This window comes from Ambystoma mexicanum, chromosome 13 (genome assembly GCF_040938575.1).
Source record: "Ambystoma mexicanum isolate Mex_15411 chromosome 13, UKY_AmexF1_1, whole genome shotgun sequence".
Lineage (NCBI taxonomy): Eukaryota > Metazoa > Chordata > Amphibia > Caudata > Ambystomatidae > Ambystoma > Ambystoma mexicanum.
This window is the reverse complement of record NC_090938.1, coordinates 806,232,877-806,304,965: the sequence shown is the minus strand read 5'-3', so window position 1 is coordinate 806,304,965 and position 72,089 is coordinate 806,232,877.

Sequence of the window (72,089 nt, the reverse complement as noted above, 5' to 3'; positions counted from 1 at the left end):
GCTCTCACTATCCCAGTACAAATGGGCTCTCACTATCCCAGTACTGATGGGCTCGCTCTCACTATCCCAGTACAGATGAGCTCTCACTATCCCAGTACTGATGGTGTCTCACTATCCCAGCACTGATGGGCTCTCACTATCCCAGTACTGATGGGCTCTCACTATCCCAGCACTGATGCCTCTCAATATCCCAGCATTGATGGGCTCTCACTATCCCCGTGCAGATGGGCTTTCACTATCCCAATACTTATGGGATCTCACTATCCCAGTACAAATGAGCTCTCACTATCCCAGTACAGATGGGCTCTCAGAATCCCAGCACTGACGGGCTCTCACTATCCCAGTCCAGATGAGCTCTCACTATCCCAGAACAGATGGGATCTCACAATCCCAGTACATATGGGCTCTCACTATCCCAGTATAGATGGGCTCTCACTATCCCAGTACAGATGGGCTCTCACTATCCCTGTACTGATGGGCTCTCACTATTCCAGTACAGATGGGCTCTCACTGCCCCAGTACTGATGGGCTCTCACTGTCCCAGTACTGATGGGCTCTCACTATCCCGGTACAGATGGGATCTCACAATCCCAGTGCATATGGGCACTCACTATCCCAGTTTAGATGGGCTCTCACTATCCCAGTACAGATGGGCTCTCACTATCCCTGTACTGATGGGCTCTCACTATTCCAGTACAGATGGGCTCTCACTGCCCCAGTACTGATGGGCTCTCACTGTCCCAGTACTGATGGGCTCTCACTATCCCAGTTCAGATGAGCTCTCACTATACCAGAACAGATGGGATCACACAATCCCAGTACATATGGGCTCTCACTATCCCAGTACAGATGGGCTCTCACTATCCCAGTACAGATGAGCTCTCACTATCCCAGTACAGATGGGCTCTCACTGTCCCAGTACTGATGGGCTCTCACTGTCTCAGTACTGATGGACTCTCACTATCCCAGTACAGATGGGCTCTCACTGTCCCAGTACAGATGGGGTCTCACTGTCCCAGTACTGATGGGCTTTCACTGTCCCAGTACTGATGAGCTCTCACTATCCCAGTACAAATGGGCTCTCACTATCCCAGTACTAATGGGCTCGCTCTCACTATCCCAGTACAGATGAGCTCTCACTATCCCAGTACTGATGGGGTCTCACTATCCCAGCACTGATGGGCTCTCAATATCCCAGTACTGAGGGGCTCTCACTATCCCAGCACTGATGCCTCTCAATATCCCAGCATTGATGGGCTTTCACTATCCCTGTACTGATGGGCTCTCAATATTCCAGTACAGATGGGCTCTCACTGCCCCAGTACTGATGGGCTCTCACTGTCCCAGTACTGATGGGCTCTCACTATCCCAGTACAAATGGGCTCTCACTATCCCAGTACTGATGGGCTCGCTCTCACTATCCCAGTACAGATGATCTCTCACTATCCCAGCACTGATGCCTCTCAATATCCCAGCATTGATGGGCTCTCACTATCCGAGTGCAGATGGGCTTTCACTATCCCAATACTTATGGGATCTCACTATCCCAGTACAAATGAGCTCTCACTATCCCAGTACAGATGGGCTCTCACAATCCCAGCACTGAGGGGTTCTCACTATCTCAGTCCAGATGAGCTCTCACTATACCAGAACAGAGGGGATCTCACAATCCCAGTACATATGGGCTCTCACTATCCCAGTACAGATGGGCTCTCACTGTCCCAGTACTGATGTGCTCTCACTGTCCCAGTACAAATGGGCTCTGACTATCCCAGTACAAATGGGCTCTCACTATCCCAGTACTGATGGGCTCGCTCTCACTATCCCAGTACAGATGAGCTCTCACTATCCCAGTACTGATGGGGTCTCACTATCCCAGCACTGATGGGCTCTCACTATCCCAGTACTGATGGGCTCTCACTATCCCAGCACTGATGGCTCTCAATATCCCAGCACTGATGGGCTCTCACTATCCCCGTGCAAATGGGCTTTCACTATCCCAGTACTTATGGGATCTCACTATCCCAGTACAAATGAGCTCTCACTATCCCAGTACAGATGGGCTCTCACAATCCCAGCACTGATGGGCTCTCACTATCCCAGTTCAGATGAGCTCTCACTATCCCAGAACAGATGAGCTCTCACTATCCCAGTGCAGATGGGCTCTCACTATCCCAGTACAGGTGGCTCTCACTATCCCAGTACAGATGGGCTCTCCCTGTCCCAGTACTGATGGGATCTCACTGCCCCAGTACTGATGGGCTCTCACTATCCCAGTACAAATGGGCTCTCACTATTTCAGTACTGATGGGCTCACTCTCACTATCCCAGTACTGATGGGGTTTCACTATCCCAGTACAGATGAGCTCTCACTATCCCAGTACTGCTGGGCTCTCACTATCCCAGCACTGATGGGCTCTCACTATCCCAGTACTGACGGGCTCTCACTATCCCAGCACTGATGGCTCTCAATATCCCATCATTGATGGGCTCTCACTATCTCCGTGCAGAATGGCTTTCTCTATCCCAGTACCTATGGGCTCTCACAATCCCAGCACTGATGGGCTCTCACTATCCCAGTTCAGATGAGCTCTCACTATCCCAGATCAGATGGGATCTCACAATTCCAGTACATATGGGCTCTCACTGTCCCAGTACAGATGGGCTCTCACTATCCCAGTACAGATGAGCTCTCACTATCCCAGTACAGATGGGCTCTCACTATCCCAGTACAGATGAACTCTCACTATCCCAGTACAGATGGGCTCTCACTGTCCCAGTACTGATGGGCTCTCACTGTCCCAGTACTGATGGGCTCTCACTATCCCAGTACAAATGGGCTCTCACTATTGCAGTACTGATGGGCTCACTCTCACTATCCCAGTACTGATGGGGTATCACTATGCCAGTACTGATGGGCTCTCACTATCCCAGCACTGATGGGCTCTCACTATCCCAGTACTGATGGGCTCTCACTATCCCAGCACTGATGGCTCTCAATATCCCTTCACTGATTGGCTCTCACTATCCCCGTGCAGATGGGCTTTCACTATCCCAGTACTTATGGGTTCTCACTATCCCAGTCCAAATGGGCTCTCACTATCCCAGTCCAAATGAGCTCTCACTATCCCAGTACAGATGGGCTCTCACTATCCTAGTACAGATGGGCTTTCTCTATCCAGGACTGATGGGGTCTTACTATCCCAGTACAGATGGGCTCTCACTATCCTAGTACAGATGGGCTTTCTCTATCCAGGACTGATGGGGTCTTAATATCCCAGTACAGATGGGCTTTCTCTATCCCAATACTGATAGGCTCTCACTATCCCAGTACAGATGGGCTCTCACTGTCCCAGTGCTGATGGGCTCTCACTATCCCAGTACTGATGGGTTCTCACTATCCCAGTACTGATGGGCTCTTACTATCCCAGGACTGATGGCTCTCAATATCCCAGCACTGATGGGCTCTCACTATCCCCGTGCAGATGTGCTTTCACTATCCCAGTACTTATGGGCTCTCAATATCCCAGCACTGATGGGCTCTCACTATCCCCGTGCAGATGTGCTTTCACTATCCCAGTACTTATGGGCTCTCACTATCCCAGTCCAGATGAGCTCTCACTATCCCAGTACAGATGGGATCTCACGATCCCAGTACATATGGGCTCTCACTATCCCAGTACTGATGGGCTCTCACTATCCCAGCACTAATGGCTCTCAATATCCCAGCACTGATGGGCTCTCACTATCCCCGTGCAGATGGGCTTTCACTATCCCAGTACTTATGGGATCTCACTATCCCAGTACAAATGAGCTCTCACTATCCCAGTACAGATGGGCTCTCACAATCCCAGCACTGATGGGCTCTCACTATCCCAGTTCAGATGAGCTCTCACTATCCCACCACTGATGGCTCTCAATATCCCAGCACTGATGGGCTCTCACTATCCCCGCGCAGATGGGCTTTCACTATCCCAGTACATATGGGCTCTCACTGTCCCAGTACTGATGGGCTCTCACTGTCCCAGTACTGATGGGCTCTCACTATCCCAGTACAGGTGGGCTCTCACTGTCCCAGTACAAATGGGCTCTCACTGTCCCAGTACTGATGGGCTCTCACTGTCCCAGTACTGATGGGCTCTCACTGTCCCAGTACTGATGGGCTCCCTCTCACTATCCCAGTACAGATGAGCTCTCACTATCCCAGTACTGATGGGGTCTCACTATCCCAGCACTGATGGGCTCTCACTATCCCAGTACTGATGGGCTCTCACTATCCCAGCACTGATGCCTCTCAATATCCCAGCATTGATGGGCTCTCACTATCCCCGTGCAGATGGGCTTTCACTATCCCAATACTTATGGGATCTCACTATCCCAGTACAAATGAGCTCTCACTATCCCAGTACAGATGGGCTCTCACAATCCCAGCACTGAGGGGCTCTCACTATCCCAGTCCAGATGAGCTCTCACTATCCCAGAACGGATGGGATCTCACAATCCCAGTACATATGGGCTCTCACTATCCCAGTATAGATGGGCTCTCACTATCCCAGTACAGATGGGCTCTCACTATCCCTGTACTGATGGGCTCTCACTATTCCAGTACAGATGGGCTCTCACTGCCCCAGTACTGATGGGCTCTCACTGTCCCAGTACTGATGGGCTCTCACTATCCCAGTACAAATGGGCTCTCACTATCCCAGTACTGATGGGCTCGCTCTCACTAACCCAGTACAGATGATCTCTCACTATCCCAGTACTGATGGGGTCTCACTATCCCAGCACTGATGGGCTCTCACTATCCCAATACTGATGGGCTCTCACTATCCCAGCACTGATGGCTCTCAATATCCCAGCACTGATGGGCTCTCACTATCCCTGTGCAGATGGGCTTTCACTATCCCAATACTTATGGGATCTCACTATCCCAGTACAAATGAGGTCTCACTATCCCAGTACAGATGGGTTCTCACAATCCCAGTACAGATGGGCTCTCACTATCCCAGTACAGATGGGCTCTCACTGTCCCAGTACAGATGGGCTCTCACTGTCCCAGTACTGATGAGCTCTCACTATCCTAGTACAAATGGGCTCTCACTATCCCAGTACTGATGGGCTCGCTCTCACTATCCCAGTACAGATGAGCTGTCACTATCCCAGTACTGATGGGGTCTCACTATCCCAGCACTGATGGGCTCTCACTATCCCAGTACTGATGGGCTCTCACCATCCCAGCACTGATGCCTCTCAATATCCCAGCATTGATGGGCTCTCACTATCCCCGTGCAGATGGGCTTTCACTATCCCAATACTTATGGGATCTCACTATCCCAGTACAAATGAGCTCTCACTATCCCAGTACAGATGGACTCTCACAATCCCAGCACTGAAGGGCTCTCACTATCCCAGTACAGATGGGCTCTCACTATCCCTGTACACATGCGCTCTCACTATTCCAGTACAGATGGGCTCTCACTGTCCGAGTACCGATGGGCTCTCACTATCCCAGTACAAATGGGCTCTCACTATCCCAGTACTGATGGGCTCGCTCTCACTATCCCAGTACAGATGAGCTGTCACTATCCCAGTACTGATGGGGTCTCACTATCCCAGCACTGATGGGCTCTCACTATCCCAGTACTGATGGGCTCGCTCTCACTATCCCAGTACAGATGAGCTGTCACTATCCCAGTACTGATGGGGTCTCACTATCCCAGCACTGATGGGCTCTCACTATCCCAGTACTGATGGGCTCTCACCATCCCAGCACTGATGCCTCTCAATATCCCAGCATTGATGGGCTCTCACTATCCCGTGCAGATGAGCTGTCACTATCCCAGTACTGATGGGGTCTCACTATCCCAGCACTGATGGGCTCTCACTATCCCAGTACTGATGGGCTCTCACCATCCCAGCACTGATGCCTCTCAATATCCCAGCATTGATGGGCTCTCACTATCCCGTGCAGATGGGCTTTCACTATCCCAGTACTTATGGGATCTCACTATCCCAGTACAAATGAGCTCTCACTATCCCAGTACAGATAGGCTCTCACAATCCCAGCACTGATGGGCTCTCACTATCCCAGTTCAGATGAGCTCTCACTATCCCAGAACAGATGGGATCTCACAATCCCAGTACATATGGGCTCTCACTATCCCAGTACAGATGGGCTCTCACTATCCCAGTAAAGATGAGCTCTCACTGTCCCAGTACTGATGGGCTCTCACTGTCCCAGTACTGATGGGCTCTCACTATCCCAGTGCAAATGGACTCTCACTATTGCAGGACTGATGGGCTCACTCTCACTATCCCAGTACGGATGGGGTTTCACTATCCCAGTACAGATGAGCTCTCACTATCCCAGTACTGATGGGTTCTCACTATCCCAGCACTGATGGGCTCTCACTATCCCAGTACTGATGGGCTCTCACTATCCCAGCACTGATGGCTCTCAATATCCCATCACTGATGGGCTCTCACTATCCCCGTGCAGATGGGCTTTCACTATCCCAGTACTTATGTGCTCTCACAATCCCAGCACTGATGGGCTCTCACTATCCCAGTTCAGATGAGCTCTCACGTTCCCAGAACAGATGGGATCTCACAATCCCAGTACATATGGGCTCTCACTATCCCAGTACAGATGGGCTCTCACTATCCCAGTACAGATGAGCTCTCACTATCCCAGTACAGGTGGGCTCTCACTATCCCAGCACTGATGGCTCTCAATATCCCAGCACTGATGGGCTCTCACTATCCCCGTGCAGATGGGCTTTCACTATCCCAGTACTTATGGGATCTCACTATCCCAGTACAAATGAGCTCTCACTATCCCAGTACAGATGGGCTCTCACAATCCCAGCACTGATGGGCTCTCACAATCCCAGTTCAGATGAGCTCTCACTATCCCAGAACAGATAGGATCTCACAATCCCAGTACATATGGGCTCTCACTATCCCAGTACAGATGGTCTCTCACTATCCCAGTACAGATGAGCTCTCACTATCCCAGTACAGATGGGCTCTCACTGTCCCAGTACAGATGGGCTCTCACTGTCCCAGTACTGATGGGCTCTCACTGTCCCAGTACTGATGGGCTCTCACTATCCCAGTACAAATGGGCTCTCACTATCCCAGTACTGATGGGCTCGCTCTCACTATCCCAGTACAGATGAGCTCTCACTATCCCAGTACTGATGGGGTCTCACTATCCCAGCACTGATGGGCTCTCACTATCCCAGTACTGATGGGCTCTCACTATCCCAGCACTGATGACTCTCAATATCCCAGCACTGATGGGCTCTCACTATCCCCGTGCAGATGGGCTTTCACTATCCCAGTACTTATTGGATCTCACTATACCAGTACAAATGAGCTCTCACTATACCAGTACAGATGGGCTCTCACAATCCCAGCAATGATGGGCTCTCACTATCACAGAACAGATGGGATCTCACAATCCCAGTACATATGGGCTCTCACTATCCCAGTACAGATGGGCTCTCACTATCCCAGTACAGATGAGCTCTCACTATCCCAGTACAGATGGACTCTCACTGTCCCAGTACTGATGGGCTCTCACTATCCCAGTACATATGGGCTCTCACTATCCCAGTAAAGATGGGCTCTCACTATCCCAGTACAGATGGGTTCTCACTATCCCTGTACTGATGGGCTCTCACTATTCCAGTACAGATGGGCTCTCTCTGCCCCAGTACTGATGGGCTCTCACTGTCCCAGTACTGATGGGCTCTCACTATCCCAGTACAAATGGGCTCTCACTATCCCAGTACTGATGGGCTCGCTCTCACTATCCCTGTACTGATGGGCTCTCACTATTCCAGTACAGATGGGCTCTCTCTGCCCCAGTACTGATGGGCTCTCACTGTCCCAGTACTGATGGGCTCTCACTGCCCCAGTACTGATGGGCTCTCACTGTCCCAGTACTGATGGGCTCTCACTATCCCAGTACAAATGATCTCACACTATCCCAGTACTGATGGGGTCTCACTATCCCAGCACTGATGGGCTCTCACTATCCCAGTACTGATGGGCTCTCACTATCCCAGCACTGATGGCTCTCAATATCCCAGCACTGATGGACTCTCACTATCCCGGTGCAGATGGGCTTTCACTATCCCAGTACTTATGGGATCTCACTAGCCCAGTACAAATGAGCTCTCACTATCCCAGTACAGATGGGCTCTCACAATCCCAGCACTGATGGGCTCTCACTATCCCAGTTCAGATGAGCTCTCACTATCCCAGAACAGATGGGATCTCACAATCCCAGTAAAAATGAGCTCTCACTATCCCAGTACAGATGGGCTCTCACTGTCCCAGTACTGATGGGCTCTCACTGTCCCAGTACTGATGGGCTCTCACTATCCCAGTACAAATGGGCTCTCACTATTGCAGTACTGATGGGCTCACTCTCACTATCCCAGTACTGATGGGGTTTCACTATCCCAGTACTGATGGGCTCTCACTATCCCAGCACTGATGGGCTATCACTATCCCAGTACTGATGGGCTCTCACTATCCCAGCACTGATGGCTCTCAATATCCCATCACTGATGGGCTCTCACTATCCCCGTGCAGATCGGCTTTCACTATCCCAGTACTTATGGGGTCTCACTATCCCAGTCCAAATGGGCTCTCACTATCCCAGTCCAAATGAGCTCTCACTATCCCAGTACAGATGGGCTCTCACTATCCTAGTACAGATGGGCTTTCTCTATCCAGTACTGATGGGGTCTTAATATCCCAGTACAGATGGGCTTTCTCTATCCCAGTACAGATGGGCTCTCACTATCCCAGTACTGATGGGCTCTCACTATCCCAGTACAGATGGGCTCTCACTATCCCAGTACAGATGGGCTCTCACTGTCCCAGTACAGATGGGCTCTCACTGTCCCAGTACTGATGGGCTCTCACTATCCCAGTACAAATGGGCTCTCACTATCCCAGTACTGATGGGCTCGCTCTCACTAGCCCAGTACAGATGACCTCTCACTATCCCAGTACTGATGGGGTCTCACTATCCCAGCACTGATGCCTCTCAATATCCCAGCATTGATGGGCTCTCACTATCCCCGTGCAGATGGGCTTTCACTATCCCAATACTTATGGGATCTCACTATCCCAGTACAAATGAGCTCTCACTATCCCAGTACAGATGGACTCTCACAATCCCAGCACTGAAGGGCTCTCACTATCCCAGTACAGATGGGCTCTCACTATTCCAGTACAGATGGGCTCTCACTGTCCGAGTACCGATGGGCTCTCACTATCCCAGTACAAATGGGCTCTCACTATCCCATTACTGATGGGCTCGCTCTCACTATCCCAGTACAGATGAGCTGTCACTATCCCAGTACTGATGGGGTCTCACTATCCCAGCACTGATGGGCTCTCACTATCCCAGTACTGATGGGCTCTCACCATCCCAGCACTGATGCCTCTCAATATCCCAGCATTGATGGACTCTCACTATCCCCATGCAGATGGGCTTTCACTATCCCAATACTTATGGGATCTCAGTATCCCAGTACAAATGAGCTCTGACTATCCCAGTACAGATGGGCTCTCACAATCCCAGCACTGAAGGGATCTCACTATCCCAGTACAGATGGGCTCTCACTACCCCGTGCAGATGGGCTTTCACTATCCCAGTACTTATGGGATCTCACTATCCCAGTACAAATGAGCTCTCACTATCCCAGTACAGATAGGCTCTCACAATCCCAGCACTGATGGGCTCTCACTATCCCAGTTCAGATGAGCTCTCACTATCCCAGAACAGATGGGATCTCACAATCCCAGTACATATGGGCTCACACTATCCCAGTACAGATGGGCTCTCACTATCCCAGTAAAGATGAGCTCTCACTGTCCCAGTACTGATGGGCTCTCACTGTCCCAGTACTGATGGGCTCTCACTATCCCAGTGCAAATGGACTCTCACTATTGCAGTACTGATGGGCTCACTCTCACTATCCCAGTATGGATGGGGTTTCACTATCCCAGTACAGATGAGCTCTCACTATCCCAGTACTGATGGGTTCTCACTATCCCAGCACTGATGGGCTCTCACTATCCCAGTACTGATGGGCTCTCACTATCCCAGCACTGATGGCTCTCAATATCCCATCACTGATGGGCTCTCACTATCCCCGTGCAGATGGGCTTTCACTATCCCAGTACTTATGGGCTCTCACAATCCCAGCACTGAAGGGCTCTCACTATCCCAGTTCAGATGAGCTCTCACTATCCCAGAACAGATGGGATCTCACAATCCCAGTACATATGGGCTCTCACTATCCCAGTACAGATGGGCTCTCACTATCCCAGTACAGATGAGCTCTCACTATCCCAGTACAGGTGGGCTCTCACTATCCCAGCACTGATGGCTCTCAATATCCCAGCACTGATGGGCTCTCACTATCCCCGTGCAGATGGGCTTTCACTATCCCAGTACTTATGGGATCTCACTATCCCAGTACAAATGAGCTCTCACTATCCCAGTACAGATGGGCTCTCACAATCCCAGCACTGATGGGCTCTCACAATCCCAGTTCAGATGAGCTCTCACTATCCCAGAACAGATGGGATCTCACAATCCCAGTACATATGGGCTCTCACTATCCCAGTACAGATGGTCTCTCACTATCCCAGTACAGATGAGCTCTCACTATCCCAGTACAGATGGGCTCTCACTATCCCAGAACAGATGGGCTCTCACTATCCCAGTACAGATGGGCTCTCACTGTCCCAGTACAGATGGGCTCTCACTGTCCCAGTACTGATGAGCTCTCACTATCCCAGTACAGATGGGCTCTCACGTGCCCAGTACAGATGGGCTCTCACTGTCCCAGTACTGATGGGCTCTCACTGTCCCAGTACTGATAGGCTCTCACTATCCCAGTACAAATGGGCTCTCACTATCCCAGTACTGATGGGCTCGCTCTCACTATCCCAGTACAGATGAGCTCTCACTATCCCAGTACTGATGGGGTCTCACTATCCCAGCACTGATGGGCTCTCACTATCCCAGTACTGATGGGCTCTCACTATCCCAGCACTGATGGCTCTCAATATCCCAGCACTGATGGGCTCTCACTATCCCCGTGCAGATGGGCTTTCACTATCCCAGTACCTATTGGATCTCACTATACCAGTACAAATGAGCTCTCACTATCCCAGTACAGATGGGCTCTCACAATCCCAGCACTGATGGGCTCTCACTATCCCAGTTCAGATGAGCTCTCACTATCACAGAACAGATGGGATCTCACAATCCCAGTACATATGGGCTCTCACTATCCCAGTACAGATGAGCTCTCACTATCCCAGTACAGATGGGCTCTCACTGTCCCAGTACAGATGGGCTCTCACTGTCCCAGTACAGATGGGCTCTCACTGTCCCAATACTGATGGGCTCTCACTGTCCCAGTACTGATGGGCTCTCACTGTCCCAGTACAGATGGGCTCTCACTGTCCCAGTACTGATGGGCTCTCACTGTCCCAGTACTGATGGGCTCTCACTATCCCAGTGCAAATGGACTCTCACTATTGCAGTACTGATGGGCTCACTCTCACTATCCCAGTATGGATGGGGTTTCACTATCCCAGTACAGATGAGCTCTCACTATCCCAGTACTGATGGGTTCTCACTATCCCAGCACTGATGGGCTCTCACTATCCCAGTACTGATGGGCTCTCACTATCCCAGCACTGATGGCTCTCAATATCCCATCACTGATGGGCTCTCACTATCCCCGTGCAGATGGGCTTTCACTATCCCAGTACTTATGGGCTCTCACAATCCCAGCACTGAAGGGCTCTCACTATCCCAGTTCAGATGAGCTCTCACTATCCCAGAACAGATGGGATCTCACAATCCCAGTACATATGGGCTCTCACTATCCCAGTACAGATGGGCTCTCACTATCCCAGTACAGATGAGCTCTCACTATCCCAGTACAGGTGGGCTCTCACTATCCCAGCACTGATGGCTCTCAATATCCCAGCACTGATGGGCTCTCACTATCCCCGTGCAGATGGGCTTTCACTATCCCAGTACTTATGGGATCTCACTATCCCAGTACAAATGAGCTCTCACTATCCCAGTACAGATGGGCTCTCACAATCCCAGCACTGATGGGCTCTCACAATCCCAGTTCAGATGAGCTCTCACTATCCCAGAACAGATGGGATCTCACAATCCCAGTAAATATGGGCTCTCACTATCCCAGTACAGATGGTCTCTCACTATCCCAGTACAGATGAGCTCTCACTATCCCAGTACAGATGGGCTCTCACTATCCCAGAACAGATGGGCTCTCACTATCCCAGTACAGATGGGCTCTCACTGTCCCAGTACAGATGGGCTCTCACTGTCCCAGTACTGATGAGCTCTCACTATCCCAGTACAGATGGGCTCTCACGTGCCCAGTACAGATGGGCTCTCACTGTCCCAGTACTGATGGGCTCTCACTGTCCCAGTACTGATGGGCTCTCACTATCCCAGTACAAATGGGCTCTCACTATCCCAGTACTGATGGGCTCGCTCTCACTATCCCAGTACAGATGAGCTCTCACTATCCCAGTACTGATGGGGTCTCACTATCCCAGCACTGATGGGCTCTCACTATCCCAGTACTGATGGGCTCTCACTATCCCAGCACTGATGGCTCTCAATATCCCAGCACTGATGGGCTCTCACTATCCCCGTGCAGATGGGCTTTCACTATCCCAGTACTTATTGGATCTCACTATACCAGTACAAATGAGCTCTCACTATCCCAGTACAGATGGGCTCTCACAATCCCAGCACTGATGGGCTCTCACTATCCCAGTTCAGATGAGCTCTGACTATCCCAGAACAGATGGGATCTCACAATCCCAGTACATATGGGCTCTCACTATCCCAGTACAGATGGGCTCTCACTATCCCAGTACAGATGAGCTCTCACTATCCCAGTACAGATGGGCTCTCACTATCCCAGTACAGATGGGCTCTCACTGTCCCAGTACAGATGGGCTCCCACTGTCCCAGTACTGATGGGCTCTCACTGTCCCAGTACTGATGGGCTCCCACTGTCCCAGTACAGATGGGCTCTCACTGTCCCAGTACAGATGGGCTCTCACTGTCCCAGTACTGATGGGCTCTCACTATCCCAGTACAAATGGGCTCTCACTATCCCAGTACTGATGGGCTCGCTCTCACTATCCCAGTACAGATGAGCTCTCACTATCCCAGTACTGATGGTGTCTCACTATCCCAGCACTGATGGGCTCTCACTATCCCAGTACTGATGGGCTCTCACTATCCCAGCACTGATGCCTCTCAATATACCAGCATTGATGGGCTCTCACTATCCCCGTGCAGATGGGCTTTCACTATCCCAATACTTATGGGATCTCACTATCCCAGTACAAATGAGCTCTCACTATCCCAGTACAGATGGGCTCTCAGAATCCCAGCACTGACGGGCTCTCACTATCCCAGTCCAGATGAGCTCTCACTATCCCAGAACAGATGGGATCTCACAATCCCAGTACATATGGGCTCTCACTATCCCAGTATAGATGGGCTCTCACTATCCCAGTACAGATGGGCTCTCACTATCCCTGTACTGATGGGCTCTCACTATTCCAGTACAGATGGGCTCTCACTGCCCCAGTACTGATGGGCTCTCACTGTCCCAGTACTGATGGGCTCTCACTATCCCGGTACAGATGGGATCTCACAATCCCAGTGCATATGGGCACTCACTATCCCAGTTTAGATGGGCTCTCACTATCCCAGTACAGATGGGCTCTCACTATCCCTGTACTGATGGGCTCTCACTATTCCAGTACAGATGGGCTCTCACTGCCCCAGTACTGATGGGCTCTCACTGTCCCAGTACTGATGGGCTCTCACTATCCCAGTTCAGATGAGCTCTCACTATACCAGAACAGATGGGATCACACAATCCCAGTACATATGGGCTCTCACTATCCCAGTACAGATGGGCTCTCACTATCCCAGTACAGATGAGCTCTCACTATCCCAGTACAGATGGGCTCTCACTGTCCCAGTACTGATGGGCTCTCACTGTCTCAGTACTGATGGACTCTCACTATCCCAGTACAGATGCGCTCTCACTGTCCCAGTACAGATGGGGTCTCACTGTCCCAGTACTGATGGGCTTTCACTGTCCCAGTACTGATGAGCTCTCACTATCCCAGTACAAATGGGCTCTCACTATCCCAGTACTAATGGGCTCGCTCTCACTATCCCAGTACAGATGAGCTCTCACTATCCCAGTACTGATGGGGTCTCACTATCCCAGCACTGATGGGCTCTCAATATCCCAGTACTGAGGGGCTCTCACTATCCCAGCACTGATGCCTCTCAATATCCCAGCATTGATGGGCTTTCACTATCCCTGTACTGATGGGCTCTCAATATTCCAGTACAGATGGGCTCTCACTGCCCCAGTACTGATGGGCTCTCACTGTCCCAGTACTGATGGGCTCTCACTATCCCAGTACAAATGGGCTCTCACTATCCCAGTACTGATGGGCTCGCTCTCACTATCCCAGTACAGATGATCTCTCACTATCCCAGCACTGATGCCTCTCAATATCCCAGCATTGATGGGCTTTCACTATCCGAGTGCAGATGGGCTTTCACTATCCCAATACTTATGGGATCTCACTATCCCAGTACAAATGAGCTCTCACTATCCCAGTACAGATGGGCTCTCACAATCCCAGCACTGAGGGGTTCTCACTATCTCAGTCCAGATGAGCTCTCACTATACCAGAACAGAGGGGATCTCACAATCCCAGTACATATGGGCTCTCACTATCCCAGTACAGATGGGCTCTCACTGTCCCAGTACTGATGTGCTCTCACTGTCCCAGTACAAATGGGCTCTGACTATCCCAGTACAAATGGGCTCTCACTATCCCAGTACTGATGGGCTCGCTCTCACTATCCCAGTACAGATGAGCTCTCACTATCCCAGTACTGATGGGGTCTCACTATCCCAGCACTGATGGGCTCTCACTATCCCAGTACTGATGGGCTCTCACTATCCCAGCACTGATGGCTCTCAATATCCCAGCACTGATGGGCTCTCACTATCCCCGTGCAAATGGGCTTTCACTATCCCAGTACTTATGGGATCTCACTATCCCAGTACAAATGAGCTCTCACTATCCCAGTACAGATGGGCTCTCACAATCCCAGCACTGATGGGCTCTCACTATCCCAGTTCAGATGAGCTCTCACTATCCCAGAACAGATGAGCTCTCACTATCCCAGTGCAGATGGGCTCTCACTATCCCAGTACAGGTGGCTCTCACTATCCCAGTACAGATGGGCTCTCACTGTCCCAGTACTGATGGGATCTCACTGCCCCAGTACTGATGGGCTCTCACTATCCCAGTACAAATGGGCTCTCACTATTTCAGTACTGATGGGCTCACTCTCACTATCCCAGTACTGATGGGGTTTCACTATCCCAGTACAGATGAGCTCTCACTATCCCAGTACTGCTGGGCTCTCACTATCCCAGCACTGATGGGCTCTCACTATCCCAGTACTGACGGGCTCTCACTATCCCAGCACTGATGGCTCTCAATATCCCATCATTGATGGGCTCTCACTATCTCCGTGCAGAATGGCTTTCTCTATCCCAGTACCTATGGGCTCTCACAATCCCAGCACTGATGGGCTCTCACTATCCCAGTTCAGATGAGCTCTCACTATCCCAGATCAGATGGGATCTCACAATTCCAGTACATATGGGCTCTCACTGTCCCAGTACAGATGGGCTCTCACTATCCCAGTACAGATGAGCTCTCACTATCCCAGTACAGATGGGCTCTCACTATCCCAGTACAGATGAACTCTCACTATCCCAGTACAGATGGGCTCTCACTGTCCCAGTACTGATGGGCTCTCACTGTCCCAGTACTGATGGGCTCTCACTATCCCAGTACAAATGGGCTCTCACTATTGCAGTACTGATGGGCTCACTCTCACTATCCCAGTACTGATGGGGTATCACTATGCCAGTACTGATGGGCTCTCACTATCCCAGCACTGATGGGCTCTCACTATCCCAGTACTGATGGGCTCTCACTATCCCAGCACTGATGGCTCTCAATATCCCTTCACTGATGGGCTCTCACTATCCCCGTGCAGATGGGCTTTCACTATCCCAGTACTTATGGGTTCTCACTATCCCAGTCCAAATGGGCTCTCACTATCCCAGTCCAAATGAGCTCTCACTATCCCAGTACAGATGGGCTCTCACTATCCTAGTACAGATGGGCTTTCTCTATCCAGGACTGATGGGGTCTTACTATCCCAGTACAGATGGGCTCTCACTATCCTAGTACAGATGGGCTTTCTCTATCCAGGACTGATGGGGTCTTAATATCCCAGTACAGATGGGCTTTCTCTATCCCAATACTGATAGGCTCTCACTATCCCAGTACAGATGGGCTCTCACTGTCCCAGTGCTGATGGGCTCTCACTATCCCAGTACTGATGGGTTCTCACTATCCCAGTACTGATGGGCTCTTACTATCCCAGGACTGATGGCTCTCAATATCCCAGCACTGATGGGCTCTCACTATCCCCGTGCAGATGTGCTTTCACTATCCCAGTACTTATGGGCTCTCAATATCCCAGCACTGATGGGCTCTCACTATCCCCGTGCAGATGTGCTTTCACTATCCCAGTACTTATGGGCTCTCACTATCCCAGTCCAGATGAGCTCTCACTATCCCAGTACAGATGGGATCTCACGATCCCAGTACATATGGGCTCTCACTATCCCAGTACTGATGGGCTCTCACTATCCCAGCACTAATGGCTCTCAATATCCCAGCACTGATGGGCTCTCACTATCCCCGTGCAGATGGGCTTTCACTATCCCAGTACTTATGGGATCTCACTATCCCAGTACAAATGAGCTCTCACTATCCCAGTACAGATGGGCTCTCACAATCCCAGCACTGATGGGCTCTCACTATCCCAGTTCAGATGAGCTCTCACTATCCCACCACTGATGGCTCTCAATATCCCAGCACTGATGGGCTCTCACTATCCCCGCGCAGATGGGCTTTCACTATCCCAGTACATATGGGCTCTCACTGTCCCAGTACTGATGGGCTCTCACTGTCCCAGTACTGATGGGCTCTCACTATCCCAGTACAGGTGGGCTCTCACTGTCCCAGTACAAATGGGCTCTCACTGTCCCAGTACTGATGGGCTCTCACTGTCCCAGTACTGATGGGCTCTCACTGTCCCAGTACTGATGGGCTCCCTCTCACTATCCCAGTACAGATGAGCTCTCACTATCCCAGTACTGATGGGGTCTCACTATCCCAGCACTGATGGGCTCTCACTATCCCAGTACTGATGGGCTCTCACTATCCCAGCACTGATGCCTCTCAATATCCCAGCATTGATGGGCTCTCACTATCCCCGTGCAGATGGGCTTTCACTATCCCAATACTTATGGGATCTCACTATCCCAGTACAAATGAGCTCTCACTATCCCAGTACAGATGGGCTCTCACAATCCCAGCACTGAGGGGCTCTCACTATCCCAGTCCAGATGAGCTCTCACTATCCCAGAACGGATGGGATCTCACAATCCCAGTACATATGGGCTCTCACTATCCCAGTATAGATGGGCTCTCACTATCCCAGTACAGATGGGCTCTCACTATCCCTGTACTGATGGGCTCTCACTATTCCAGTACAGATGGGCTCTCACTGCCCCAGTACTGATGGGCTCTCACTGTCCCAGTACTGATGGGCTCTCACTATCCCAGTACAAATGGGCTCTCACTATCCCAGTACTGATGGGCTCGCTCTCACTAACCCAGTACAGATGATCTCTCACTATCCCAGTACTGATGGGGTCTCACTATCCCAGCACTGATGGGCTCTCACTATCCCAATACTGATGGGCTCTCACTATCCCAGCACTGATGGCTCTCAATATCCCAGCACTGATGGGCTCTCACTATCCCTGTGCAGATGGGCTTTCACTATCCCAATACTTATGGGATCTCACTATCCCAGTACAAATGAGGTCTCACTATCCCAGTACAGATGGGTTCTCACAATCCCAGTACAGATGGGCTCTCACTATCCCAGTACAGATGGGCTCTCACTGTCCCAGTACAGATGGGCTCTCACTGTCCCAGTACTGATGAGCTCTCACTATCCTAGTACAAATGGGCTCTCACTATCCCAGTACTGATGGGCTCGCTCTCACTATCCCAGTACAGATGAGCTGTCACTATCCCAGTACTGATGGGGTCTCACTATCCCAGCACTGATGGGCTCTCACTATCCCAGTACTGATGGGCTCTCACCATCCCAGCACTGATGCCTCTCAATATCCCAGCATTGATGGGCTCTCACTATCCCCGTGCAGATGGGCTTTCACTATCCCAATACTTATGGGATCTCACTATCCCAGTACAAATGAGCTCTCACTATCCCAGTACAGATGGACTCTCACAATCCCAGCACTGAAGGGCTCTCACTATCCCAGTACAGATGGGCTCTCACTATCCCTGTACACATGCGCTCTCACTATTCCAGTACAGATGGGCTCTCACTGTCCGAGTACCGATGGGCTCTCACTATCCCAGTACAAATGGGCTCTCACTATCCCAGTACTGATGGGCTCGCTCTCACTATCCCAGTACAGATGAGCTGTCACTATCCCAGTACTGATGGGGTCTCACTATCCCAGCACTGATGGGCTCTCACTATCCCAGTACTGATGGGCTCACACCATCCCAGCACTGATGCCTCTCAATATCCCAGCATTGATGGGCTCTCACTATCCCCATGCAGATGGGCTTTCACTAGCCCAATACTTATGGGATCTCACTATCCCAGTACAAATGAGCTCTCACTATCCCAGTACAGATGGGCTCTCACAATCCCAGCACTGAAGGGCTCTCACTATCCCAGTACAGATGGGCTCTCACTATCCCGTGCAGATGGGCTTTCACTATCCCAGTACTTATGGGATCTCACTATCCCAGTACAAATGAGCTCTCACTATCCCAGTACAGATAGGCTCTCACAATCCCAGCACTGATGGGCTCTCACTATCCCAGTTCAGATGAGCTCTCACTATCCCAGAACAGATGGGATCTCACAATCCCAGTACATATGGGCTCTCACTATCCCAGTACAGATGGGCTCTCACTATCCCAGTAAAGATGAGCTCTCACTGTCCCAGTACTGATGGGCTCTCACTGTCCCAGTACTGATGGGCTCTCACTATCCCAGTGCAAATGGACTCTCACTATTGCAGGACTGATGGGCTCACTCTCACTATCCCAGTACGGATGGGGTTTCACTATCCCAGTACAGATGAGCTCTCACTATCCCAGTACTGATGGGTTCTCACTATCCCAGCACTGATGGGCTCTCACTATCCCAGTACTGATGGGCTCTCACTATCCCAGCACTGATGGCTCTCAATATCCCATCACTGATGGGCTCTCACTATCCCCGTGCAGATGGGCTTTCACTATCCCAGTACTTATGTGCTCTCACAATCCCAGCACTGATGGGCTCTCACTATCCCAGTTCAGATGAGCTCTCACGTTCCCAGAACAGATGGGATCTCACAATCCCAGTACATATGGGCTCTCACTATCCCAGTACAGATGGGCTCTCACTATCCCAGTACAGATGAGCTCTCACTATCCCAGTACAGGTGGGCTCTCACTATCCCAGCACTGATGGCTCTCAATATCCCAGCACTGATGGGCTCTCACTATCCCCGTGCAGATGGGCTTTCACTATCCCAGTACTTATGGGATCTCACTATCCCAGTACAAATGAGCTCTCACTATCCCAGTACAGATGGGCTCTCACAATCCCAGCACTGATGGGCTCTCACAATCCCAGTTCAGATGAGCTCTCACTATCCCAGAACAGATAGGATCTCACAATCCCAGTACATATGGGCTCTCACTATCCCAGTACAGATGGTCTCTCACTATCCCAGTACAGATGAGCTGTCACTATCCCAGTACAGATGGGCTCTCACTGTCCCAGTACAGATGGGCTCTCACTGTCCCAGTACTGATGGGCTCTCACTGTCCCAGTACTGATGGGCTCTCACTATCCCAGTACAAATGGGCTCTCACTATCCCAGTACTGATGGGCTCGCTCTCACTATCCCAGTACAGATGAGCTCTCACTATCCCAGTACTGATGGGGTCTCACTATCCCAGCACTGATGGGCTCTCACTATCCCAGTACTGATGGGCTCTCACTATCCCAGCACTGATGACTCTCAATATCCCAGCACTGATGGGCTCTCACTATCCCCGTGCAGATGGGCTTTCACTATCCCAGTACTTATTGGATCTCACTATACCAGTACAAATGAGCTCTCACTATACCAGTACAGATGGGCTCTCACAATCCCAGCAATGATGGGCTCTCACTATCACAGAACAGATGGGATCTCACAATCCCAGTACATATGGGCTCTCACTATCCCAGTACAGATGGGCTCTCACTATCCCAGTACAGATGAGCTCTCACTATCCCAGTACAGATGGACTCTCACTGTCCCAGTACTGATGGGCTCTCACTATCCCAGTACATATGGGCTCTCACTATCCCAGTAAAGATGGGCTCTCACTATCCCAGTACAGATGGGTTCTCACTATCCCTGTACTGAGGGCTCTCACTATTCCAGTACAGATGGGCTCTCTCTGCCCCAGTACTGATGGGCTCTCACTGTCCCAGTACTGATGGGCTCTCACTATCCCAGTACAAATGGGCTCTCACTATCCCAGTACTGATGGGCTCGCTCTCACTATCCCTGTACTGATGGGCTCTCACTATTCCAGTACAGATGGGCTCTCTCTGCCCCAGTACTGATGGGCTCTCACTGTCCCAGTACTGATGGGCTCTCACTGCCCCAGTACTGATGGGCTCTCACTGTCCCAGTACTGATGGGCTCTCACTATCCCAGTACAAATGATCTCACACTATCCCAGTACTGATGGGGTCTCACTATCCCAGCACTGATGGGCTCTCACTATCCCAGTACTGATGGGCTCTCACTATCCCAGCACTGATGGCTCTCAATATCCCAGCACTGATGGACTCTCACTATCCCGGTGCAGATGGGCTTTCACTATCCCAGTACTTATAGGATCTCACTATCCCAGTACAAATGAGCTCTCACTATCCCAGTACAGATGGGCTCTCACAATCCCAGCACTGATGGGCTCTCACTATCCCAGTTCAGATGAGCTCTCACTATCCCAGAACAGATGGGATCTCACAATCCCAGTAAAAATGAGCTCTCACTATCCCAGTACAGATGGGCTCTCACTGTCCCAGTACTGATGGGCTCTCACTGTCCCAGTACTGATGGGCTCTCACTATCCCAGTACAAATGGGCTCTCACTATTGCAGTACTGATGGGCTCACTCTCACTATCCCAGTACTGATGGGGTTTCACTATCCCAGTACTGATGGGCTCTCACTATCCCAGCACTGATGGGCTATCACTATCCCAGTACTGATGGGCTCTCACTATCCCAGCACTGATGGCTCTCAATATCCCATCACTGATGGGCTCTCACTATCCCCGTGCAGATCGGCTTTCACTATCCCAGTACTTATGGGGTCTCACTATCCCAGTCCAAATGGGCTCTCACTATCCCAGTCCAAATGAGCTCTCACTATCCCAGTACAGATGTGCTCTCACTATCCTAGTACAGATGGGCTTTCTCTATCCAGTACTGATGGGGTCTTAATATCCCAGTACAGATGGGCTTTCTCTATCCCAGTACAGATGGGCTCTCACTATCCCAGTACTGATGGGCTCTCACTATCCCAGTACAGATGGGCTCTCACTATCCCAGTACAGATGGGCTCTCACTGTCCCAGTACAGATGGGCTCTCACTGTCCCAGTACTGATGGGCTCTCACTATCCCAGTACAAATGGGCTCTCACTATCCCAGTACTGATGGGCTCGCTCTCACTAGCCCAGTACAGATGACCTCTCACTATCCCAGTACTGATGGGGTCTCACTATCCCAGCACTGATGCCTCTCAATATCCCAGCATTGATGGGCTCTCACTATCCCCGTGCAGATGGGCTTTCACTATCCCAATACTTATGGGATCTCACTATCCCAGTACAAATGAGCTCTCACTATCCCAGTACAGATGGACTCTCACAATCCCAGCACTGAAGGGCTCTCACTATCCCAGTACAGATGGGCTCTCACTATTCCAGTACAGATGGGCTCTCACTGTCCGAGTACCGATGGGCTCTCACTATCCCAGTACAAATGGGCTCTCACTATCCCATTACTGATGGGCTCGCTCTCACTATCCCAGTACAGATGAGCTGTCACTATCCCAGTACTGATGGGGTCTCACTATCCCAGCACTGATGGGCTCTCACTATCCCAGTACTGATGGGCTCTCACCATCCCAGCACTGATGCCTCTCAATATCCCAGCATTGATGGACTCTCACTATCCCCATGCAGATGGGCTTTCACTATCCCAATACTTATGGGATCTCACTATCCCAGTACAGATGGGCTCTCACTACCCCGTGCAGATGGGCTTTCACTATCCCAGTACTTATGGGATCTCACTATCCCAGTACAAATGAGCTCTCACTATCCCAGTACAGATAGGCTCTCACAATCCCAGCACTGATGGGCTCTCACTATCCCAGTTCAGATGAGCTCTCACTATCCCAGAACAGATGGGATCTCACAATCCCAGTACATATGGGCTCACACTATCCCAGTACAGATGGGCTCTCACTATCCCAGTAAAGATGAGCTCTCACTGTCCCAGTACTGATGGGCTCTCACTGTCCCAGTACTGATGGGCTCTCACTATCCCAGTGCAAATGGACTCTCACTATTGCAGTACTGATGGGCTCACTCTCACTATCCCAGTATGGATGGGGTTTCACTATCCCAGTACAGATGAGCTCTCACTATCCCAGTACTGATGGGTTCTCACTATCCCAGCACTGATGGGCTCTCACTATCCCAGTACTGATGGGCTCTCACTATCCCAGCACTGATGGCTCTCAATATCCCATCACTGATGGGCTCTCACTATCCCCGTGCAGATGGGCTTTCACTATCCCAGTACTTATGGGCTCTCACAATCCCAGCACTGAAGGGCTCTCACTATCCCAGTTCAGATGAGCTCTCACTATCCCAGAACAGATGGGATCTCACAATCCCAGTACATATGGGCTCTCACTATCCCAGTACAGATGGGCTCTCACTATCCCAGTACAGATGAGCTCTCACTATCCCAGTACAGGTGGGCTCTCACTATCCCAGCACTGATGGCTCTCAATATCCCAGCACTGATGGGCTCTCACTATCCCCGTGCAGATGGGCTTTCACTATCCCAGTACTTATGGGATCTCACTATCCCAGTACAAATGAGCTCTCACTATCCCAGTACAGATGGGCTCTCACAATCCCAGCACTGATGGGCTCTCACAATCCCAGTTCAGATGAGCTCTCACTATCCCAGAACAGATGGGATCTCACAATCCCAGTACATATGGGCTCTCACTATCCCAGTACAGATGGTCTCTCACTATCCCAGTACAGATGAGCTCTCACTATCCCAGTACAGATGGGCTCTCACTATCCCAGAACAGATGGGCTCTCACTATCCCAGTACAGATGGGCTCTCACTGTCCCAGTACAGATGGGCTCTCACTGTCCCAGTACTGATGAGCTCTCACTATCCCAGTACAGATGGGCTCTCACGTGCCCAGTACAGATGGGCTCTCACTGTCCCAGTACTGATGGGCTCTCACTGTCCCAGTACTGATGGGCTCTCACTATCCCAGTACAAATGGGCTCTCACTATCCCAGTACTGATGGGCTCGCTCTCACTATCCCAGTACAGATGAGCTCTCACTATCCCAGTACTGATGGGGTCTCACTATCCTAGCACTGATGGGCTCTCACTATCCCAGTACTGATGGGCTCTCACTATCCCAGCACTGATGGCTCTCAATATCCCAGCACTGATGGGCTCTCACTATCCCCGTGCAGATGGGCTTTCACTATCCCAGTACCTATTGGATCTCACTATACCAGTACAAATGAGCTCTCACTATCCCAGTACAGATGGGCTCTCACAATCCCAGCACTGATGGGCTCTCACTATCCCAGTTCAGATGAGCTCTCACTATCACAGAACAGATGGGATCTCACAATCCCAGTACATATGGGCTCTCACTATCCCAGTACAGATGAGCTCTCACTATCCCAGTACAGATGGGCTCTCACTGTCCCAGTACAGATGGGCTCTCACTGTCCCAGTACAGATGGGCTCTCACTGTCCCAATACTGATGGGCTCTCAGTGTCCCAGTACTGATGGGCTCTCACTGTCCCAGTACAGATGGGCTCTCACTGTCCCAGTACTGATGGGCTCTCACTATCCCAGTATAGATGGGCTCTCACTATCCCAGTACAGATGGGTTCTCACTATCCCTGTACTGATGGGCTCTCACTATTCCAGTACAGATGGGCTCTCTCTGCCCCAGTACTGATGGGCTCTCACTATCCCAGTACAAATGGGCTCTCACTATCCCAGTACTGATGGGCTCGCTCTCACTATCCCTGTACTGATGGGCTCTCACTATTCCAGTACAGATGGGCTCTCTCTGCCCCAGTACTGATGGGCTCTCACTGTCCCAGTACTGATGGGCTCTCACTGCCCCAGTACTGATGGGCTCTCACTGTCCCAGTACTGATGGGCTCTCACTATCCCAGTACAAATGATCTCACACTATCCCAGTACTGATGGGGTCTCACTATCCCAGCACTGATGGGCTCTCACTATCCCAGTACTGATGGGCTCTCACTATCCCAGCAGTGATGGCTCTCAATATCCCAGTACTGATGGACTCTCACTATTCCGGTGCAGATGGGCTTTCACTATCCCAGTACTTATGGGATCTCACTATCCCAGTACAAATGAGCTCTCACTATCCCAGTACAGATGGGCTCTCACAATCCCAGCACTGATGGGCTCTCACTATCCCAGTTCAGATGAGCTCTCACTATCCCAGAACAGATGGGATCTCACAATCCCAGTACAAATGAGCTCTCACTATCCCAGTACAGATGGGCTCTCACTGTCCCAGTACTGATGGGCTCTCACTGTCCCAGTACTGATGGGCTCTCACTATCCCAGTACAAATGGGCTCTCACTATTGCAGTACTGATGGGCTCACTCTCACTATCCCAGTACTGATGGGGTTTCACTATCCCAGTACTGATGGGCTCTCACTATCCCAGCACTGATGGGCTATCACTATCCCAGTACTGATGGGCTCTCACTATCCCAGCACTGATGGCTCTCAATATCCCATCACTGATGGGCTCTCACTATCCCCGTGCAGATCGGCTTTCACTATCCCAGTACTTATGGGGTCTCACTATCCCAGTCCAAATGGGCTCTCACTATCCCAGTCCAAATGAGCTCTCACTATCCCAGTACAGATGGGCTCTCACTATCCTAGTACAGATGGGCTTTCTCTATCCAGTACTGATGGGGTCTTAATATCCCAGTACAGATGGGCTTTCTCTATCCCAATACTGATGGGCTCTCACTATCCCAGTACTGATGGGCTCTCACTGTCCCAGTACTGATGGGCTCTCACTATCCCAGTACAGATGGGCTCTCACTGTCCCAGTACAGATGGGCTCTCACTGTCCCAGTACTGATGGGCTCTCACTGTCCCAGTACTGATGGGCTCTCACTATCCCAGTACAAATGGGCTCTCACTATCCCAGTACTGATGGGCTCGCTCTCACTAGCCCAGTACAGATGAGCTCTCACTATCCCAGTACTGATGGGGTCTCACTATCCCAGCACTGGTGGGCTCTCACTATCCCAGTACTGATGGGCTCTCACTATCCCAGCACTGATGCCTCTCAATATCCCAGCATTGATGGGCTCTCACTATCCCCGTGCAGATGGGCTTTCACTATCCCAATACTTATGGGATCTCACTCTCCCAGTACAAATGAGCTCTCACTATCCCAGTACAGATGGGCTCTCACAATCCCAGCACTGAGGGGCTCTCACTATCCCAGTCCAGATGAGCTCTCACTATCCCAGAACAGATGGGATCTCACAATCCCAGTACATATGGGCTCTCACTATCCCAGTATAGATGGGCTCTCACTATCCCAGTACAGATGGGTTCTCACTATCCCTGTACTGATAGGCTCTCACTATTCCAGTACAGATGGGCTCTCACTGCCCCAGTACTGATGGGCTCTCACTGTCCCAGTACTGATGGGCTCTCACTATCCCAGTACAAATGGGCTCTCACTATCCCAGTACTGATGGGCTCGCTCTCACTATCCCAGTACAGATGATCTCACACTATCCCAGTACTGATGGGGTCTCACTGTCCCAGCACTGATGGGCTCTCACTATCCCAGTACTGATGGGCTCTCACTATCCCAGCACTGATGGCTCTCAATATCCCAGCACTGATGGGCTCTCACTATCCCCGTGCAGATGGGCTTTCACTATCCCAGTACTTATTGGATCTCACTATACCAGTACAAATGAGCTCTCACTATCCCAGTACAGATGGGCTCTCACAATCCCAGCACTGATGGGCTCTCACTATCCCAGTTCAGATGAGCTCTCACTATCACAGAACAGATGGGATCTCACAATCCCAGTACATATGGGCTCTCACTATCCCAGTACAGATGAGCTCTCACTATCCCAGTACAGATGGGCTCTCACTGTCCCAGTACAGATGGGCTCTCACTGTCCCAGTACAGATGGGCTCTCACTGTCCCAGTACTGATAGGCTCTCACTGTCCCAGTACTGATGGGCTCTCACTGTCCCAGTACAGATGGGCTCTCACTGTCCCAGTACTGATGGGCTCTCACTATCCCAGTATAGATGGGCTCTCACTATCCCAGTACAGATGGGTTCTCACTATCCCTGTACTGATGGGCTCTCACTATTCCAGTACAGATGGGCTCTCTCTGCCCCAGTACTGATGGGCTCTCACTGTCCCAGTACTGATGGGCTCTCACTATCCCAGTACAAATGGGCTCTCACTATCCCAGTACTGATGGGCTCGCTCTCACTATCCCTGTACTGATGGGCTCTCACTATTCCAGTACAGATGGGCTCTCTCTGCCCCAGTACTGATGGGCTCTCACTGTCCCAGTACTGATGGGCTCTCACTGCCCCAGTACTGATGGGCTCTCACTGTCCCAGTACTGACGGGCTCTCACTATCCCAGTACAAATGATCTCACACTATCCCAGTACTGATGGGGTCTCACTATCCCAGCACTGATGGGCTCTCACTATCCCAGTACTGATGGGCTCTCACTATCCCAGCACTGATGGCTCTCAATATCCCAGCACTGATGGACTCTCACTATCCCGGTGCAGATGGGCTTTCACTATCCCAGTACTTATGGGATCTCACTATCCCAGTACAAATGAGCTCTAACTATCCCAGTACAGATGGGCTCTCACAATCCCAGCACTGATGGGCTCTCACTATCCCAGTTCATATGAGCTCTCACTATCCCAGAACAGATGGGATCTCACAATCCCAGTACAAATGAGCTCTCACTATCCCAGTACAGATGGGCTCTCACTGTCCCAGTACTGATGGGCTCTCACTGTCCCAGTACTGATGGGCTCTCACTATCCCAGCACTGATGGCTCTCAATATCCCATCACTGATGGGCTCTCACTATCCCCGTGCAGATCGGCTTTCACTATCCCAGTACTTATGGGGTCTCACTATCCCAGTCCAAATGGGCTCTCACTATCCCAGTCCAAATGAGCTCTCACTATCCCAGTACAGATGGGCTCTCACTATCCTAGTACAGATGGGCTTTCTCTATCCAGTACTGATGGGGTCTTAATATCCCAGTACAGATGGGCTTTCTCTATCCCAATACTGATGGGCTCTCACTATCCCAGTACTGATGGGCTCTCACTGTCCCAGTACTGATGGGCTCTCACTATCCCAGTACAGATGGGCTCTCACTGTCCCAGTACAGATGGGCTCTCACTGTCCCAGTACTGATGGGCTCTCACTGTCCCAGTACTGATGGGCTCTCACTATCCCAGTACAAATGGGCTCTCACTATCCCAGTACTGATGGGCTCGCTCTCACTAGCCCAGTACAGATGAGCTCTCACTATCCCAGTACTGATGGGGTCTCACTATCCCAGCACTGGTGGGCTCTCACTATCCCAGTACTGATGGGCTCTCACTATCCCAGCACTGATGCCTCTCAATATCCCAGCATTGATGGGCTCTCACTATCCCCGTGCAGATGGGCTTTCACTATCCCAATACTTATGGGATCTCACTCTCCCAGTACAAATGAGCTCTCACTATCCCAGTACAGATGGGCTCTCACAATCCCAGCACTGAGGGGCTCTCACTATCCCAGTCCAGATGAGCTCTCACTATCCCAGAACAGATGGGATCTCACAATCCCAGTATATATGGGCTCTCACTATCCCAGTATAGATGGGCTCTCACTATCCCAGTACAGATGGGTTCTCACTATTCCTGTACTGATAGGCTCTCACTATTCCAGTACAGATGGGCTCTCACTGCCCCAGTACTGATGGGCTCTCACTGTCCCAGTACTGATGGGCTCTCACTATCCCAGTACAAATGGGCTCTCACTATCCCAGTACTGATGGGCTCGCTCTCACTATCCCAGTACAGATGATCTCACACTATCCCAGTACTGATGGGGTCTCACTGTCCCAGCACTGATGGGCTCTCACTATCCCAGTACTGATGGGCTCTCACTATCCCAGCACTGATGGCTCTCAATATCCCAGCACTGATGGGCTCTCACTATCCCCGTGCAGATGGGCTTTCACTATCCCAGTACTTATGGGATCTCACTATCCCAGTACAAATGAGCTCTCACTATCCCAGTACAGATGGGCTCTCACAATCCCAGCACTGATGGGCTCTCACTATCCCAGTTCAGATGAGCTCTCACTATCCCAGAACAGATGGGATCTCACAATCCCAGTACAAATGAGCTCTCACTATCCCAGTACAGATGGGCTCTCACTGTCCCAGTACTGATGGGCTCTCACTGTCCCAGTACTGATGGGCTCTCACTATCCCACTACAAATGGGCTCTCACTATTGCAGTACTGATGGGCTCACTCTCACTATCCCAGTACTGATGGGGTTTCACTATCCCAGTACTGATGGGCTCTCACTATCCCAGCACTGATGGGCTATCACTATCCCAGTACTGATGGGCTCTCACTATCCCAGCACTGATGGCTCTCAATATCCCATCACTGATGGGCTCTCACTATCCCTGTGCAGATGGGCTTTCACTACCCCAGTACTTATGGGCTCTCACTATCGCAGTCCAAATGGGCTCTCACTATCCCAGTCCAAATGAGCTCTCACTATCCCAGTACAGATGGGCTCTCACTATCCTACTACAGATGGGCTTTCTCTATCCAGTACTGATGGGGTCTTAATATCCCAGTACAGATGGGCTTTCTCTATCCCAATACTGATGGGCTCTCACTATCCCAGTAAAGATAGGCTCTCACTGTCCCAGTACTGATGGGCTCTCACTATCCCAGTACTGATGGGTTCTCACTATCCCAGCAATGATGGGCTCTCACTATCCCCGTGCAGATGTGCTTTCACTATCCCAGTACTTATGGGCTTTCACTATCCCAGTGAAAATGAGCTCTCACTAACCCAGTACAGATGGGCTCTCACAATCCCAGCACTGATGGGCTCTCACTATCCCATTCCAGATGAGCTCTCACTATCCCAGTACAGAAGGGATCTCACAATCCCAGTACATATGGGCTCTCACTATCCCAGTACAGATGGGCTCTCACAATCCCAGCACTGAGGGGCTCTCACTATCCCAGTCCAGATGAGCTCTCACTATCCCAGAACAGATGGGATCTCACAATCCCAGTACATATGGGCTCTCACTATCCCAGTATAGATGGGCTCTCACTATCCCAGTACAGATGGGTTCTCACTATCCCTGTACTGATAGGCTCTCACTATTCCAGTACAGATGGGCTCTCACTGCCCCAGTACTGATGGGCTCTCACTTTCCCAGTACTGATGGGCTCTCACTATCCCAGTACAAATGGGCTCTCACTATCCCAGTACTGATGGGCTCGCTCTCACTATCCCAGTACAGATGATCTCACACTATCCCAGTACTGATGGGGTCTCACTATCCCAGCACTGATGGGCTCTCACTATCCCAGTACTGATGGGCTCTCACTATCCCAGCACTGATGGCTCTCAATATCCCAGCACTGATGGGCTCTCACTATCCCCGTGCAGATGGGCTTTCACTATCCCAGTACTTATGGGATCTCACTATCCCAGTACAAATGAGCTCTCACTATCCCAGTACAGATGGGATCTCACAATCCCAGTACAAATGAGCTCTCACTATCCCAGTACAGATGGGCTCTCACTGTCCCAGTACTGATGGGCTCTCACTGTCCCAGTACTGATGGGTTCACTCTCATTATCCCAGTACTGATGGGGTTTCACTATCCCAGTACTGATGGGCTCTCACTATCCCAGCACTGATGGGCTATCACTATCCCAGTACTGATGGGCTCTCACTATCCCAGCACTGATGGCTCTCAATATCCCATCACTGATGGGCTCTCACTATGCCCGTGCAGATAGGCTTTCACTATCCCAGTACTTATGGGCTCTCACTATCGCAGTTCAAATGGGCTCTCACTATCCCAGTCCAAATGAGCTCTCACTATCCCAGTACAGATGGGCTCTCACTATCCTACTACAGATGGGCTTTCTCTATCCAGTACTGATGGGGTCTTAATATCCCAGTACAGATGGGCTTTCTCTATCCCAATACTGATGGGCTCTCACTATCCCAGTAAAGATAGGCTCTCACTGTCCCAGTACTGATGGGCTCTCACTATCCCAGTACTGATGGGTTCTCACTATCCCAGTACTGATGGGCTCTCACTATCCCAGCACTGATGGCTCTCAATATCCCAGCAATGATGGGCTCTCACTATCCCCGTGCAGATGTGCTTTCACTATCCCAGTAATTATGGGCTTTCACTATCCCAGTGAAAATGAGCTCTCACTAACCCAGTACAGATGGGCTCTCACAATCCCAGCACTCCTGGGCTCTCACTATCCCATTCCAGATGAGCTCTCACTATCCCAGTACAGATGGGATCTCACGATCCCAGTACATATGGGCTCTCACTATCCCAGTCCAGATGGGCTTTCTCTATCCAGTACTGATGGGGTCTCAATATCCCAGTACAGATGGGCTTTCTCTATCCCAATACTGATGTGTTCTTATTATCACAGTACAGAGAAGTACCCATTATCCCTGTACATGTTTGCTCTCAGTATCCAAGTGTAGAGGTGTTCCAAGTACCCAGTACATAGGGGCTTCCAGTATCCTAGTACAGGGGTATTTGCTGTATCCCAGCACACAAGGGCTTCCAATATCCCCATATCCCCGTGCAGGGGAATTTGCTGCATCCCAGTACATAGGGGCTCCCAGTATCTCAGAAAAGAGGTCATCCCTGTATCCCAGCACAGTATAGAGGCATTCTGTGTATTCAGCATAGAGGTGTTCCCAGTATCACAGTACAGATGGGCTCCCAGTATCCCAGTATAGAAGAGCACACAGAACCCCATTACAGATTTGCTCCCAGTATCCCAGTATAGAAGAGCTCCCAGAATCCCATTACAGATGGGCTCCCAGTATCCCAGTATGGAAGGGCTCCCTGTAGCTCAGTATGTGGGGTCACACTAACCCAGTACAAGGGTGCTTCAGTATTAAAGCGCATAAGTGCTCCCAGCATCCCAGTACAGAGGAGCTTTCTTTATCCAAATAAAGTTGGGGTCCAAGTACAGGGGTGACCCCATTTCCCCAATACATAGGGCTCCATTATTCCAGTACAAGGGGGAATCTAATATCCCAGTACAGAGGAGCTCATTTGTCCCAGTGCAGATGGGATCCCAGTATACAGTACAGAGGTGTTCCAAGTGTCCCAGTAGAGATTGGCTCCCACTTTAAGAGTACAGAGATTCTCCCGGTGTCCCAAGAGAGCTGGGCTCCCAGTTTCAGAGTGCAGAGGGGCTCCCAGTGTCGCACTAGAGCTGGGTTCCCAGTGTCAGAGTACAGAGGTGCTCCCAGTGTCCCAGTAGAGCTGGGCTCCCCGTTTCAGAGTGCAGAGGTGCACCCAGTGTCCCACTAGAGCTGGGCTCCCAGTTTCAGAGTGCAGAAGTTCTCCCAGTGTCCCAGTAGAGTTGGGCTCCCAGTTTCAGAGTGCAGAGGTGCTCCCAGTGTCCCAATAGAGATGGGCTCCCAGTTTCACAGTACAGAGGTTCAGCCAGTGTCGCAGTAGAGCTGGGCTCCCAGTTTCAGGTTACAGAGGTTCTGCCAGTGTCCTGGTAGAGATGGGCTCCCAGTTTCAGAGTGCAGAGGTTCTCCCAGTGTCCCGGTAGAGCTGGGCTCCCATTTTCAGAGTACAGAGGTTTGTCCATTGTCCCACTAGAGCTGGGCTCCCAGTTTCAGAGTGCAGATGTTCGCCCAGGGTCCCACTAGAGCTGGGCTCCCAGTTTCAGAGTGCAGAGGTTCTCCCAGTGTCCCAGTAGATCTGGGCGCCTAGTTTCAGAGTGCAGATGTTCGCCCAGTGTCCCACTAGAGCTGGGCTCCCAGTTTAGAGCACATAGATGCTCCCAGTGTCCCAGTAGAGATGGGCTCCCAGTTTCACAGTGCAGAGGTTCTGCCAGTGTCCCAGTAGAGATGGGCTCCCAGTTTCAGAGTACAGAGGTTCTGCCAGTGTCCCAGTAGATCTGGGCTCCCAGTTTCAGAGTACAGAGGTTCTCCCAGTGTCCAAGTACAGCTGGGCTCCCTGTTTCAGAGTACAGAGGTTCTGTCAGTGTCCCAGTAGCGATGGGCTCCCAGTTTCAGAGTACAGAGGTTCTCCCAGTGTCCCATTAGAGCTGGGCTCCCAGTTTCAGAGTGAAGAGGTTTTCCCAGTGTCCCAGTAGTGATGGGCTCCCAGTTTCAGAGTGCAGAGGTTCTCCCAGTGTCCCAGTAGAGATGGGCTCCCAGTTTCAGAGTACAGAGATTCGCCCATTGTCCCATTAGAGCTGGGCTCCCAGTTTCAGAGTGCAGATGTTCGCCCAGTGTCCCACTAGAGCTGGGCTCCCAGTTTCAGAGCACAGAGATGCTCCCAGTGTCCCAGTAGAGATGGGCTCCCAGTTTCAGAGTACAGAGGTTCTGCCCCAGTGTCCCAGTAGAGCTGGACTGCCAGTTTCAGAGTACAGAGTTTCTCCCAGTGTCCCAGTAGCGATGGGCTCCCAGTTTCAGAGTACAGAGGTTCTGCCAGTGTCCCAGTAGAGCTGGGCTCCCAGTTTCAGAGTACAGAGGTTCTCCCAGTGTCCCATTAGAGCTGGGCTCCCAGTTTCAGAGTGAAGAGGTTTTCCCAGTGTCCCTGTAGTGATGGGCTCCCAGTTTCAGAGTGCAGAGGTTCTCCCAGTGTCCCAGTAGAGATGGGCTCCCAGTTTCAGAGTACAGAGATTCGCCCACTGTCCCATTAGAGCTGGGCTCCCAGTTTCAGAGTGCAGATGTTCGCCCAGTGTCCCACTAGAGCTGGGCTCCCAGTTTCAGAGCACAGAGATGCTCCCAGTGTCCCAGTAGAGATGGGCTCCCAGTTTCACAGTGCAGAGGTTCTGCCGGTGTCCCAGTAGAGATGGGCTCCCAGATGCAGAGTACAGAGGTTCTGCCAGTGTCCCAGTGGAGCTGGGGTCCCCGTTTCAGAGTACAGAGGTTCTCTCAGTGTCCAAGTACAGCTGGGATCCCAGTACAGAGGTTTTGCCAGTGTCCCAGTAGAGATGGGCTCCCAGTTTCAAAGTGCAGAGGTGCTCCCAGTGTCCCAGTAGAGATGGGCTCCCAGTTTCACATTACAGAGGTTCTGCCAGTGTCCCAGTAGAGCTGGGCTCCCAGTTACAGAGCGCAGAGGTTCTGCCAGTGTCCCAGTAGAGGTGGACTCCCAGTTTCAGAGTACAGAGGTTCTCCCAGTGTCCCAGTAGAGCTGGGCTCCCAGTTTCAGAGTACAGTGGTTCTCCCAGTGTCCCAGTAGAGCTGGGCTCCCAGTTCCAGAGTACAGGGTTCTTCCAGTATACCAGTAGAGCTGGGCTGCCAGTTTCAGAGTACAGAGGTTCTCCCAGTGTCCCAGTAGCGATGGGCTCCCAGTTTCAGAATACATAGGTTCTCCCAGTGTCCCAGTAGAGATGTGCTCCCAGTTTCAGAGTACAGAGGTTCTGCCAGTTTCCCAATACAGCTGGGCTCCCAGTTTCAGAGAACAGAGGTTCTGCCAGTGTCCCAGTAGAGATGGGCTCCCAGTTTCAGATTACGCCAGTGTCCCAGTAGAGCTGGGCTCGCAGTTTCAGAGTACAGAGGTTCTCCCAGTGTCCCAGTAGAGACGGGCTCCCAGTTTCAGAGTGCAGAGGTTCTCCCAGTGTCCCAGTAGAGACGGGCTCCCAGTTTCAGAGTGCAGAGGTTCTCCCAGTGTCCCAGTACAGACGGGCTCCCATTTTCAGAGTGCAGAGGTTTTGCCAGTGTCCCAGTAGAGACGAGCTCCCAGTTTCAGAGTGCAGAGGTTCTCCCAGTGTCCCACTAGAGACGGGTTCCCAGTTTCAGAGGACAGAGGTTCTGCCAGTGTCCCAGTAGAGCTGGGTTCTCCCAGTGTCCCAGTAGAGCTGGGCTCTCAGTTTCAGAGTACAGAAGTTAGTAGAGCTGGGCTCCCAGTTTCAGAGTGCAGAGGTTCTGCCAGTGTCCCAGTAGAGACGGGCTCCCAGATTCAGAGTGCAGAGGTTCTCCCAGTGTCCCAGTAGATACGGGCTCCCCGTTTCAGAGTACAGAGGTTTTGCCAGTGTCCCAGTAGAGCTGGGCTCCCAGTTTCAGAGTGCAGAGGTTCTGCCAGTGTCCCAGTAGAGACGGGCTCCCAGTTTCAAAGTGCAGAGGTTCTCCCAGTGTCACAGTAGAGACGGGCTCCCCGTTTCAGAGTAAAGAGGTTCTGCCAGTGTCCCAGTAGAGCTGGGCTCCCAGCTTCAGAGTACAGAGGTTCCCCCAGTGTCCCAGTGGAGACGGGCTCCTGGTTTCAGAGTACAGAGGTTCTGCCAGTGTCCCAGTAGAGCTGGACTCCCAGTTTCAGGGTACAGTGGTTCTCCCAGTGTCCCAGTAGAGCTGGACTCCCAGTTTCAGAGAACAGAGGTTCTGCCAGTGTCCCAGTAGAGCTGGGCTCCCAGTTTCAGAGTAAAGAGGTTCCCCGAGTGTCCCAGTAGAGCTGGGCTCCTAGTTACACAGAGTACAGAGGTTCTGCCAGTGTCCCAGTAGAGCTGGGCTCCTAGTTACACAGAGTACAGTGGTTCTCCCAGTGTCCCAGTAGAGACAGGCTCCCAGTTTCAGAGTACAGAGGTTCTGCCAGTGTCCCAGTAGAGCTGGGCTCCCAGCTACACAGAGTACAGAGGTTCCCCCAGTGTCCCAGTAGAGCTGGGCTCCTAGTTACACAGAGTACAGAGTTTCTGCCAGTTTCCCAGTAGAGCTGGGCTCCTAGTTACACAGAGTACAGTGGTTCTCCCAGTAGAGACGGGCTCCCAGTTTCAGAGTACAGAGGTTCTGCCAGTGTCCCAGTAGAGCTGGGCTCCCAGTGTCAGAGTACAGAGGATCCCCAGTGTTCCAGTAGAGCTGGGCTCCTAGTTACACAGAGTACAGAGGTTCTGCCAGTGTCCCAGTAGAGCTGGGCTCCCAGTTTCAGAGTACAGACGTTCCCCCAGTGTCGCAGTACAGCTGGGCTCCTAGTTACACAGAGTACAGAGGTTCTGCCAGTGTCCCAGTAGAGCTGGGCTCCCAGTTCCAGAGTACAGAGGTTCCCCCAGTGTCCCAGTAGAGATGGGCTCCCGGTTTCACAGTACAGAGGTTCTGCCAGTGTCCCAGTAGAGATGGGCTCCCAGTTTCAGAGTACAGAGGTTCTGCCCCAGTGTCCCAGTAGAGCTGGACTGCCAGTTTCAGAGTACAGAGTTTCTCCCAGTGTCCCAGTAGTGATGGGCTCCCAGTTTCAGAGTACAGAGGTTCTGCCAGTGTCCCAGTAGAGCTGGGCTCCCAGTTTCAGAGTACAGAGGTTCTCCCAGTGTCCCATTAGAGCTGGGCTCCCAGTTTCAGAGTGAAGAGGTTTTCCCAGTGTCCCAGTAGTGATGGGCTCCCAGTTTCAGAGTGCAGCGGTTCTCCCAGTGTCCCAGTAGAGATGGGCTCCCAGTTTCAGAGTGCAGATGTTCGCCCAGTGTCCCACTAGAGCTGGGCTCCCAGTTTCAGAGCACAGAGATGCTCCCAGTGCCCCAGTAGAGATGGGCTCCCAGTTTCACAGTGCAGAGGTTCTGCCGGTGTCCCAGTAGAGATGGGCTCCCAGTTTCAGAGTACAGAGGTTCTACCAGTGTCCCAGTAGAGCTGGGGTCCCCGTTTCAGAGTACAGAGGTTCTCTCAGTGTCCAAGTACAGCTGGGATCCCAGTACAGAGGTTCTGCCAGTGTCCCAGTAGAGATGGGCTCCCAGTTTCAAAGTGCAGAGGTGCTCCCAGTGTCCCAGTAGAGATGGGCTCCCAGTTTCACATTACAGAGGTTCTGCCAGTGTCCCAGTAGAGCTGGGCTCCCAGTTCCAGAGTACAGAGGTTCCCCCAGTGTCCCAGTAGAGATGGGCCCCCGGTTTCACAGTACAGAGGTTCTGCCAGTGTCCCAGTAGAGATGGGCTCCCAGTTTCAGAGTACAGAGGTTCTGCCCCAGTGTCCCAGTAGAGCTGGACTGCCAGTTTCAGAGTACAGAGTTTCTCCCAGTGTCCCAGTAGCGATGGGCTCCCAGTTTCAGAGTACAGAGGTTCTGCCAGTGTCCCAGTAGAGCTGGGCTACCAGTTTCAGAGTACAGAGGTTCTCCCAGTGTCCCATTAGAGCTGGGCTCCCAGTTTCAGAGTGAAGAGGTTTTCCCAGTGTCCCAGTAGTGATGGGCTCCCAGTTTCAGAGTGCAGAGGTTCTCCCAGTGTCCCAGTAGAGATGGGCTCCCAGTTTCAGAGTGCAGATGTTCGCCCAGTGTCCCACTAGAGCTGGGCTCCCAGTTTCAGAGCACAGAGATGCTCCCAGTGTCCCAGTAGAGATGGGCTCCCAGTTTCACAGTGCAGAGGTTCTGCCGGTGTCCCAGTACAAATGGGCTCCCAGTTTCAGAGTACAGAGGTTCTGCCAGTGTCCCAGTAGAGCTGGGGTCCCCGTTTCAGAGTACAGAGGTTCTCTCAGTGTCCAAGTACAGCTGGGATCCCAGTACAGAGGTTCTGCCAGTGTCCCAGTAGAGATGGGCTCCCAGTTTCAAAGTGCAGAGGTGCTCCCAGTGTCCCAGTAGAGATGGGCTCCCAGTTTCACATTACAGAGGTTCTGCCAGTGTCCCAGTAGAGCTGGGCTCCCAGTTACAGAGCGCAGAGGTTCTGCCAGTGTCCCAGTAGAGGTGGACTCCCAGTTTCAGAGTACAGAGGTTCTCCCAGTGTCCCAGTAGAGCTGGGCTCCCAGTTTCAGAGTACAGTGGTTCTCCCAGTGTCCCAGTAGAGCTGGGCTCCCAGTTGCAGAGTACAGGGTTCTTCCAGTGTACCAGTAGAGCTGGGCTCCCAGTTTCAGAGTACAGTGGTTCTCCCAGTGTCCCAGTAGAGCTGGGCTCCCAGTTGCAGAGTACAGGGTTCTTCCAGTGTACCAGTAGAGCTGGGCTGCCAGTTTCAGAGTACAGAGGTTCTCCCAGTGTCCCAGTAGCGATGGGCTCCCAGTTTCAGAATACATAGGTTCTCCCAGTGTCCCAGTAGAGATGTGCTCCCAGTTTCAGAGTACAGAGGTTCTGCCAGTTTCCCAATACAGCTGGGCTCCCAGTTTCAGAGAACAGAGGTTCTGCCAGTGTCCCAGTAGAGATGGGCTCCCAGTTTCAGATTACGCCAGTGTCCCAGTAGAGCTGGGCTCGCAGTTTCAGAGTACAGAGGTTCTCCCAGTGTCCCAGTAGAGACGGGCTCCCAGTTTCAGAGTGCAGAGGTTCTCCCAGTGTCCCAGTAGAGACGGGCTCCCAGTTTCAGAGTGCAGAGGTTCTCCCAGTGTCCCAGTACAGACGGGCTCCCATTTTCAGAGTGCAGAGGTTTTGCCAGTGTCCCAGTAGAGACGAGCTCCCAGTTTCAGAGTGCAGAGGTTCTCCCAGTGTCCCACTAGAAACGGGCTCCCAGTTTCAGAGTAAAGAGGTTCTGCCAGTGTCCCAGTAGAGCTGGGCTCTCAGTTTCAGAGTACAGAAGTTAGTGGAGCTGGGCTCCCAGTTTCAGAGTGCAGAGGTTCTGCCAGTGTCCCAGTAGAGACGGGCTCCCAGATTCAGAGTGCAGAGGTTCTCCCAGTGTCCCAGTAGATACGGGCTCCCCGTTTCAGAGTACAGAGGTTCTGCCAGTGTCCCAGTAGAGCTGGGCTCCCAGTTTCAGAGTACAGAGGTTCTCCCAGTGTCCCATTAGAGCTGGGCTCCCAGTTTCAGAGTGAAGAGGTTTTCCCAGTGTCCCTGTAGTGATGGGCTCCCAGTTTCAGAGTGCAGAGGTTCTGCCAGTGTCCCAGTAGAGACGGGCTCCCAGTTTCAGAGTGCAGAGGTTCTCCCAGTGTCCCAGTAGAGACGGGCTCCCCGTTTCAGAGTAAAGAGGTTCTGCCAGTGTCCCAGTAGAGCTGGGCTCCCAGCTTCAGAGTACAGAGGTTCCCCAGTGTCCCAGTGGAGACGGGCTCCTGGTTTCAGAGTACAGAGGTTCTGCCAGTGTCCCAGTAGAGCTGGACTCCCAGTTTCAGGGTACAGTGGTTCTCCCAGTGTCCCAGTAGAGCTGGGCTCCTAGTTACACAGAGTACAGAGGTTCTGCCAGTGTCCCAGTAGAGCTGGGATCCTAGTTACACAGAGTACAGTGGTTCTCCCAGTGTCCCAGTAGAGACAGGCTCCCAGTTTCAGAGTACAGAGGTTCTGCCAGTGTCCCAGTAGAGCTGGGCTCCCAGTTACACAGAGTACAGAGGTTCCCCCAGTGTCCCAGTAGAGCTGGGCTCCTAGTTACACAGAGTACAGAGTTTCTGCCAGTGTCCCAGTAGAGCTGGGCTCCTAGTTACACAGAGTACAGTAGTTCTCCCAGTAGAGACGGGCTCCCAGTTTCAGAGTACAGAGGTTCTGCCAGTGTCCCAGTAGAGCTGGGCTCCCAGTGTCAGAGTACAGAGGATCCCCAGTGTTCCAGTAGAACTGGGCTCCTAGTTACACAGAGTACAGAGGTTCTGCCAGTGTCCCAGTAGAGCTGGGCTCCCAGTTTCAGAGTACAGACGTTCCCCCAGTGTCGCAGTACAGCTGGGCTCCTAGTTACACAGAGTACAGAGGTTCTGCCAGTGTCCCAGTAGAGCTGGGCTCCCAGTTCCAGAGTACAGAGGTTCCCCCAGTGTCCCAGTAGAGCTGGGCTCCCAGTTTCAGAGTACAGAGGTTCTGCCAGTGTCCCAGTAGAGCTGGAGTCCCAGTTTCAGAGTACAGAGGTTCTCCCAGTGTCCCAGTAGAGCTGGGCTCCCAGTTTCAGAGTACAGAGGTTCTGCCAGTGTCCCAGTAGAGCTGGGCTCCCAGTTTCAGAGTACAGAGGTTCCCCCAGTGTCCCAATAGAGCTGGGCTCCCAGTTACACAGAGTACAGAGGTGAGGTTCCCCCAGTGTCCCAGTAGAGCTGGGCTCCTAGTTACACAGAGTACAGAGGTTCTGCCAGTGTCCCAGTAGAGCTGGGCTCCCAGTTTCAGAGTACAGAGGCTCCCCAGTGTCCCAGTAGAGCTGGGCTCCCAGTTACACAGAGTACAGAGGTTCTGCCAGTGTCCCAGTAGAGCTGGGCTCCCAGTTTCAGAGTACAGAGGTTCTGCCAGTGCCCCAGTAGAGCTGGGCTCCTAGTTACACAGAGTACAGAGGTTCTGCCAGAGTCCCAGTAGAGCTGGGCTCCCAGTTTCAGAGTACAGAGGTACCCCCAGTGTCCCAGTAGAGCTGGGCTCCTAGTTACACAGAGTACAGAGGTTCTGCCAGTGTCCCAGTAGAGCTGGGCTCCCAGTTTCAGAGTACAGAGGTTCTGCCAGTGTCCCAGTAGAGCTGGGCTCCTAGTTACACAGAGTACAGAGGTTCTGCCAGAGTCCCAGTAGAGCTGGGCTCCCAGTTTCAGAGTACAGAGGTTGTGCCAGTGTCCCAGTAGAGCTGGGCTCCTAGTTACACAGAGTACAGAGGTTCTGCCAGTGTCCCAGTATGCAGGGGTCTCACTCTATGCTTGGGCCTCGGAGAGGAAAGCCTGCCAGGAGACGGCGCAGGGCCCCATTCACCAACTTTTCTAAATCTTAAACTAATAAGAAAGGAACATTTTTATGGCTGCTACTGGGCATTTTTCTTTTCCCAGAAGCTTCCAACATCTGGAAATGGTATCCAACCCCCCTTCCGCACACACGCTCTCACACACATACACATTCTTAAGCATGGGCCGTATGTATTGGAATAGACTGGGGGGCCATGGGGGACCTCCTAAACTTTCCTTCCAATGTCCGACCCATGGCTGAGGCGAGTGGGCGTGTGAGTGAATGACTGAGTGACACTGGCAGTAACTGGACGAGTGAGTGAGGCAGGGAATGAGTGAATGCCTTTCTAAGTGAATGTGTGGGCGAGAGAGAAAGAGAGTGAGTGAATGTTTGAGGTAGGGAGTGAGCGAGGAGATGACTGACTGAGTAAAAGTGTAATGAGGAACTGAGCGAATGGGAGGTGAGTGAGTGAATTCACATTATAACATAGTGAGTGAGTGACAATGAAGGAGTGAAAGTGTGCGTGACTGGGTGTCAATGAGTGCGTGAAAGAGTGAGTGGCTGAATGACTGTGAGAGCTAGTGAGTGAGCGGGTGAGAGATGTGTTAGGCAGAGGGCAATGAAAGTATCCTCTTCCAGACCTTTCTTGGAATTTGGGGTGTGGGGTGGGAGTGAAGAACGCACCGGAACCCCGTCTACCCCTCGAGGAGCCTGACTTCAGACTGTGACATTATTCCTGAAACCTGACGTCATACTGTGCTATGAACCCAGGGCCTTCATATCAAATTGACTTCGCACAGGGTGCCTGATATCAGACTGTGACATCACACATGGGGCCTCATCTGTGACATCACACGGGGGCCTGATATCAGATTGTGACATCACACAGGGTGCCTGATCTGTGACATTACACAGGGTGCTGGATATCAGACTGTGACATTACACAGGGGGCCTGATATCAGACTGGGGCCTCACACAGGGTGCCTGATATCAGACTGTGACATCACACAGGGAGCCTGATATCAGACTGTGACATCACACAGGGTGCCTGATCTGTGACATCACACAGGGTGCCTGATATCAGACTGTGTCTTCACACAGGGTGCCTGATCTGTGATGTCATACTGTCAGCCCGGGGAATTCATATCAGACTGTGACATCACACAGGGTGCCTGATCTGTGACATCACACAGGGTGCCTGATATCAGACTGTGTCTTCACACAGGGTGCCTGATCTGTGATGTCATACTGTCAGCCCGGGGAATTCATATCAGACTGTGACATTACACAGGGGGCCTGATATCAGACTGTGGCCTCACACAGGGTGCCTGATATCAGACTGTGGCCTCACACAGGGTGCCTGATATCAGACTGTGACATCACACAGGGTGCCTGATATCAGACTGTGTCTTCACACAGGGTGCCTGATCTGTGATGTCATACTGTCAGCCCGGGGAATTCATATCAGACTGTGACATCACACAGGGTGCCTGATCTGTGACATCAGTGTAGGAAAGAAACACGTGACACTAGAACATTTGATCAGAGTCACTGAGCCATCTCCGTTCATCCTGGGAAAAGCTCCCACATGTCCACCTGCCCCTCCCCCTCTCCAGCACTACCTAATTAGTCAATCTATAGTAGAACTTCAGGGAGTGCACCCATTACCCGGGAAGAAGAAACAATCAGACTCCAATGTATAGCTCCCACTAGCACGAGAGCAGGGACCAACACACACCTCAAGAACTGTCTACGGCCCACTAACTTCCTGCCAGAAGGGGAGAATTACCAGCTCAAGTCCAACTCAATGCTAACATGTTAATACAAACAGCCTCGCATTCTTCCTGTGGGGCTCAAAGGCTGAGCGGGTTAGTGGGCGTGCTTCGGGTATTCCATGCACTTTCATTTCCCCTCCAAGTGAGACCAAACGCGCCCATTTGCCGTGCACATACCACCAGTTCCTGAGTAGTATAGATCAGCGCCAAATGAAGACAGCCAGAACATCAAGGCTATGCTGAGAGCCGGCATGCATTACGTAGACGGAATGTGGCGAGGGGAATAAGTGCCCGATGAAACGCTCTGCCCCCTGGAGGAGGAACCACTGAGAGCCTTAAACTCGCCCTTGCTTGCGGCCACACATCAGCCGGAAGCCTCAAGCACTTGTTAAAGCAAGGCAATACATGGTTTAGTCTGGAACTAGCCACCATGAAAAGAGAGGTAAGTGACCTTGGGCCTCATTCCGAGTATGGCGGTAAGGGATAGCAGCCACCGGTAACAAGACCGGTGGCGGTAATCCCTTACCGCCATACTCCGAGTTCCCTCTGCGCCCTCGCCCTTAACGCCTGCTTTGAGCAGGTGTTAAAGTCGAGGGCGCAAAGGGGCCTCCAAGCCAATAACGGTGACCGTAATGAACGGTCACCGTTATTTGCATCTTCCCCATTCCCATTGAGCCCTATGGGGGCTCATTTGGGAATGGGGAAGAGCCTTGGTGAATGGGGAATTACCGCCCCGCCAACCTTGGAATGGGGCGGTGATTCCGCCATCCACCAAGGCGCTGCCGGTCTGGGTACGGCGTCAACCAAGGCGTTAATAGCGCCATTGGTTAGCGCCGTACTCGGAATGAGGCCCCTTGACTTAAATCCTGAAATGATAAGGTTAAAAACCTGCAAAATCAGGGATAGGGTATACTAACAACTGGCTGGGGGAAAGAAGGAATGCTTCATCCCAATCCGTATCCGCAAAGATCTATTCAGAGCTGAGTAACCTGCAACTGGCCAGTTATCAACCCCAACCATCACAAGATGGCGTCAGCTTTCAGCGGAAAAGTGACTAAATCGCAGGAGAGCCAGAAACTAAAAACAATTTCGAATGGATTGTGTCCTCCAACGTATTCCTCATCTATGACATGTAATGTCCATAGCTGTGCTGCTGCGGAAGTTTTTTCGGCAGAGGGCGCCCTGCATCAATGGTGTCGGGTCGATGTCCCTCGAACGCCTCCGTCGAGGGTGATGTCATCGGATGTTATAAGTAGCACGCACAGCGCCCGCAGCCTCAGTTCCGTTTTTTCTGCAAACGTGTTTGCTTCGTAAAACTGGGCGCACCTCGTAATTACTGTTACGTTACCATATCATATCTTCTTCTATCCTGACGACCCCGCGGTCTTGTTTCAAGAAATGGCGAGACTGCGGCTCCAAGATGTCGATTACAGAGCCGCATAGAATTTGTCTGTGGTGCCTGGGCGAGGACCATGCGACGGATGAATGCTCAAAGTGCCAGTCGTTGACTGCCAAGGACTTGTGGGAACGTAAGGGGAAATTGAAGGTAGGAAGGGTCTCCCAGCCCCATAAGTCCTCGTCAAAAGAAGTCCAAGCGCTCCCAGCCCCGCAGTGGTTCGCGCCACTCGTCCTCTTCGTCGCAGCGGTCCAGGAAGCGATAACACTGATCGCCTTCCTCGTCCTCGTCAGACGATGCCTCCTCAAAGAAGGTGACCTGCCCCACTAAATCCTCAACCTCATATTAGTGGGATGCTTTCCGGGTGCAGATGTTGACGATATTTCAAACCCAAGGCACAGTTCCATCCGCGCCTTCTGACGAAGCCGGCAGAGAAACAGTCTCGGCCTGATGCTTGTGCACCTTCGGGCCCGGGTGGATGGCATGATAAACACTGGGAGCCTTTGAGGCCCTGTTCGGACAAGGCATCGGGTGCTCACCAGAGGCGTGCCAGGTCCAGGTCAAGGTCTTCGTCTCCAGCGAAACCATCGATACCTGTGAAATCCTTGAAGCCCTTGAAGGTGTCGACGCCATCGGCGCCATACCCGTTGGGTGCTTCTGTCGGGTCCTTGCCCCCGGTCAGCCCCTCAAAGCCGCCAGCACCATTGTCGACATCATGCCGATGCCGACGGAGCTTTCGACGCCATTGATGCCATCTGGGCCGAATTTACCGGTGGATGTCCCTGTGACTGTGGACCCTCCAAGGAAGGCTACTTCTAAGTCTGTGAAGCCTGTTACAGAGAAGAGGTGCCGACTCTTCTTATCGAAGGTTGATGTTGAGAGTTGTGGAGTACCTGGGCTGGGCCAGGCCTCTGGTACAGTTTGATCAAGATGATCTTACAGATATTCTGGATCAGGGTCCGTCCACTGAACCGGGGTTGCCATTTCATATGGCATTGCAAAAGAGGGTGGCGGCTACTTGGAACACCCCGAACAGTATTCCGGCAGTGAACAAGTCGTTGACAAAGAAATACCGCCCATCCTGTAGCGACCCCAGCTACCTGTCCACACACCCCACTCCGTAGAGTTTGGTGGTTCAGGCGGCTACGTTTACCTCGAAGCAGGCAGCGTACCCTACCATCCCTCCTGATAGGGACGATAAGCGCATAGGTGGATCGGCACGCAAGGTATTTTCTGCTGGGAGTATGGCGTTGAAGTCGGCCAATTCCACCTGTGCCTTAGCAAAGTGTTTGCACACTCTGTGGAATTGCATCACTTAAGTGGCTGAGCATATTCCCGAAGGGGAAGAAAGGGATGGCTTTCTAGCTATTGTGAAGGATGGCAAGGATGCAATGTGTGAATCCCTTTTGTCTGGGTTGGACACTGTGGATAGTGTCAGCAGGTCCATGGCCACGAGCACCGTGATGCGCAGATTTGCGTGGTTGCGGAAGTCGGAGTTTGCACCGGATGTGCAGGCTCGTCTTCTCAACATTCCCTTTGACGGGTCGCAACTGTTTGGCAGCAAGGCTGACGGGTGCCTTGAGAAGTTGCAGACCTCCAAAGCTGCTGACAAATCTTTGGGCGCAGCTGTTCGACAACCTCCGCCTTTTCGTCTTAGGGGACAGCAATGGAGGGGTTCCTTTCGCTACTACTTATTTGGAAGTGTGAGAGGGATGGCAGTCAGAGGAGCCAACTTAAATTTCCTCGTGGTGGGCGAGGTAGAGGTGCTAAGGCCACTCAAGCAGCAGCCTCTTTGCCATCAGGCGCTGCCGCAGCCGATTCAAAACCGCTCCGAGGCCTTGTCTCATTGTTCACCGGTGGGGGGCAGGCTGTCTCAGCATCTAGAAGAGTGGCAAGCCATTACTTCAGAGCCGTGAACTCTGGAAACAATTGCCCATGGCTACTGCCTTCCTTTTCTCAAACGGCCTCATAACAATCCACCGGGGAAGCACTCTTGGAGGGTTCCGGATCTGCTCCTTGTGTGGGAGATTTTGACCCTGCTAGAGAAAGGCTCTATAGAACCAGTGCCTGTGGCGGAGAGGAACAAGGGTTGGTATTCTCTGTTTTTTTTTTTTCAAGAAGGACGGAGGACTGAGACCCATCTTGGACTTGAGATACTTGAACAAGTTCCTCAGGAAGGACAAGTTCAAGATGGTCATTCTTTCTCAGATCCTTCAGGCCCTCCAACTTCAGGATTGGTTGGTGTCATTGGATCTGCAGGATGCTTATTTTCATTTGCCGATCCATCTCAAGCACAGAAAATACCAAAGGTTTGCAGTTGGCGGTTCGCACTATCAGTTTTGGGGCCTGCCATTCGGGTTGACCTCCGCCCGAGGGTCTTCACCAAGCTCATGGTGGTAGTGGCAGTGTATCTCAGGAGAAGGGGGATTCACATCTACCACTACCTGGACGATTTGGCTGATCAGGGCAAGTTACCTGCCACTCCCTTTACAGACTCGGCTTCCCCCTCAATTTCAAGAAGTCGCATATGACACCTTCCCAACAGCTCCAGTACATCGACACTGTGTTGGGCATGTCCTTGGGGATGTGCTTGCCACCCAAGCTGAGGGCTCAGCACATTCTGCAGATGGTCTCCAAGTTTCAACAAGCCCAGACTCTTCCGGCTTTCAAATTCTTAAGGTTGCTCAGCCTCATGGCATCCTGTATTTTTCTGGTGCCAGAAGCCCGGCTGAGAACGCGATCCCTTCAGTGGGCTCTCCGGACTCAATGGTCCCAGTTCTCAGGCAAGATGTCGGATCTCCTTCATGTTCCCATCAAGGTCTCCCAGGATCTTCTGTGGTGGGCCAGCAAGGAAAAGCTCATGAACGGAGATCCTTTTTGGCAACCATGGCCGGAGGTAAAGGTAGTGACAGACAGTTCCCTCATGGGGTGGGGGGCTCATGCCAACGATCTGACCATCAGTGGTCGTTGGCCTCCATCGGAGTCCAAACTACACATCAGTCTTTTGGAGCTGAGAGCAATCAGGCTTGCACTGAAGGCTTTCCTGCAGTCTGTACGGGCAACGAATGTCCTGATAATGACAGACAACACAGTGGCCATGCATTACCTCAACAGGAGAGGAGGTGTAGAGTCACTCCCTCTTTGCAGGGAGGCAATGCAGCTCTGTTTCTTGGCAATTCAAGAAGGAATGTCCCTAACAACGTTTCATCTGGCCGGAGAGGAGAGCATGGCGGTGGACTCTATAAGCAGGCAGAGCGCAGTCTCCCACGAGTGGACCTAGCTCAGGAAGTACTTCAGGAGATCTTCGCCCTTTGGGGAACCCCACAGGTGGACCTGTTCGTGACTGGTGCCAAACGGGAAGTGTGAAAGGTACTGCTCAAGGGAATTTCCTCTGCGAGGGGCTCTAGGAGACGTGTTTGTCATGGATTGGTTGTTCCCGCTTCTGTACACGTTTCCTCCGATCCCCGTCATTCCTCAAGTCCTCAGGAAGTTATGACGGTTCGCAACCCGCATGATCCTCATTGCTCCGGATTGGGCCAGGAGTGCGTGGTACCCAGACTTTCTAGACATGTCCATCTGTCCTCCAATACGTCTTCCCCAAAAAGAGGATCTTCTCTCGCGAGAGGAAGGTCGGGTTCTCCATCCAGAGGTCAAGACTCTCACCCTTCACGCATGGTTTCTGAATGGTTGAGATATAAGGATTGGGACCTCTCGGATGACGTGATGAAGGTGTTGCTTTCGGCTTGCAACAAAGTCCCTGTACTGTTGCCGTTGGCGTATATTTTGCGACTGGTGCAGAGGAAAGAACGTTGATACTTTTCAGTGCTCAATTCCAGAGATTCTCTCCTTCTTACTTTCTTTGGCCCACAGGGATCTTCAGGTGGGAACCATTAAAGGTTACCTGGCAGCTCTTTCTATCTTTAAACACTCGCCCGAGGATTGCTCTTATTTTAAGATTCCACTGATCACTCAGTTTCTGAAAGGGCTAGCAAATGTGTTCCCGCCGTCACCTTTTCAGGTGCTGGTCTGGGACCTTAATTTGGTCCTGACGTGTCTGATGGGTGCTCCGTTTGAACCTTTGCACTCTTGTCTGTTGAGATTGTTGACATTTAAGACTGTTTTCTTTGTTGTAGTTACCTCTGCTTGAAGAGTGGGCGAGTTGCAGGCACTTTCTTCTAAGCCACCCTTTCCTTTGTTCCACAAGGACAGGGTTGTATTGAGAGGGCTTGCAGGCTCATTCCACCGGGGGCATGGCTGCATTGACTGCTCTACAGAGGGGTGTACTGGTAAAGAACATCTGTGATGCTGCAACATGGTCCTCCATTGTAAGGCAGAATCACATGCAGTACCCTTGGGGAGCACTACATGCAATTAAGATTACAAGTGTCAGTACAATTTCACCTTTGGTACAAGCCTGTACTACACAGTAAAGTGGTAGCGATGGCTGAGCAGCCAGACTTATCTCAAGAGTAAAGTGAGCAGTAGAACAAGTTACACAATGGACCAACAAATACAGTGATTCAAACAAATACTTACTCAAGGTTTCTTGGTAAAAGAATATACATTTGTTTACACAGTCATTTGGAAAACATTACACTAGCAAGAGCAGCTCAATATCATATACTAATATACTACAAATACACAACCAATAAGTAACTGAACAAGTTCAGCTCCCCTGAAGTGGGAGCAAAATGGCACTTGAGTTACTTTAAAGAGGGGTAAAAAGACAAGGTTATAAGAAATGAAGCACAGATACTTTCATAAGCAGGGCAAAGGGTTTCAGTTAACTACAACCAGCAATTCAGTTCATAGGCCTGGTCCAAAGTCAATGGTTCAGAGTCTTTGTGTAGGATAGCACAGTTCTGGTAGTAAACGGTTAAGTCTTTGCCGCAGATCTTAGAAGAATTTGGTCAGACGAAAAGTTAGATGTTGGGTTAGGGAAGGACAAGCCTTCGAAGTCGGGAAAGTTTCACCGTGGCAGAAAAGAATTCCGGACTGCGTTTGCACAGTACCTTTAAAGTGAAGAAGAGCTGTAGCTGAGGCAGTTGTTCCTGGCAGTTCAAGCAGATCTCGCTGTTCCTGAGCTTCAGTCGTGGGGACAAGAAGGAGGACGTCAGGAGGTTCTTGCATTGCCCAGGGAAGAGGCCACAAGCTTGGCAAAATGTCGGTTTAAGGTGTGAGTGCCTTAAAGACCACAAACTGGTATCCTTCCCACTGGCTATCCGGTTTTCCACAAGTAAATCAGAGGAAGGAGGGTGACACGGGGCAAAGATGCTAGAAAAATCAAGCACAATAGGTAATCATCATGGAAAGAGCACAAATAGGGGATAGGCCAGGCCAAGGATAATATAAAATCAAAAAGTCTTTATTGTTCACATATTAAATCACAATACATATAGTGCTGAATTCATAATAAAATAATATCCAGTTTTCCACAGCACTCTACAGAAAATTCGACCAGGAGGGGACGGTGTCCAGGCGGCTTGCGAGTTGGTTCTTCCCACCAAACTCAAAGGAAGAAGTTAACCTTGAAGGGCTTCTCTGTCGGTCGAGTTTCAGGCGATTCGGACCTGCAGCAGGGCTTCACCGGTCATCCAGGAGTTGCAGCAGTCGTCTTCCTTCAGCTCGTCATTGGTTCTTTCGTTCCAGTGGTCGACTCTGCTTTCCAAGTCCCAAAGACCTCCTTTTAAACAGTTTTCCCCCATTCATTCCAGCCTGGCTGTCACTCACACAGCAGGGTGGCTGTCCTTGCCAGATAGCCAGTTGGCCAATCACGCCAGAGTGCATTCAGGTCTCCTAGGAGACTAAGCACAGGGAGTTTTGGGCACCTCCCTCACATCCTGTCCACCCCAGACACTCAGGCGCCAGAGGAGGGCTTCAGCACTGAAGCTCTCCAAAGACCAACGAACAAAGGGACCAAACCTGGTTTGGCGCGCAGAGACAAATACAAGAAGGGCCTTTCCAAAAGTTGGCCGGAGTCTGTTTTTACAGATAGGTCTTGGGCGCCATATTGAAAAACATGGCTGACCCGATTTTTATCTACCGTTGTTCGCGGTCGGGATAAATCATGGTAGTTTGATCTAAACCACTGCCACCAGCCATTTCAAGTAGGAAAGGGTAACATTTGACTGTTACATGAGGGTTTTGACTCAGGGGATGCTAGGCAACCCCTCCAGCACGCTATAGGAAGATACTGTGTGCTGGGTCTGTACATTTAAAGAGACTAGTAAAGTCAATTTAACTTTAAATGCTCTGGGAGACAGTAATCAGTCCCAGAGAAGGTATTTAAACCCTGGGAAGTCTGAAAGACATCCCTGTGCCACTGCACTGGAGGTGCTGTATGACACTCAGAAAAAGATGATGCCTATGGAGTTGTTTTAAAACTCCATATCCAAAGAACACAAAAGAAAAACACATTGAAAATGAAAAGTTCAAAGTCCCAAAATATAGCAAAAGAGCTGGAGGGCTCTAAGGTAGAGGGAATTTTAGCACTTGGGTGAGAATTCTCCCTAACATCCATACACACTTTTGTTAAGCATTATTCTCTGGATACTTCCCATGCTCAGGATGTTGCCTTTGGTAAGGCAGTGCTTTACTCTGCCACTTCATTGGGTATGTCTAAATTCTTCTCCCTCCTCCACTCATGGATACTGATTTGGGAGTCTGTCATAGATGAGGAATATGTTGGCGGACACAATCCATTAGAAGAACAAGTTACTTATCGACTGGTAATGTTCTTTCGACTGGATGTTCCTCCAATGTATTCCTCATCGCCCTCCCAGCCTACCCCTCTCGAGAATTCCCATGCCATTACAGCTTTGGTTACAGCAAGGCTAAGTGTAGTCAATGCTGTATTATAGGCACATGTGGCACACATTGTGAGGGGGGGGAAAAAACAAGAACTGAGGCTACGGGTGCTGTGCGTGCTGCTTATAATATCCGATGAGGTCACCCTCAACGGAGGCCTTCGAGGGACATCGACTCGATGCCATCGACGCAGGGCACCCTCTACCGAAATAATTTCCAAAGCAGCACAGCTGTTGTCATGATGCCTGCCCCCAGACATCAGGATCAAGTCCATCTGCCTAGGAAACAGGCATCCAAGCACCCACTGGAATTCCCACAATCCCAGTTAGGGGCTATATGGGTGCGGTTTTAGCACCGTAGGCGCCAGGCTCATATTGTTAAACTTACCTCATGCAGACAATTGTGAGGCCTGGAAGGGATTAGTTTTCTTTAGGGACTATTTTTTTGCTTGGGTGTGGTTTTGGGACTTCTTACCTGGGACTACTTTGAAGGCTATTTAAACCACGCCCGATGAACAGCACACGCTTCTCGTTATTCTGCCTTCTGCAGCGTAACGCTCACCGTGACTGAGCCGAGCATCCTGTCTTTAGCCACGCCCGCCTCGACTCTGGACCAGGTTCTAGAAAGAAGGGAAAGAAGAAGGAAAAGTTAGAACAAGGACATTACCTTTTGATCATCAGCAGTTCTCAGAGCTGCCGCACCATCGAATAGAGAAAAAGACTTAAAATTCAAACGCATCGCATCGCCAGCTGCAGTGCCGCGCCATACTCACCAGTCTTCACAGAATCTCCACGACCCGGCGCGGCCTCCATCGCCTCGTCGCCGAAATCCTGGCATCTGAAAAGACAAAACAAATAACAAGGTGAGCCAAATGCCAACAAGACAATCTTTTTTCACCGCAAGATACTTACTGAAGTTCATCGCCCGAGGCATTCTTCTTCTGCACACCATTTCTTCTTACGCCGCACCTGTAGGGAGACAGAAGGTAGTCAGTTAAATACATTTGGACCATTATTTTTCGCCGGACAGTTTGGGTAATACAGACTCTTACCTAAGCGCTTCTGCTTCCAATAAGGTGACCATCCCTCGGCTCAAGCTGCAAGTAAAAAGGGGGAAAAGAGGGACAAAAGTGAACAACAGACATTTTGAACTCTAAAGAACTATATGCTACTTACCTCGGAGTCATCAGTTGTCTGGAACTCGCCCAACTCCTTCAGACCAGTGAAGTAACTGGTTTTCTACACGCCCCTGCCTTCCACGCAGGATGGAGAGCTCATCTTTTCAAACAATAAGGTGAGACCAGTGAAAGGGAATACAGGAGGTGTTCAGTGGCGAACAATTGAGTGCGTTTATCCTCTCGCCCACAGGTGGCTATTTCCCTTTTTCCTACCTTTAGGAGATTATTCCTACGGGTCAAGCAGACAAAACTAGGAGGGCCAGTCCAGTCAGCCATCACCGCACTACGAGTCACGCTGGTGGAGTCCGTAGCAGTCCAGTTCCGTTCGACGCCCCTGTGGGGTCCAGGTGAGCGTAACAGCTGTGGACATTACATGTCATAAATGAGGAATACGTTAGAGGAACATCCAGTCGAAAGAACGTTACCAGTTGGTAAGTAACTTGTTTGTCTAAATTCTGCCTGATTCCTGGTCTATCAGTTGATGGTGGAGGTTGATTATTTCCGCTGAGTCTCTTTAGATGAGGCAGTTGCTGTGACCTGTGGGATGTTTTTACCCATGCAGCCAAGCCCTACCATAAACCGTGCAGTACTGGCATTGAAAACATCATGATGGCCAGAACTCCCCAGAGAGTGCACAGGGAAAACATGAAGAATAGGCTGCCACCCATTTTTGCCTATGTTGTGAGCACAGGAGGGCACTGCTTAAATCCACCATTGGGCTACACACACAGTAGCCTGAAACCATTGGGAATGGCAATGCTGATTGCCAAAAGCAACCCAGAACTGTGGGGAATTAATTTTCTTAATGTCAAAAATGGATGCAATTCCGGTGCTCACCACTATCAGAAAGCCGGCGTTTTAAAACCACCAGACTTTGGTGTAAAACTGAACAAATGAACCCAAACCAGGCCAAGGAAAGACTTGCTAAGAGGTGGATACAATGTAAAACTATATTCTGAAATTACTTGAAGGAAGTAATTATTTAATATATATATAAAAAAATTGCTGCATGTAAGTTGGATTTGAATGTAGAAAACTGGGAACTAAAGTGACATTTAGCTGAATGCTGCCTGACAACTACCCCCGACAGGAGTTGAACTGGCTCAACAACTCTTCCCAGGCCTGGCTGCATCCTGCTGCCCCTGCCAAAAGGAGATGACACCTCTCAGGAAACTGAACAAAACCCTGTCCTGGCTGGACTCAGGCAAATGTTATATTGAGAGGGCCGTAAAGTGGCTTCCTCTTGGGAGAAACTGGGAGGGGCAGTGCCTGTGAGGGCAAGCTGAGCTTGGGGGAAATGTACAAACCAGAAACTCCACCATGTGCTTGGCAGAAACCACACCCCTTTGGGCCAGAGCATAATTTTAAAAAAAGATGGATAATTCATAGTACGGACTTGGCAGAATTATATAAGTAATATCATTATTCTTGTGATTTTTCTGTGCACGTTTTAAGAGGTGTTAGGACCCTGTGGTGCATTCTGGAGGGTTGCTAGCGGAAAATAGGGTCTTACTCCAAATGTCTGCATGTTAAAAATCTGACATTTCATCAATTAATGTCCATACTCCTTGCGCACATTTGTGTAATTTTTGGTAAATGTCCGATATTGGTAAACCGACCAAAAAGCGCAAAATGTTGTCATTTCTGAATCCCAGCTTGCAGGAACATGGGGCGTGAACAGAGACCTGTCTTAATTCATCGGTAATATGTACATGTAATGTCAACCACTTGTGTATCTGGGAAATATGTATTTGAATCAAATACAGATTTGTGGCCAAATTGACCAGGAGAGGATCCTCTGGCCCATAAACAGACCTCATCATGATGACAATCCATTTCCTTCCCCCAATCATGGGAGAGGGGAGAATTGGGCCAATGACAAGTAGAGAGGGGCAGGCTCAGTTATGCCACGCACACACCCACTTTCTAAACACATAAAAGCAGACAGTGCAGGACAGGTAGGAACATTCACTTTCCACTTTCTTGTGGGACGCTTTGCCGGGAGACTTCAGACTTCACATCCAGAGATCCAGACTAAAAATCCATCAATCTCCAGAGGTCAGAAATTAACTCCAGAATTTGTAGCACAGAGGCCTGAATCCACAAGCTGAATCCTCTTCAGCAGGCCTCAAAACCAACCAAACTATTCAACAGCCGGGCGAGCTGTTTGAATTTTTTTTGCCAAGAACTTTTGCAAGAACCTGTAGCAGTATCCAGAAAGCAGTGCTGTATCCGGAACCAGAGAGAACCACAAACCAGACCGTTGTGAGCAGAACCGGTGCTTGACAGACCCAGAGAGCAGAGCTGACCCAGATAGCCGGGACTTCAGAACCACCCGCCGGAAGTCCCGTCTAACCTGACCAGACCTTGACGGCTTATTTCAAAAATATAGTGTGAGTACTCACAGTGCCAAAACCAATCTCTTAGTTTAAAATAATCTAATCCAAACTATTTTAGCCTATTAGAACTGCCTCCTAGAATCGTGTCATTCTGTCATCTTTAAAACTGAAAACTGTCATCTGTCATTCTGAGCTTTAACATTTCAAATCTGAAAAACTACCTTGACTAAATCGGCCGTATCTCCGGAACCGTTTGTGCTAGGAGCTTTCCAACGAACCTAGAACCGACTTGCTATTCCTTATAGGGCCTCCGTAATTACGCTCGACGCACGCGATTAAATTTGCCGCGATTTGACATTTTGCACAATTTCTGCCACATGTAAAAATCAGCAGCTCCTTGCTTTCCTTTGCTAAAATTCGTTTTAACCTACTAGTTACTCATAGAGCATTGCTAAAGTGAGCCTGAACTAATATCAACTAGATATCACCCACCCTGAACCTCTATAGGGAATTAAAAGCCTTTTTAGCATATTTTTCACTTAATTGCAACCACATCAAAGTATCTTGCCTGTGTTAAAACTCATACCTGTTTTCCTCTAAGCTTGCTAGGGGGGAACTGAATTATATTTGATTGCATTCCTGAGAACTGTGTGTCTTCTTTCCATCTCCTTATATTTCATAAAGGGGGGGGGAGTGAATTGTCAAGGGAAAGTGATTACATTGTCTTTTGTTGAAGCCATATCAAGTTATTTTCTGTACTGCATTTTATTCATCATTGCGTTTCCTTGAACCAAATAAAGCATTCTTTCCCACCTCATTCTTCTGTTCCTATTCATAAGTAACCAAGAACTGTGCTACTGTAGGATTACCTCTTGCTGATTACTGCTCATATTCATAAGTGTACTATCCATTATCAATTTATTTATAGAAGTGTGATATATATATATATATATATATAGTTTTAATTTTTCAAATAAACCTTTTAAATTTGCAAAACAAGCCTACTTCTTGGCTCAGTGGGGTCAAGGGGGATTCTAAGAGAGGGGTGTTATACAAGGATTCATCATCCAGATTATAACTTGCCATAAAAATACATGAATAAGGGCTTCCCTTGGGCATTCCAGACAAGGCACTGACTTAGTGGGATTGCTTGATTGGAGTCACTTACAGACCAAGAACCTCAAGTCCTCCACTGCCCAATGTCACCTTTGTCCGTCCAGCCTTAGAAAAGCGTCTACCTCTCCACTAGCCCAGACAATAACAGACCTACAAAATGTCTCGTTGTGTACTGATAAAGCTTCAATAATCACGCCCTTACTGGAAAGCCAAACAGCGATCCTACCACTGCCACTGTCGTCCTACCTCAAATATCCTGTTTCTAGGGTAAGTAATTGAACAAATTGCCTCCAAACAACTTATGGAGTTCAATGAATACAGTAATATCCTTCATGCTAATCAATTGGGTTTCTGAGTGGGGAGGAGCACTGATACCTGCTTTTTATTCATAAAACAGAAAATCCTGGAGGCCTTGAGCAGAGAGCAGCATGGTATGACACTGCATGCCCTACTCAGAGGGTCGACGGCATGGGTCTGTTGGGCAGTGAGCTTAACTGGATAGAGAAATGCCTACATAATAGATCTACACTAGTAAGCATTGGGTGGTTCTTATTCATCTGAACCCCCTTAGTTTGGGGAGGCCCACAGGGTTCTATCCTTTCCCCTCCACTGTTTTATGCTTATGTTTAAGTAAGAGCAGACCTTACTGAGCGGTTCACTACCACCTCCCACATCTATTCTGGTGATTACCATATTCTCCCAGACCTATCTCCTAGGGATTCAGAGAGGCCTGCGAGTACAGACTGCTTACAGGACTGGACCATCGACAACTGCCTGTGCACAGATGCCGATAAAATTGAGGTATTGTGTTTTGGATTCCCAGACTCAAGGTCCCTCCTACTCCCCCAGGCTGCTTCATAGGATCAACACCCAAAACAAGCAGAACACAGTCTTCAGCTGATTCCGGCGCTACTTTGAGTTAGATTTAATGTGCGTGTAGAGGCAGCAAGGCATAGGTCTAAATCTCTCAGACTGCAGAGAGAGCAAAATTCGTACTACTTCAAATTAGACCTTATTCTAGCCTGCGCTCAAAACAGGAATTACAAATTTTCAAAGTTTACTCGTTGTGTATGTCCGGATAGACACAAAGAACTCTTGAATACGACAACTGTTTTGATTTTCTTAGCCTTCCCGGCCTTGATTTATTTTAAGTTGAAAGTAAGTCACTTCAATTTGAATTCAAAGGTTCATTCAAACTTGAGAAAAATAATATTAAAGTTACTGTTAACCAGCCTTGTCCCTTGTCCCGACACGTGTTTCCCCGCCTATTATATGGCGGTTCCTCAGGGGTTTTAATGGCTGAAGGTTCTTACTAAATCATATTCATTATTATCATGCATAACGGTTGATAATTGGCCATTACAATCCTAATGGAGCAAAAGAGAAATGAAAAACAAATAAATAAAAGGCTGTCAATGTTTTCAAATGTAGTCATGATGTAAACTTCACGGCTATTTTTGTAAATAGTACAACAAACCAATTGAGCGAAAAAAGGGAAAATGGATTTACATGTGCAGTCTGTAAGTCAAAGTGTGATGCTTCTTAAATCTCATATTAGTTTCTAACACAGTGTCTCCATAACCAAGTCTAAATTGTGTAAGTAGATAGAAACAGAACGTTTTCAGAATCTCCATTTACGGAAGATTAATAGTTAGTTGTCGTGCTTATCCAAGTGACTGTTTAAAAAGAAAAAAAAGGATTTGATGCATCTTACCTATGTATTCCCAAAAACCTGCAGTGTGTGCAGAGTGAACTCCAGCGGTACGATTGCCGAGCAAACTGTGGTTCGCGCTGACGCGTTTAGATTGGATCACGTGAGAAAAATAGAACGCTCACGCATATGTCACGTGAACTCTCAACGTGCTGCAGTTAACATGACACCATGTTGGATTGGGAAAGAGCCCAGAGCCACCTGTGTATTCAACATTATATATCGATCAAAGAGTATGTAGTGTTGAAAAATATCTAATTGTACTAAATGTGAAGACAACACGGAGGCCAAAACAAAAGCCTCCTTATGATGTGGAGTTAGAGGCGATAGGTAAATGTGGCTAAATTTGGATTTCTAAAAGCCGTGAAGATCATATCGTGACGCAGTTGGATAGGCTAAGAATTTGTCAATCTTAAAAGAAATTTGTTTGAAACGAATAGAAAAATTTCAGAAAGGAGGCATAATTAATTTTTGTACATTATTGTTCCCAGAAATAGAATTTGTTGTCAATACGTCAGATGCCATATATTAGTTAAATGTCAGTATAATGTAATATATATGTTAGGTTCCAAAAAACAAAGCATTTTTAAAAACCTGGTTAGACAAAAATATAATAGATATACATAAAGCGAAGTAAAGAAAACATAGCAAATAAATATGGATCAACACCCCAATCCCACAATTAAAGCCAAGAAGCTGGAAATCGGGTTTAGCAATCAGCTTTCATTTATCCTGCAAATTAACCCCAAAATATGCTTTCGACTTCACGTCATTAAGAATGTTCTTTTGGTACCTACTGATGCCTCAGAAAGTCGAGGTCATTCGATCACTAGTCCTGGAAAGGCTGGAATATCTCGATTGTATGTAATACAATCGCTGGAAATAGCATGGAGAGTGACTCGACATTTCTTTTAAAGGCACTAAACACTGTTCTCACCATATTTTAGGATGGGTGCAATAATATAAACATACAGCAGTCCTAGAACATTTGGGGAAAGCGTTGGATAGTGCCTTAAAACAAATATCGAGTCAGCCTCTATGTTATTTCCAGCGATGATATCTCTGAATACAGAATATCTCCACTCAGCTTACATGGGCCTTTGTAAACACCAGCTTGACCAGCTACAATCACTTTTGAACAACGCAGCGGAAAGGATCTTTGCATTGAAACTGTGGGCTCCCATCACCCTGGCACCGAAAGCTTTAACATGGCCCCCCTTTGACCAAAGAATCTCCCTTAAGTCTCTCTGTACTGTCCATAAAGCGCCCCAGAAGATCGGTCCCACTTACCTGAAGATCAGCATTGGCAGCTGGCCTACGCCCTTGTCCCTCCCACCCATCAGAAGGACTCCTCATCGTGGACACACGCACTGCTAGGGTGTGTCAAGAGAAATCGGATCGATCGGCAGTCAGGCTCGAACCCTAACCACCAACGGTTCACAGAACTGAGAACCCACGCAGGAGGTTGTCATTCAGCGTAACGACGTTGCTGCTGCTGCAGGAAGGTCTTGCTTCAGGGAAAGACATTGGGTTTGTTCTGACAGGATATGGGATCCCGATAGCCTTTATTTATGCATAAAGTTGCCCTTTTATGTGTGTAATTAGGTGTTATTTGTGCATGCACATATTACACGCATTACATGCATATATTTAAGAAACAAATGGGACGTAAGATACAGTTTGTTGTGAAGTGCTTGCTTGTGAATGAGAGACCCTGTGATGTCATGTGGAATGTTGATGTGTGAATGCAGTATGAGTGTTCTACTTGATGTCAGTTAAGCCTGGGTGATGGGACCCAGTGGTTATCATTATATGTAGCTTAATGTAACTATGTAATAAAGTATATGTAAGAAGCCCAAGAACACCCCTGAAGTTACATTATTACACTGGCGACGAGGATTACTGAAACAAAGAACCTGCGCAAAGAAGAAGACTGCTGAGGGGGGAGCAGCAGAGGAAGGCAAGGAACCACTGCCCCCAACGATAAGAAGTAAGTCACATCACCCAGGGGTGCAGAGCGCAAGGGGCACAGAAGTAAAGAAAGCCCCAGCTCAGGCCCAGGGCTCAAATAAAGAAGAAGGGGCAGCCCAGCACAGAAGCAGTGGGGTTAAGTCTTGAAGTGAAGCCTCAACAGCGGAGCAGGCCCCAAATGTGTGAAGTGTGAAGCAGAGGCAGGGTGCAGTGTTATGAAGATAAGCACCTGCGCTGTGATATTTTGAAGCAGAAGCAGGCTCCAAAGGGCAATGTCCAGGGGGTTGTAAAGTAGAGAAAGTCCCAGCATGGGCCCCAGGGTGCAGCGTGATGAAGATAAGCACCTGCGCTGTGATATCTTGAAGCAGAAGCAGGCTTCAAAGGACAGAAGTAGAAGGAAAGCGAAGGGAGAACTAAAGAGAGGAAGAAGGTCCCCAAAAGGAAGATTTGGGAAAGCAGATGCAGCGTGGTAACCAAAGGTGTGAAGAAGTCACTGCAATGTTGAGCCCAGTGAAGTTCCCATAGTGAAGGGAGGAAGAAAAAGTGGCAAGGACCTTTTGAGCAGTGAGAAATGATTGGTTTGTTTTGGGAGAAGCGCTATAGAAGGAAGTGAAACCACATGACTTTGGGGGATTTGGTGCAGTATTACTTCCCCAAACTTTCTCAGGCCAGACTAAAAGAAGTGATGGGCATGAAGAAGGAGCGCCATCATATGAGGCGTCATCATATGCATGTATCCTTTAAAGTTATGAACTTTACGGATGATTTGTATTTCAGTAGAGTCGCGTTATTAAGGCTACGTTAATGCAAGAAGATACTGTATTCTTATGAGGATGGAAATGATAGTGCGACTCTGCATATGTGGTCTACACGTATTGAAGTTTAAAAGTTACTGATTGAAGCCCAACCTTTTGAGGGTTTGCAGCTATAAATGGACTCTTATGTACTTTATAGAATACAGTTATTGTCTTAGGTGAGGAAGCTGGAGGTGCATGATGCATGCCTGGAGTTGCAAGACAGAGAGCCTGAGTGGGCTAGAAATAACCTTTTGAGGCATTTCAGGGTTATGTTGTCTAGTGCAACATGGATTTATAGAAGTTTGGAGGTATGCGCATAAAGTAAAAGTAGGCTTAATGAAGGCAGCATGGACTTTTAGAGATTTCTAGATTTGCAGATTTTACTGTAATAAGATATTGAAATTCAAAATGTCCTTTTTAGAAGTGGGTCGCCATTGTTGAAGGTTGGTATGAAGTGCAAATATACCAGAAGTGTGATAGTGCAAATATATCAGAAGTGTGATAGTGCAAATATACCAGAAGTGTGATAGTGTAAATATATCAGAAGTGTGATAGTTGAAGTAAAGTGTAGGGATAACGTTCCCAATAGAGGAAGGTAGCGCCTTCCCTTTTTAGTGAAGTGTGAAGTAAAGAGTAAGGCTAGCGTCCCCAATGTAGGAGGGTAGTGCCTCCAGTCAGCAGTGAAGTATAGGGATAGCGTTCCCAATATAGGAAGGTAGCGCCTCAATCCTAAGTGAAGTGTAGGGATAGCGTTCCTAATATAGGAAGATAGCGCCTTCTATGAGAAGCGAAGTGTAGGCATAGTGTCCCTTTCAACCTGAAGTGAAGTGTATGGATAACGTCCCTTTCAACATGAAATGAAGTGATGAGTGGCGATAGCATCCCGCAGCAGAGTAGGGATAGCGTCCCACAGCAGAATTGGGATACTGTCCCGCAGTGGAGATATAGCGTCCCGTAGCTGGATTTAGTAAAGACACTGGGTGTCTTTTTGAACTCCCATCTTTCCTTTCAAAAACACATGTCCCACTTAAAATCCTTGTGCTCTTACTACGTACACTTACTGTGGCAGATCCGCCCCTACTTATCTGAACCCAATAGGGCCCTGATTGCGGTGACTATAGCAAACACAAAGCTGGATTGCTGTAACAGCCTTCTTCTCGGGACATCAAAAGGAAATATCAAGAAACTTCAAGTACTGTAAAATGGCGCAGTACGAGCTGTCTGCGGCCTTGCCCACCAAACTCATGTCTCAGAATATCGTAGCACTGGCTTCCGGTCGAACAGCGCGTACATTTCAAAGGTGCCGTTATGGTATTTAAATGCCTAATGGGTGAAGCGCCAGATTACCTCTCCTCCAGAGTGAAAAAAGCCACCCCTCACCGGACGCTACGTTTGAATAACAAGAAGCTACTGGAACAACCAGGTGTTGCCCTGAAAACACTTGGTGGGGCAAGCTTTAATGCTTGGGTTCCGTCTCTCTGGAACCTGCTTCCCTTAGACATCAATTCAGGAAACGTCTTAAAACATTTCTTTTTGATATAAAACTGAACGGATAATGCTTAACTTCTATCCTGGACTGACCCGAGGGCCCAGCTCCTTAAGCTGCACTCCCAGCTTCTTTCTGTTTTATGTTTGTCATGTGAGCGCCCTGAGGCCGTCGGTGTGTGTGCGCTATATAAAAAATGTTTTAGTTAGTATACGTGATTATCCGAAGGGCCCTTTAGCTTCTTTCCTTATATACATCCTTATTTCTTTACCCAGTGCCGTGAAGCGATTTCTACTGTAAGTGGCATGGAAATCGTCTCCTGTGGCTTGTTAGTGTGCCCCCTATTGTGCACCCAAGAGCTGTCCCCAAGTACCAATATAAGAATAAGCAATAGAGAGTAGAAACAGAAGAGAGTGCACACAGGCAACACCAAGGGACCTCAGCCAGAAAGACACCACGGAGACAGAAACTGAGGGCCACAACAACAGACACATTCAGTACAGTGACCCCCAGTACAGAGATTGCAGAGACATGCAAGGAAGCCCCACAGACTTACAGCTGCGTGACTCCAACACAGACACTGCAGAGACAGAAACAGGGCCACAGCCAGAGACACATACAGTGCAGTGACTCTAATACAGAGAGTGCAGAGATATGCAGGGAAGCCCCACAGACTGACAGCAGCGTGACTCCAACACAGACACTGCAGAGACAGAAACAGGGCCACAGCCAGAGACACATACAGTGCAGTGACTCCAATGTAGAGAGTTCAGAGACATTTAGAGAAGACCCACAGACTGACAGCTGCGTGACTCCAACACAGACACGGCAAAGACAGAAGCAGAGGGCCACAGCCAGAGACACATACAGTGCAGTGAATCCAATACAGAGAGTGCAGAGACATGCAAGGAAGCCTCACAGACTGACAGCTGCGTGACTCCAACACAGACACTGCAGAGACAGAAGCAGAGGGCAACAGCCAGAGACACGTACAGTGCAGTGATGCCAATACAGAGACATGCAGGGATGCCCCACAGACTGACAGCGCGTGACTTCAACACACACACTGCAGAGACAGAAGCAAAGGGCCACAGCCAGTGAGACAACACATACAGTGCATTGACTCCAATACAGAGAGTGCAGAGACATGCAGGGAAACCCAACAGACTGACAACAGCATGGCTCGAACACACACATTGCAGAGACAGAAGCAGAGGGCCACAGCCAGAGACACATACAGTGCAGTGACTCCAATACAGAGAGTGCAGAGATATGCAGGGAAGCCCCACAGACTGACTGCAGCGTGACTCCAACACAGACACTGCAAAGACAGAAACAGGGCCACAGCCAGAGACACATACAGTGCAGTGACTCCAATACAGAGAGCACAGAGATATGCAGGGAAGCCCCACAGACTGACAGCAGCGTGACTCCAAATCAGACACTGCAGAGACAGAAACAGGGCCACAGCCAGAGACACATACAGTGCAGTGACTCCAATACAGAGAGTGCAGAGATATGCAGGAAACCCCCCAAGACTGGCAGTGGCGTGACTCCAACACAGACACTGCAGAGTCAGAAGCAGAGGGCCACAGCCAGAGACACATACAGTGCAGTGACTCCAGTACAGAGAGTGCAGAGATATGCAGGGAATCCCCACAGACTGACTGCAGCGTGACTCCAACACAGACACTGCAGAGACAGAAACAGGGCCACAGCCAGAGACACATACAGTGCAGTAACTCCAATACAGAGATATGCAGGGAAGCCCCACAGACTGACAGTGGCGTGACTCCAACACAGTCACTGGGGAGACAGAAGCAGAGGGCCACAGCCAGATACACATACAGTACAATGACTCCAATACAGAGAGTGCAGAGATATGCAGGGAAGCCCCACAGACTGACAGCAGCGTGACTCCAACACAGACACTGCAGAGACAGAAACAGGGTCACAGCCCGAGACACATACAGTGCAGTGACTCCAATACAGAGAGTACAGAGATATGCAGGAAACCCCCCCAAGACTGGCAGTGGCGTGACTCTAACACAGACACTGCAGAGTCAGAAGCAGAGGGCCACAGCCAGAGACACATACAGTGCAGTGACTCCAGTACAGAGAGTGCAGAGATATGCAGGGAAGCCCCACAGACTGACTGCAGCGTGACTCCAACACAGACACTGCAGAGACAGAAACAGGGCCACAGCCAGAGACACATACAGTGCAGTGACTCCAATACAGAGATATGCAGGGAAGCCCCACAGACTGACAGCAGCGTGACTCCAAAACAGACAATGCAGAGACAGAAGCAGAGGGCCACTGCCAGAGACACTGACAGTGCAGTGACTCCAATACGGAGAGTGCAGAGATATGCAGGGGAGCCCCACAGACTGACAGCAGCGTGACTCCAACACAGACACTGTAGAAACAGAAACAGGGCCACAGCCAGAGACACAAACAGTGCAGTGACTCCAATACAGAGAGTTCAGAGACATGTACAGAAGACCCACAGACTGACAGCTGCGTGACTCCAACACAGACACTGCAGAGACAGAAGCAGAGGGCCAAAGCCAGAGACACAAACGGTTCAGTGACTTCAATACAGAGAGGGCAGAGATATGCAGGGAAGCCCCACAGACTGACAGCATCGTGACTCCAACACAGACTCTGCAAAGATAGAAACAGGGCCAGAGACACAGACACTGCAGAGACAGAAGCAGAGGGTTACAGCCAGAGACACATACAGTGCAGTGACTCCAATACAGAGAGTGCAGAGATATGCAGGGAAGCCCCACAGACTGACAGCAGCGTGAGTCCAACACAGACACTGCAAAGACAGAAACAGGGCCACAGCCAGAGACACATACAGTGCAGTGACTCCAATACAGAGAGTACAGAGATATGCAGGGAAGCCCCACAGACTGACAGTGGCGTGACTCCAACACAGTCACTGTGGAGACAGAAGCAGAGGGCTACAGCCAGAGACACATACAGTGCAGTGACTCCAGTACAGAGAGTGCAGAGATATGCAGGGAAGCCCCACAGACTGACTGCAGCGTGACTCCAACACAGACACTGCAGAGACAGAAACAGGGCCACAGCCAGAGACACATACAGTGCAGTGACTCCAATACAGAGATATGCAGGGAAGCCCCACAGACTGACAGCAGCGTGACTCCAAAACAGACAATGCAGAGACAGAAGCAGAGGGCCACTGCCAGAGACACTGACAGTGCAGTGACTCCAATACGGAGAGTGCAGAGATATGCAGGGGAGCCCCACAGACTGACAGCAGCGTGACTCCAACACAGACACTGTAGAAACAGAAACAGGGCCACAGCCAGAGACACAAACAGTGCAGTGACTCCAATACAGAGAGTTCAGAGACATGTACAGAAGACCCACAGACTGACAGCTGCGTGACTCCAACACAGACACTGCAGAGACAGAAGCAGAGGGCCAAAGCCAGAGACACAAACGGTTCAGTGACTTCAATACAGAGAGGGCAGAGATATGCAGGGAAGCCCCACAGACTGACAGCATCGTGACTCCAACACAGACTCTGCAAAGATAGAAACAGGGCCAGAGACACAGACACTGCAGAGACAGAAGCAGAGGGTTACAGCCAGAGACACATACAGTGCAGTGACTCCAATACAGAGAGTGCAGAGATATGCAGGGAAGCCCCACAGACTGACAGCAGCGTGAGTCCAACACAGACACTGCAAAGACAGAAACAGGGCCACAGCCAGAGACACATACAGTGCAGTGACTCCAATACAGAGAGTACAGAGATATGCAGGGAAGCCCCACAGACTGACAGTGGCGTGACTCCAACACAGTCACTGTGGAGACAGAAGCAGAGGGCTACAGCCAGAGACACATACAGTGCAGTGACTCCAGTACAGAGAGTGCAGAGATATGCAGGGAAGCCCCACAGACTGACAGCTGCGTGACTCCAACACAGACACTGCAGAAACAGAAGCAGAGGGCCACAGCCAGAGACACATACAGTGCAGTGACTCCAATACAGAGAGCACAGAGATATGCAAGGAAGCCCCACAGACTGACAGCAGCGTGACTCCAACACAGAGACTGCAGAGACAGAAACAGGCCAAAGCCAGAGACACATACAGTGCAGTGACTCCAATACAGAGATATGCAGGGAAGCCCCACAGACTGACAGCAGCGTGACTCCAAAACAGACAATGCAGAGACAGAAACAGGGCCACAGCCAGAGACACATACAGTGCAGTGACTCCAATACAGAGATATGCAGGGAAGCCCCACAGACTGACAGCTGCATGACTCCAACACAGACACTGCAGAAACAGAAGCAGAGGGCCACTGCCAGAGACACTGACAGTGCAGTGACTCCAATACAGAGAGTGCAGAGATATGCAGGGGAGACTCACAGACTGACAGCAGCGTGACTCCAACACAGACACTGTAGAAACAGAAACAGGGCCACAGCCAGAGACACAAACAGTGCAGTGACTCCAATACAGAGAGTTCAGAGACATGTAGAGAAGACCCACAGACGGACAGCTGCGTGACTCCAACACAGACACTGAAGAGACAGAAGCAGAGGGCCAAAGCCAGAGACACAAACGGTTCAGTGACTTCAATACAGAGAGGGCAGAGATATGCAGGGAAGCCCCACAGACTGACAGCATCGTGACTCCAACACAGACACTGCAAAGATAGAAACAGGGCCACAGCCAGAGACACAGACACTGCAGAGACAGAAGCAGAGGGTTACCGCCAGAGACACATACAGCTGCGTGACTCCAACACAGACACTGCAGAAACAGAAGCAGAGGGCCACTGCCAGAGACACTGACAGTGCAGTGACTCCAATACAGAGAGTGCAGAGATATGCAGGGGAGTCCCACAGACTGACAGCAGCGTGACTCCAACACAGACACTGTAGAAACAGAAACAGGCCACAGCCAGAGACACAAACGGTGCAGTGACTCCAATACAGAGAGTGCAGAGATATGCAGGGAAGCCCCACAGACTGACAGCAGCGTGAGTCCAACACAGACACTGCAAAGACAGAAACAGGGCCACAGCCAGAGACACATACAGTGCAGTGACTCCAATACAGAGAGTACAGAGATATGCAGGGAAGCCCCACAGACTGACAGTGGCGTGACTCCAACACAGTCACTGTGGAGACAGAAGCAGAGGGCTACAGCCAGAGACACATACAGTGCAGTGACTCCAGTACAGAGAGTGCAGAGATATGCAGGGAAGCCCCACAGACTGACAGCTGCATGACTCCAACACAGACACTGCAGAAACAGAAGCAGAGGGCCACAGCCAGAGACACATACAGTGCAGTGACTCCAATATAGAGAGCACAGAGATATGCAAGGAAGCCCCACAGACTGACAGCAGCGTGACTCCAACACAGAGACTGCAGAGACAGAAACAGGCCAAAGCCAGAGACACATACAGTGCAGTGACTCCAATACAGAGAGTGCAGAGATATGCAGGAAACCCCCCTCCAAGACTGGCAATGGCGTGACTCCAGCACAGACACTGCAGAGTCAGAACCAGAGAGCCACAGCCAGAGACACATACAGTGCAGTGACTGCAGTACAGAGAGTGCAGAGATATGCAGGGAATCCCCACAGACTGACTGCAGCGTGACTCCAACACAGACACTGCAGAGACAGAAACAGGGCCACAGCCAGAGACACATACAGTGCAGTGACTCCAATACAGAGATATGCAGGGAAGCCCCACAGACTGACAGTGGTGTGACTCCAACACAGTCACTGGGGAGACAGAAGCAGAGGGCCACAGCCAGATACACATACAGTACAATGACTCCAATACAGAGAGTGCAGAGAAATGCAGGGAAGCCCCACAGACTGACAGCAGCGTGACTCCAACACAGACACTGCAGAGACAGAAACAGGGTCACAGCCCGAGACACATACAGTGCAGTGACTCCAATACAGAGATATGCAGGGAAGCCCCACAGACTGACAGCAGCGTGACTCCAATACAGACACTGCAGAGACAGAAACAGGCCCACAGCCAGAGACTCATACAGTGCAGTGACTCCAATACAGAGATATGCAGGGAGGCCCCACAGACTGACAGCTGCGTGACTCCAACACAGACACTGCAGAAACAGAAGCAGAGGGCCACTGCCAGAGACACTGACAGTGCAGTGACTCCAATACAGAGAGTGCAGAGATATGCAGGGGAGCACCACAGACTGAGAGCAGCGTGACTCCAACACAGACACTGTAGAAACAGAAACAGGGCCACAGCCAGAGACACAAACAGTGCAGTGACTCCAATACAGAGACTTCAGAGACATGTAGAGAAGACCCACAGACTGACAGCTGCGTGACTCCAACACAGACACTGCATAGACAGAAGCAGAGGGCCAAAGCCAGAGACACAAACGGTTCAGTGACTCCAATATAGAGAGGGCAGAGATATGCAGGGAAGCCCCACAGACTGACAGCATCGTGGCTCCAACACAGACACCGTGGAGACAGAAGCAGAGGGTTACAGCCAGAGACACATACAGTGCAGTGACTCCAATACAGAGAGTGCAGAGATATGCAGGGAAGCCCCACAGACTGACAGCAGCGTGAGTCCAACACAGACACTGCAAAGACAGACACAGGGCCACAGCCAGAGACACATACAGTGCAGTGACTCCAATACAGAGAGTACAGAGATATGCAGGGAAGCCCCAGAGACTGACAGTGGCGTGACTCCAACACAGTCACTGTGGAGACAGAAACAGAGGGCTACAGCCAGAGACGCAGTGCAGTGACTCCAGTACAGAGAGTGCAGAGATATGCCGGGAAGCCCCACAGACTGACAGCAGCGTGACTCCAACACAGACACTGCAGAGACAGAAACAGGGCCACAGCCAGAGACACATACAGTGCAGTGACTCCAATACAGAGATATGCAGGGAAGCCTCACAGACTGACAGCAGCGTGACTCCAAAACAGACACTGCAGAGACAGAAACAGGGCCACAGCCAGAGACACATACAGTGCAGTGACTCCAATACAGAGATATGCAGGGAAGCCCCACAGACTGACAGCTGCGTGACTCCAACACAGACACTGCAGAAACAGAAGCAGAGGGCCACTGCCAGAGACACTGACAGTGCAGTGACTCCAATACAGAGAGTTCAGAGACATTTAGAGAAGACCCACAGACTGACAGCAGCGTGACTCCAAAACAGACACTGCAGAGACAGAAACAGGGCCACAGCCAGAGACACATACAGTGCAGTGACTCCAATACAGAGAGTTCAGAGACATCTAGAGAAGACCCACAGACTGACAGCTGCGTGACTCCAACACAGACACGACAGAGACAGAAGCAGAGGGCCACAGCCAGAGACACATACAGTGCAGTGACTCCAATACAGAGAGTGCAGAGATGTGCAGGGAAGCCCCACAGAATGACAGCATCCTGACTCCAACACAGACACTGCAAAGATAGAAACAGGGCCACAACCAGAGACACAGACACTGCAGAGACAGAAGCAGACGGTTACAGCCAGAGACACATACAGTGCAGTGACTCCAATACAGAGAGTGCAGAGATATGCAGGGAAGCCCCACAGACTGACAGCAGCGTGAGTCCAACACAGACACTGCAGAGACAGACACAGGGCCACAGCCAAAGACACATACAGTGCAGTGACTCCAATACAGAGAGTACAGAGATATGCAGGGAAGCCCCACAGACTGACAGTGGAGTGACTCCAACACAGTCACTGTGGAGACAGAAGCAGAGGGCTACAGCCAGAGACACATACCGTGCAGTGACTCCAGTACAGAGAGTGCAGAGATATGCGGGGAAGCCCCACAGACTGACAGCTGCATGACTCCAACACAGACACTGCAGAAACAGAAGCAGAGGGCCACAGCCAGAGACACATACAGTGCAGTGACTCCAATACAGAGAGTGCAGAGATATGCAGGGGAGCACCACAGACTGACAGCAGCGTGACTCCAACACAGACACTGTAGAAACAGAAACAGGGCCACAGCCAGAGACACAAACAGTGCAGTGACTCCAATACAGAGAGTTCAGAGACATGTAGAGAAGACCCACAGACTGACAGCTGCGTGACTCCAACACAGACACTGCAGAGACAGAAGCAGAGGGCCAAAGCCAGAGACACAAACGGTTCAGTGACTCAAATACAGAGAGGGCAGAGATATGCGGGGAAGCCCCACAGACTGACAGCATCGTGACTCCAACACAGACACCGTGGAGCAGAAGCAGAGGGTTACAGCCAGAGACACATACAGTGCAGTGACTCCAATACAGAGAGTGCAGAGATATGCAGGGAAGCCCCACAGACTGACAGCAGCGTGAGTCCAACACAGACACTGCAAAGACAGACACAGGGCCACAGCCAGAGACACATACAGTGCAGTGACTCCAATACAGAGAGTACAGAGATATGCAGGGAAGCCCCACAGACTGACAGCAGCGTGAGTCCAACACAGACACTGCAGAGACAGACACAGGGCCACAGCCAAAGACACATACAGTGCAGTGACTCCAATACAAAGAGTACAGAGATATGCAGGGAAGCCCCACAGACTGACAGTGGCGTGACTCCAACACAGCCACTGTGGAGACAGAAGCAGAGGGCTACAGCCAGAGACACAGTGCAGTGACTCCAGTACAGAGAGTGCAGAGATATGCAGGGAAGCCCCACAGACTGACAGCAGCGTGACTCCAACACAGACACTGCAGAGACAGAAACAGGGCCACAGCCAGAGACACATACAGTGCAGTGACTCCAATACAGAGATATGCAGGGAAGCCCCACAGACTGACAGCGGCGTGACTCCAAAACAGACACTGCAGAGACAGAAACAGGGCCACAGCCAGAGACACATACAGTGCAGTGACTCCAATACAGAGAGTTCAGAGACATTTAGAGAAGACCCACAGACTGACAGCAGCGTGACTCCAACACAGACACTGCAGAGACAGAAACAGGGCCACAGCCAGAGACACATACAGTGCAGTGACTCCAATACAGAGAGTTCAGAGACATTTAGAGAAGACCCACAGACTGACAGCTGCGTGACTCCAACACAGACACGGCAGAGACAGAAGCAGAGGGCCACAGCCAGAGACACATACAGTGCAGTGACTCCAATACAGAGAGTGCAGGGACATGCAAGGAAGCCTCACAGACTGACAGCTGCGTGACTCCAACACAGACACGGCAGAGACAGAAGCAGAGGGCCACATCCAGAGACACATACAGTGCAGTGACTCCAATACAGAGAGTGCAGAGACATGCAAGGAAGCCTCACAGACTGACAGCTGTGTGACTCCAACACAGACACTGCAGAGACAGAAGCAGAGGGCAACAGCCAGAGACACGTACAGTGCAGTGATGCCAATACAGAGACATGCAGGGATGCCCCACAGACTGACAGCAGCGTGACTCCAACACAGACACTGCAGAGACAGAAACAGGGCCACAGCCAGAGACACATACAGTGCAGTGACTCCAATACAGAGAGCACAGAGATATGCAGGGAAGCCCCACAGACTGACAGCAGCGTGACTCCAAATCAGACACTGCAGAGACAGAAACAGGGCCACAGCCAGAGACACATACAGTGCAGTGACTCCAATACAGAGAGTGCAGAGATATGCAGGAAACCCCCCAAGACTGGCAGTGGCGTGACTCCAACACAGACACTGCAGAGTCAGAAGCAGAGGGCCACAGCCAGAGACACATACAGTGCAGTGACTCCAGTACAGAGAGTGCAGAGATATGCAGGGAATCCCCACAGACTGACTGCAGCATGACTCCAACACAGACACTGCAGAGACAGAAACAGGGCCACAGCCAGAGACACATACAGTGCAGTAACTCCAATACAGAGATATGCAGGGAAGCCCCACAGACTGACAGCGGCGTGACTCCAACACAGTCACTGGGGAGACAGAAGCAGAGGGCCACAGCCAGATACACATACAGTACAATGACTCCAATACAGAGAGTGCAGAGATATGCAGGGAAACCCCACAGACTGACAGCAGCGTGACTCCAACACAGACACTGCAGAGACAGAAACAGGGTCACAGCCCGAGACACATACAGTGCAGTGACTCCAATACAGAGAGTACAGAGATATGCAGGAAACCCCCCCAAGACTGGCAGTGGCGTGGCTCTAACACAGACACTGCAGAGTCAGAAGCAGAGGGCCACAGCCAGAGACACATACAGTGCAGTGACTCCAGTACAGAGAGTGCAGAGATATGCAGGGAAGCCCCACAGACTGACTGCAGCGTGACTCCAACACAGACACTGCAGAGACAGAAACAGGGCCACAGCCAGAGACACATACAGTGCAGTGACTCCAATACAGAGATATGCAGGGAAGCCCCACAGACTGACAGCAGCGTGACTCCAAAACAGACAATGCAGAGACAGAAACAGGGCCACAGCCAGAGACACATACAGTGCAGTGACTCCAATACAGAGATATGCAGGGAAGCCCCACGGACTGACAGCTGCGTGACTCCAACACAGACACTGCAGAAACAGAAGCAGAGGGCCACTGCCAGAGACACTGACAGTGCAGTGACTCCAATACGGAGAGTGCAGAGATATGCAGGGGAGCCCCACAGACTGACAGCAGCGTGACTCCAACACAGACACTGTAGAAACAGAAACAGGGCCACAGCCAGAGACACAAACAGTGCAGTGACTCCAATACAGAGAGTTCAGAGACATGTAGAGAAGACCCACAGACTGACAGCTGCGTGACTCCAACACAGACACTGCAGAGACAGAAGCAGAAGGCCAAAGCCAGAGACACAAACGGTTCAGTGACTTCAATACAGAGAGGGCAGAGATATGCAGGGAAGCCCCACAGACTGACAGCATCGTGATTCCAACACAGACACTGCAAAGATAGAAACAGGGCCACAGACACTGCAGAGACAGAAGCAGAGGGTTACAGC